General features: G+C 53.5%; 2 protein-coding genes across 11 annotated transcripts; one reads left to right on the forward strand and one right to left on the reverse strand.

Annotated features, from left to right (window-relative positions):
- The first annotated feature begins 16,044 nt into the window (after positions 1-16,044).
- Positions 16,045-55,648, forward strand: AGBL5 (AGBL carboxypeptidase 5). Of its 10 annotated transcripts, XM_073557839.1 has the most exons (18): positions 16,159-16,289; positions 29,139-29,236; positions 29,759-30,001; positions 30,077-30,248; positions 31,236-31,402; positions 31,810-31,990; positions 32,070-32,248; positions 32,331-32,892; positions 35,293-35,462; positions 35,574-35,709; positions 35,987-36,177; positions 36,339-36,520; positions 52,815-53,006; positions 53,224-53,348; positions 53,732-53,775; positions 53,931-54,109; positions 54,765-54,874; positions 55,071-55,648. In XM_073557839.1, exons 3-18 carry the CDS (start codon positions 29,802-29,804, stop codon positions 55,146-55,148), a joined length of 2,868 nt encoding a protein of 955 aa, XP_073413940.1. In that variant the 5' UTR covers positions 16,159-16,289; positions 29,139-29,236; positions 29,759-29,801; the 3' UTR covers positions 55,149-55,648. The 10 variants fall into 10 exon arrangements, with proteins under 10 accessions (XP_073413937.1, XP_073413939.1, XP_073413938.1 ...); XM_073557836.1 differs by lacking the exon at positions 29,139-29,236 and having other exon boundaries at positions 16,045-16,289; XM_073557838.1 differs by lacking the exon at positions 29,139-29,236 and having other exon boundaries at positions 16,045-16,230; positions 29,757-30,001.
- Positions 55,649-57,124: 1,476 nt separating this feature from the next.
- OST4 (oligosaccharyltransferase complex subunit 4, non-catalytic) lies at positions 57,125-59,430 on the reverse strand. Its single transcript, XM_073557846.1, has 3 exons — positions 59,275-59,430; positions 57,502-57,619; positions 57,125-57,270 (listed from the first exon to the last, which is right to left on the reverse strand). The coding sequence occupies exon 2, from the start codon at positions 57,616-57,618 to the stop codon at positions 57,505-57,507; it is 114 nt and encodes a 37-aa protein (XP_073413947.1). The 5' UTR covers position 57,619; positions 59,275-59,430; the 3' UTR covers positions 57,125-57,270; positions 57,502-57,504.
- Positions 59,431-71,287: the final 11,857 nt, after the last annotated feature.

Consider the following 71,287-nt stretch of genomic DNA (forward strand, 5'->3'; position numbering starts at 1 on the left):
CTTCCCCTCCCCTCCGCACTCTTCCCCTCCCCTCCGCACTCCTCCCCTCCCCACTCCTCCCCTCCGCACTCCTCCCCTCCCCTCCGCACTCTTCTCCTCCCCTCCGCACTCCTCTCCTCCCCTCCGCACTCTTCCCCTCCCCTCTGCACTCTTCCCCTCCCCTCCGCACTCTTCACCTCCCCTCCGCACTCTTCCCCTCCCCTCCGCATTCTTCCCTTCCCCTCCGCACTCATCCCCTCCCCTCCGCACTCTCCTCCTCCCCTCCGCACTCTTCCCCTCCCCTCTGCACTCTCCTCCTCCCCTCCGCACTCTTCCCCTCCCCTCCGCACTCTTCCCCTCCCCTCCGCACTCCTCTCCTCCCCTCCGCACACTTCTCCTACCCTCCACACTCTCCTCCTCCCCTCCGCACTCTTTACCTCCCCTCCGCACTCTTCCCCTCCCCTCCGCACTCCTCCCCTCCTCACTCTTCTCCTCCCCTCCGCACTCCTCCCCTCCCCTCCGCACTCTTCCCCTCCCCTCCGCACTCTCCTCCTCCCCTCCGCACTCTTCCCCTCCCCTCCGCACTCTCCTCCTCCCCTCCGCACTCTTCCCCTCCCCTCCGCACTCTCCTCCTCCCCTCCGCACTCTTCCCCTCCACTCCGCACTCTTCCCCTCCCCTCCGCACTCTCCTCCTCCCCTCCGCACTCTTCCCCTCCCCTCCGCACTCTCCTCCTCCCCTCCGCACTCTTCCCCTATCCTCCGCACTCTTCCCCTCCCCTCCGCACTCTTCTCCTCCCCTCCGCACTCCTCCCCTCCCCTCCGCACTCTTCCCCTCCCCTCCGCACTCTTCCCCTCCCCTCCGCACTCTCCTCCTCCCCTCCGCACTCTCCTCCTCCCCTCCGCACTCTCCTCCTCCCCTCCGCACTCTTCCCCTCTCCTCCGCACTCTTCCCCTCCCCTCCGCACTCTCCTCCTCCCCTCCGCACTCTCCTCCTCCCCTCCTCACTCTTCCCCTCCCCTCCGCACTCTCCTCCTCCCCTCCGCACTCTTCCCCTCCCCTCCGCACTCTTCCCCTCCCCTCCGCACTCTTCTCTCCTCCTCGCACTTTTCCTCCTCATTCTTCTCCTCCCCTCCTCACTCTTCTCCTCCCCTCCGCACTCTTCTCTCCTCCTCGCACTTTTCCTCCTCATTCTTCTCCTCCCCTCCTCACTCTTCTCCTCCCCTCCGCACTCTTCTCCTCCCCTCCTCACTCTTCTCCTCCCCTCCTCACTCTTCTCCTCCCCTCCTCATTCTTCTCCTCCCCTCCGCACTCTTCTCTCCTCCTCGCTCTTTTCCTCCTCATTCTTCTCTTCTCCTCCGCACTCTTCTCCTCCCCTCCTCACTCTTCTCCTCCTCCCCTCCGCACTCTTCTCTCCTCCTCGCTCTTTTCCTCCTCATTCTTCTCCTCCCCTCCTCATTCTTCTCCTCCCCTCCGCACTTCTCTCCTCCCTTCCTCACTCTTCTCCTCCCCTCCGCACTCTTCTCCTCCCCTCCTCACTCTTCTCCTCCCCTCCGCACTCTCCTCCTCCCCTCCGCACTCTTCTCCTCCACACTCTTCTCCTCCCCTCCTCACTCTTCTCTTCTCCTCCGCACTCTCCTCCTCCCCTCCGCACTCTTCTCCTCCCCTCTTCACTCTTCTCCTCCTCCCCTCCTCACTCTTCTCCTCCTCACTCTCCTCCTCCCCTCCGCACTCTTCTCCTCCCCTCCTCACTCTTTTTCTCTCCTCCTCCCTTCGCACTCTTCTCCTCCCCTCCGCACTCTTCTCTTCTCCTCCGCACTCTTCTCCTCCCCTCCTCTCCTCCTCACTCTTCTCCTCCCCTCCGCACTCTTCTCCTCCTCTCCGCACTCTTCTCTCCTCCTCGCTCTTTTCCTCCTCACTCTTCTCCTCCGCTCCGCACTATTCTCCTCCCCTCCGCACTCTTCTCCTCCCCTCCTCATTCTTCTCCTCCCCTCCTCATTCTTCTCCTCCCCTCCGCACTCTTCTCCTCCCCTCCGCACTCTTCTCCTCCCCTCCGCACTCTTCTCCTCCCCTCCGCACTCTTCTCTCCTTCTCGCTCTTTTCCTCCTCATTCTTCTCCTCCCCTCCTCACTCTTCTCCTCCCCTCCGCACTCTTCTCTCCTCCTCGCACTTTTCCTCCTCATTCTTCTCCTCCCCTCCTCACTCTTCTCCTCCCCTCCGCACTCTTCTCTCCTCCTCGCACTTTTCCTCCTCACTCTTCTCCTCCCCTCCTCACTCTTCTCCTCCCCTTCTCACTCTTCTCCTCCCCTCCTCACTCTTCTCCGCCCCTCCTCACTCTTCTCCTCCTCCCCTCCGCACTCTTCTCCTCCTCACTCTTCTCTTCTCCTCCTCACTCTTCACCTCTCCTCCTCACTCTTCTCCTCCGCACTCTTCTTCTCCCCTCCTCACTCTTCTCTTCTCCTCCTCCCCTCTGCACTCTCCTCCTCGCTCTTTTCCTCCTCATTCTTCTCTTCTCCTCCGCACTCTTCTTCTCCCCTCCTCACTCTTCTCCTCCTCCCCTCCGCACTCTTCTCTCCTCCTCGCTCTTTTCCTCCTCACTCTTCTCCTCCCCTCCTCACTCTTCTCCTCCCCTCCTCACTCTTCTCCTCCCCTCCTCCGCACTCTTCTCCTCCTCACTCTTCTCTTCTCCTCCTCACTCTTCTCTCCTCCTCACTCTTCTCCTCCGCACTCTTCTTCTCCCCTCCTCACTCTTCTCTTCTCCTCCTCCCCTCCACACTCTCCTCCTCCCCTCCGCACTCTTCCCCTCCCCTCCGCACTCTTCCCCTCCCCTCCGCACTCTTCTCCTCCCCTCCGCACTCCTCTCCTCCACTCCGCACTCTTCCCCTCCCCTCCCCACTCTTCCCCTCCCCTCCGCACTCCTCCCCTCCCCTCCGCACTCTTCTCCTCCCCTCCGCACTCTTCTCCTCCCCTCCGCACTCCCCTCCTCCCCTCCGCACTCCTCTCCTCCCCTCCGCACTCTTCCCCTCCCCTCCGCACTCCTCTCCTCCCATCCGCACTCTTCCCCTCCCCTCCGCACTCTTCCCCTCCCCTCCGCACTCCTCTCCTCCCCTCCTCACTCTTCTCCTCCCCTCCTCACTCTTCTCCTCCCCTCCTCACTCTTCTCCTCCCCTCCGCACTCTTCTCTCCTCCTTGCTCTTTTCCTCCTCATTCTTCTCTTCTCCTCCACACTCTTCTCCTCCCCTCCACACTCTTCTCCTCCTCCCCTCCGCACTCTTCTCTCCTCCTCGCTCTTTTCCTCCTCACTCTTCTCCTACCCTCCTCACTCTTCTCCTCCCCTCCTCACTCTTCTCCTGTTCCCCTCCGCACTCTTCTCCTCCTCACTCTTCTCTTCTCCTCCTCACTCTTCTTCTCTCCTCCTCACTCTTCTCCTCCGCACTCCTCCCCTCCCCTCCGCACTCTTCTCCTCCCCTCCGCACTCTTCTCCTCCCCTCCGCACTCCTCTCCTCCCCTCCGCACTCTTCCCCTCCCCTCCGCACTCTTCCCCTCCCCTCCGCAGTCCTCCCCTCCCCACTCCTCCCCTCCCCTCCGCACTCCTCCCCTCCCCTCCGCACTCTTCTCCTCCCCTCCGCACTCCTCTCCTCCCCTCCGCACTCTTCCCCTCCCCTCTGCACTCTTCCCCTCCCCTCCGCACTCTTCACCTCCCCTCCGCACTCTTCCCCTCCCCTCCGCACTCTTCCCCTCCCCTCCGCACTCCTCTCCTCCCCTCGGCACACTTCTCCTCCCCTCCACACTCTCCTCCTCCCCTCCGCACTCTTTCCCTCCCCTCCGCACTCTTCCCCTCCCCTCCGCACTCTTCCCCTCCCCTCCGCACTCTTCCCCTCCCCTCCGCACTCCTCTCCTCCCCTCCGCACACTTCTCCTACCCTCCACACTCTCCTCCTCCCCTCCGCACTCTTTCCCTCCCCTCCGCACTCTTCCCCTCCCCTCCGCACTCCTCCCCTCCCCTCCTCACTCTTCTCCTCCCCTCCGCACTCCTCCCCTCCCCTCCGCACTCTTCCCCTCCCCTCCGCACTCTCCTCCTCCCCTCCGCACTCTTCCCCTCCCCTCCGCACTCTCCTCCTCCCCTCCGCACTCTTCCCCTCCCCTCCGCACTCTTCCCATCCCCTCCGCACTCTCCTCCTCCCCTCCGCACTCTTCCCCTCCCCTCCGCACTCTTCCCCTCCCCACGGCACTCTCCTCCTCCCCTCCGCACTCTTCCCCTCCCCTCCGCACTCTTCCCCTCCCATCCGCACTCTCCTCCTCCCCTCCACACTCTTCCCCTATCCTCCGCACTCTTCCCCTCCCCTCCGCACTCTTCCCCTCCCCTCCGCACTCTCCTCCTCCCCTCCGCACTCTTCCCCTCCACTCCGCACTCTCCTCCTCCCCTCCGCACTCTTCCCCTCCCCTCCGCACTCTTCCCCTCCCCTCTGCACTCTCCTCCTCCCCTCCGCACTCTTCCCCTATCCTCCGCACTCTTCCCCTCCCCTCCGCACTCTTTCCCTCCCCTCCGCACTCTCCTCCTCCCCTCCGCACTATCCTCCTCCCCTCCGCACTCTTCCCCTCCCCTCCGCACTCTCCTCCTCCCCTCCGCACTCATCCCCTTCCCTCCGCACTCTTCCCCTCCCCTCCGCACTCTCCTCCTCCCCTCCGCACACTTCTCCTACCCTCCACACTCTTCCCCTATCCTCCGCACTCTTCCCCTCCCCTCCGCACTCTTCTCCTCCCCTCCGCACTCCTCCCCTCCCCTCCGCACTCTTCCCCTCCCCTCCGCACTCTTCCCCTCCCCTCCGCACTCTCCTCCTCCCCTCCGCACTCTCCTCCTCCCCTCCTCACTCTTCCCCTCCCATCCGCACTCTTCTCCTCCCCTCCGCACTCTCCTCCTCCCCTCCGCACTCTCCTCCTCCCCTCCGCACTCTTCCCCTCCCCTCCGCACTCTCCTCCTCCCCTCCGCACTCTTCCCCTCCATTCCGCACTCTTCCCCTCCCCTCCGCACTCTTCCCTCCCCTCCGCACTCTTCCCCTCCCCTCCGCACTCTTCCCCTCCCCTCCGCACTCCTCTCCTCCGCTCCGCACTCTTCCCCTCCCCTCCGCACTCCTCTCCTCCCCTCCTCCCCTCCTCACTCTTCTCTTCTCCTCCGCACTCTTCCCCTCCCCTCCTCACTCTTCTCCCCTCCTCACTCTTCTCCTCCCCTCCTCACTCTTCTCCTCCCCTCCGCACTCCTCCCCTCCTCACTCTTCTCCCCTCCTCACTCTTCTCCTCCCCTCCTCACTCTTCTCCTCCCCTCAGCACTCTCCTCCTCCCCTCCGCACTCTTCTCCTCCACACTCTTCTCCTCCCCTCCTCACTCTTCTCTTCTCCTCCGTACTCTCCTCCTCCCCTCCGCACTCTTCTCCTCCCCTCTTCACTCTTCTCCTCCTCCCCTCCTCACTCTTCTCTTCTCCTCCTCACTCTTCTCCTCCCCTCCGCACTCTTCTCCTCCCCTCCTCACTCTTCTTCTCTCCTCCTCACTCTTCTCCTCCGCACTCTTCTCCTCCTCTCCGCACTCTTTTTCTCTCCTCCTCCCTTCGCACTCTATTCCTCCCCTCCGCACTCTTCTCTTCTCCTCCGCACACTTCTCCTCCCCTCCTCTCCTCCTCACTCTTCTCCTCCCCTCCGCACTCTTCTCCTCCCCTCCGCACTCTTCTCTTCCCCTCCTCACTCTTCTCCTCCTCTCCGCACTCTTCTTCCCTCCTTCTCCCTTCGCACTCTTCTCCTCTCAGCACTCTTCTTCTCTTCTCCTCCGCACTCTTCTACTCCCCTCCTCACTCTTCTCCTCCTCTCCGCACTCTTCTCTCCTTCTCCCTTCACACTCTTCTCCTCCCCTCCGCACTCTTCTCTCCTCCTCGCTCTTTTCCTCCTCACTCTTCTCCTCCACTCCGCACTATTCTCCTCCCCTCCGCACTCTTCTCTCCTCCTCGCACTTTTCCTCCTCATTCTTCTCCTCCCCTCCTCACTCTTCTCCTCTCCTCCTCACTCTTCTCCTCCCCTCAGCACTCTCCTCCTCCCCTCCGCACTCTTCTCCTCCACACTCTTCTCCTCCCCTCCTCACTCTTCTCTTCTCCTCCGCACTCTCCTCCTCCCCTCCGCACTCTTCTCTTCCCCTCTTCACTCTTCTCCTCCTCCCCTCCTCACTCTTCTCTTCTCCTCCTCACTCTTCTCCTCCCCTCCGCACTCTTCTCCTCCCCTCCTCACTCTTCTTCTCTCCTCCTCACTCTTCTCCTCTGCACTCTTCTCCTCCTCTCCGCACTCTTTTTCTCTCCTCCTCCCTTCGCACTCTATTCCTCCCCTCCGCACTCTTCTCTTCTCCTCCGCACACTTCTCCTCCCCTCCTCTCCTCCTCACTCTTCTCCTCCCCTCCGCACTCTTCTCCTCCCCTCCGCACTCTTCTCTTCCCTCCTCACTCTTCTCCTCCTCTCCGCACTCTTCTTCTCTCCTTCTCCCTTCGCACTCTTCTCCTCCGCACTCTTCTCCTCCCCTCCTCACTCTTCTCCTCCTCTCCGCACTCTTCCCTCCTTCTCCCTTCACACTCTTCTCCTCCCCTCCGCACTCTTCTCTCCTCCTCGCTCTTTTCCTCCTCACTCTTCTCCTCCACTCCGCACTCTTCTCCTCCCCTCCGCACTCTTCTCCTCCCCTCCGCACTCTTCTCCTCCCCTCCTCACTCTTCTCCTACCCTCCGCACTCTTCTCCTCCCCTCCGCACTCTTCTCTCCTCCTCGCTCTTTTCCTCCTCATTCTTCTCCTCCCCTCCTCACTCTTCTCCTCCCCTCCGCACTCTTCTCTCCTCCTCGCACTTTTCCTCCTCATTCTTCTCCTCCCCTCCTCACTCTTCTCCTCCCCTCCGCACTCTTCTCTCCTCCTCGCACTTTTCCTCCTCATTCTTCTCCTCCCCTCCTCACTCTTCTCCTCCCCTCCGCACTCTTCTCCTCCCCTCCGCACTCTTCTCCTCCCCTCCGCACTCTTCTCCTCCCCTCCTCACTCTTCTCCTCCCCTCCGCACTCTTCTCTCCTCCTCGCTCTTTTCCTCCTCATTCTTCTCTTCTCCTCCGCACTCTTCTCCTCCCCTCCTCACTCTTCTCCTCCTCCCCTCCGCACTCTTCTCTCCTCCTCGCTCTTTTCCTCCTCACTCTTCTCCTCCCCTCCTCACTCTTCTCCTCCCCTCCGCACTTCTCTCCTCCCCTCCTCACTCTTCTCCTCCCCTCCGCACTCTTCTCCTCCCCTCCTCACTCTTCTCCTCCCCTCCGCACTCTCCTCCTCCCCTCCGCACTCTTCTCCTCCACACTCTTCTCCTCCCCTCCTCACTCTTCTCTTCTCCTCCGCACTCTCCTCCTCCCCTCCGCACTCTTCTCCTCCCCTCTTCACTCTTCTCCTCCTCCCCTCCTCACTCTTCTCCTCCTCACTCTCCTCCTCCCCTCCGCACTCTTCTCCTCCCCTCCTCACTCTTCTTTTCTCCTCCTCACTCTTCTCCTCCGCACTCTTCTCCTCCTCTCCGCACTCTTCCCCTCCCCTCCGCACTCTCCTGCTCCCCTCCGCACTCTTCTCCTCCCCTCCTCACTCTTCTTTTCTCCTCCTCACTCTTCTCCTCCGCACTCCTCCCCTCCCCTCCGCACTCTTCCCCTCCCCTCCGCACTCTCCTCCTCCCCTCCGCACTCTTCCCCTCCCCTCCGCACTCTCCTCCTCCCCTCCGCACTCTCCTCCTCCCCTCCGCACTCTTCCCCTCCCCTCCGCACTCTTCCCCTCTCCTCCGCACTCTCCCCCTCCCCTCCGCACTCTTCCCCTCCACTCCGCACTCTTCCCCTCCCCTCCGCACTCTCCTCCTCCCCTCCGCACTCTTCCCCTCCCCTCCGCACTCTCCTCCTCCCCTCCGCACTCTTCCCCTATCCTCCGCACTCTTCCCCTCCCCTCCGCACTCTTCTCCTCCCCTCCGCACTCCTCCCCTCCCCTCCGCACTCTTCCCCTCCCCTCCGCACTCTCCTCCTCCCCTCCGCACTCTTCCCCTCCCCTCCGCACTCTCCTCCTCCCCTCCGCACTCTTCCCCTCGCCTCCGCACTCTTCCCCTCCCCTCCGCACTCTTCCACTCCCCTCTGCACTCTCCTCCTCCCCTTCGCACTCTCCTCCTCCCCTCCGCACTCTTCCCCTCCCCTCTGCACTCTCCTCCTCCCCTCCGCACTCTTCCCCTCCCCTCCGCACTCTTCCCTCCCCTCCGCACTCTTCCCTCCCCTCCGCACTCTTCCCCTCCCCTCCGCACTCTTCCCCTCCCCTCCGCACTCTTCCCCTCCCCTCCGCACTCCTCTCCTCCCCTCCGCACTCTTCCCCTCCCCTCCGCACTCCACTCCTCCCCTCCGCACTCTTCCCCTATCCTCCGCACTCTTCCCCTCCCCTCTGCACTCCTCCCCTCCTCACTCTTCTCCCCTCCTCACTCTTCTCCTCCCCTCCTCACTCTTCTCCTCCCCTCCGCACTCCTCCCCTCCTCACTCTTCTCCCCTCCTCACTCTTCTCCTCCCCTCCTCACTCTTCTCCTCCCCTCAGCACTCTCCTCCTCCCCTCCGCACTCTTCTCCTCCACACTCTTCTCCTCCCCTCCTCACTCTTCTCTTCTCCTCCGCACTCTCCTCCTCCCCTCCGCACTCTTCTCCTCCCCTCTTCACTCTTCTCCTCCTCCCCTCCTCACTCTTCTCTTCTCCTCCTCACTCTTCTCCTCCCCTCCGCACTCTTCTCCTCCCCTCCTCACTCTTCTTCTCTCCTCCTCACTCTTCTCCTCCGCACTCTTCTCCTCCTCTCCGCACTCTTTTTCTCTCCTCCTCCCTTCGCACTCTATTCCTCCCCTCCGCACTCTTCTCTTCTCCTCCGCACACTTCTCCTCCCCTCCTCACTCTTCTCCTCCCCTCCGCACTCTTCTCCTCCCTTCCGCACTCTTCTCTTCCCCTCCTCACTCTTCTCCTCCTCTCCGCACTCTTCTTCTCTCCTTCTCCCTTCGCACTCTTCTCCTCTCAGCACTCTTCTTCTCTTCTCCTCCGCACTCTTCTCCTCCCCTCCTCACTCTTCTCCTCCTCTCCGCACTCTTCTCTCCTTCTCCCTTCACACTCTTCTCCTCCCCTCCGCACTCTTCTCTCCTCCTCGCTCTTTTCCTCCTCACTCTTCTCCTCCACTCCGCACTATTCTCCTCCCCTCTGCACTCTTCTCCTCCCCTCCTCATTCTTCTCCTCCCCTCCGCACTCTTCTCCTCCCCTCCGCACTCTTCTCCTCCCCTCCGCACTCTTCTCTCCTCCTCGCTCTTTTCCTCCTCATTCTTCTCCTCCCCTCCTCACTCTTCTCCTCCCCTCCGCACTCTTCTCTCCTCCTCGCACTTTTCCTCCTTATTCTTCTCTTCCCCTCCTCACTCTTCTCCTCCCCTCCGCACTCTTCTCTCCTCCTCGCACTTTTCCTCCTCATTCTTCTCCACCCCTCCTCACTCTTCTCCTCCCCTCCGCACTCTTCTCCTCCCCTCCTCACTCTTCTCCTCCCCTCCTCACTCTTCTCCTCCCCTCCTCATTCTTCTCCTCCCCTCCGCACTCTTCTCTCCTCCTCGCTCTTTTCCTCCTCATTCTTCTCTTCTCCTCCGCACTCTTCTCCTCCCCTCCGCACTTCTCTCCTCCCCTCCTCACTCTTGTCCTCCCCTCCGCACTCTCCTCCTCCCCTCCGCACTCTTCTCTCCTCCTCGCTCTTTTCCTCCTCATTCTTCTCCTCCCCTCCTCACTCTTCTCCTCCCCTCCGCACTTCTCTCCTCCTCTCCTCACTCTTGTTCTCCCCTCCGCACTCTTCTCCTCCCCTCCTCACTCTTCTCCTCCCCTCCGCACTCTCCTCCTCCCCTCCGCACTCTTCTCCTCCACACTCTTCTCCTCCCCTCCTCACTCTTCTCTTCTCCTCCGCACTCTCCTCCTCCCCTCTGCACTCTTCTCCTCCCCTCTTCACTCTTCTCCTCCTCCCCTCCTCACTCTTCTCCTCCTCACTCTCCTCCTCCCCTCCGCACTCTTCTCCTCCCCTCCTCACTCTTCTTTTCTCCTCCTCACTCTTCTCCTCCGCACTCTTCTCCTCCTCTCCGCACTCTTTTTCTCTCCTCCTCCCTTCGCACTCTTCTCCTCCCCTCCGCACTCTTCTCTTCTCCTCCGCACTCTTCTCCTCCCCTCCTCTCCTCCTCACTCTTCTCCTCCCTTCCGCACTCTTCTCCTCCCCTCCGCACACTTCTCCTCCTCTCCGCACTCTTCTCTCCTTCTGCCTTCACACTCTTCTCCTCCCCTCCGCACGCTTCTCTCCTCCTCGCTCTTTTCCTCCTCACTCTTCTCCTCCGCTCCGCACTATTCTCCTCCCCTCCGCACTCTTCTCCTCCCCTCCTCATTCTTCTCCTCCCCTCCGCACTCTTCTCCTCCCTTCCACACTCTTGTCCTCCCCTCCGCACTCTTCTCCTCCCCTCCGCACTCTTCTCTCCTCCTCGCTCTTTTCCTCCTCATTCTTCTCCTCCCCTCCTCACTCTTCTCCTCCCCTCCGCACTCTTCTCTCCTCCTCGCACTTTTCCTCCTCATTCTTCTCCTCCCCTCCTCACTCTTCTCCTCCCCTCCGCACTCTTCTCTCCTCCTCGCACTTTTCCTCCTCACTCTTCTCCTCCCCTCCTCACTCTTCTCCTCCCCTCCTCACTCTTCTCCTCCCCTCCTCACTCTTCTCCTCCTCCCCTCCGCACTCTTCTCCTCCTCACTCTTCTCTTCTCCTCCTCACTCTTCTTCTCTCCTCACTCTTCTCCTCCGCACTCTTCTTCTCCCCTCCTCACTCATCTCTTCTCCTCCTCCCCTCTGCACTCTCCTCCTCGCTCTTTTCCTCCTCATTCTTCTCTTCTCCTCCGCACTCTTCTCCTCCCCTCCTCACTCTTCTCCTCCTCCCCTCCGCACTCTTCTCTCCTCCTCGCTCTTTTCCTCCTCACTATTCTCCTCCCCTCCTCACTCTTCTCCTCCCCTCCTCCGCACTCTTCTCCTCCTCACTCTTCTCCTCCTCACTCTTCTTCTCTCCTCCTCACTCTTCTCCTCCGCACTCTTCTTCTCCCCTCCTCACTCTTCTCTTCTCCTCCTCCCCTCCACACTCTCCTCCTCCCCTCCGCACTCTTCCCCTCCCCTCCGCACTCTTCCCCTTCCCTCCGCACTCTTCTCCTCCCCTCCGCACTCCTCTCCTCCCCTCCGCACTCCTCTCCTCCCCTCCGCACTCTTCCCCTCCCCTCCGCACTCTTCCCCTCCCCTCCGCACTCCTCCCCTCCCCTCCACACTCTTCTCCTCCCCTCCGCACTACCCTCCTCCCCTCCGCACTCCTCTCCTCCCCTCCGCACTCTTCCCCTCCCCTCCGCACTCTTCCCCTCCCCTCCGCACTCCTCTCCTCCCATCCGCACTCTTCCCCTCCCCTCCGCACTCTTCCCCTCCCCTCCTCACTCCTCTCCTCCCCTCCTCACTCTTCTCCTCCCCTCCTCACTCTTCTCCTCCCCTCCTCACTCTTCTCCTCCCCTCCGCACTCTTCTCTCCTCCTCGCTCTTTTCCTCCTCATTCTTCTCTTCTCCTCCACACTCTTCTCCTCCCCTCCTCACTCTTCTCTCCTCCTTGCTCTTTTCCTCCTCACTCTTCTCCTCCCCTCCTCACTCTTCTCCTCCCCTCCTCACTCTTCTCCTCCCCCCCTCCGCACTCTTCTCCTCCTCACTCTTCTCTCCTCCTCCTCACTCTTCTTCTCTCCTCCTCACTCTTCTCCTCCGCACTCCTCCCCTCCCCTCCGCACTCTTCTCCTCCCCTCCGCACTCCTCTCCTCCCCTCCGCACTCTTCCCCTCCCCTCCGCACTCTTCCCCTCCCCTCCGCACTCTTCTCCTCCCCTCCGCACTCCTCCCCTCCCCTCCGCACTCCTCTCCTCCCCTCCGCACTCCTCTCCTCCCCTCCGCACTCCTCCCCTCCCCTCCGCACTCTTCCCCTCCCCTCCGCACTCTTCTCCTCCACACTCTTCTCCTCCCCTCCTCACTCTTCTCTTCTCCTCCGCACTCTCCTCCTCCCCTCTGCACTCTTCTCCTCCCCTCTTCACTCTTCTCCTCCTCCCCTCCTCACTCTTCTCCTCCTCACTCTCCTCCTCCCCTCCGCACTCTTCTCCTCCCCTCCTCACTCTTCTTTTCTCCTCCTCACTCTTCTCCTCCGCACTCTTCTCCTCCTCTCCGCACTCTTTTTCTCTCCTCCTCCCTTCGCACTCTTCTCCTCCCCTCCGCACTCTTCTCTTCTCCTCCGCACTCTTCTCCTCCCCTCCTCTCCTCCTCACTCTTCTCCTCCCCTCCGCACTCTTCTCCTCCCCTCCGCACACTTCTCCTCCTCTCCGCACTCTTCTCTCCTTCTGCCTTCACACTCTTCTCCTCCCCTCCGCACGCTTCTCTCCTCCTCGCTCTTTTCCTCCTCACTCTTCTCCTCCGCTCCGCACTATTCTCCTCCCCTCCGCACTCTTCTCCTCCCCTCCTCATTCTTCTCCTCCCCTCCGCACTCTTCTCCTCCCTTCCACACTCTTGTCCTCCCCTCCGCACTCTTCTCCTCCCCTCCGCACTCTTCTCTCCTCCTCGCTCTTTTCCTCCTCATTCTTCTCCTCCCCTCCTCACTCTTCTCCTCCCCTCCGCACTCTTCTCTCCTCCTCGCACTTTTCCTCCTCATTCTTCTCCTCCCCTCCTCACTCTTCTCCTCCCCTCCGCACTCTTCTCTCCTCCTCGCACTTTTCCTCCTCACTCTTCTCCTCCCCTCCTCACTCTTCTCCTCCCCTCCTCACTCTTCTCCTCCCCTCCTCACTCTTCTCCTCCTCCCCTCCGCACTCTTCTCCTCCTCACTCTTCTCTTCTCCTCCTCACTCTTCTTCTCTCCTCACTCTTCTCCTCCGCACTCTTCTTCTCCCCTCCTCACTCATCTCTTCTCCTCCTCCCCTCTGCACTCTCCTCCTCGCTCTTTTCCTCCTCATTCTTCTCTTCTCCTCCGCACTCTTCTCCTCCCCTCCTCACTCTTCTCCTCCTCCCCTCCGCACTCTTCTCTCCTCCTCGCTCTTTTCCTCCTCACTATTCTCCTCCCCTCCTCACTCTTCTCCTCCCCTCCTCACTCTTCTCCTCCCCTCCTCCGCACTCTTCTCCTCCTCACTCTTCTCCTCCTCACTCTTCTTCTCTCCTCCTCACTCTTCTCCTCCGCACTCTTCTTCTCCCCTCCTCACTCTTCTCTTCTCCTCCTCCCCTCCACACTCTCCTCCTCCCCTCCGCACTCTTCCCCTCCCCTCCGCACTCTTCCCCTCCCCTCCGCACTCTTCTCCTCCCCTCCGCACTCCTCTCCTCCCCTCCGCACTCCTCTCCTCCCCTCCGCACTCTTCCCCTCCCCTCCGCACTCTTCCCCTCCCCTCCGCACTCCTCCCCTCCCCTCCACACTCTTCTCCTCCCCTCCGCACTACCCTCCTCCCCTCCGCACTCCTCTCCTCCCCTCCGCACTCTTCCCCTCCCCTCCGCACTCTTCCCCTCCCCTCCGCACTCCTCTCCTCCCATCCGCACTCTTCCCCTCCCCTCCGCACTCTTCCCCTCCCCTCCTCACTCCTCTCCTCCCCTCCTCACTCTTCTCCTCCCCTCCTCACTCTTCTCCTCCCCTCCTCACTCTTCTCCTCCCCTCCGCACTCTTCTCTCCTCCTCGCTCTTTTCCTCCTCATTCTTCTCTTCTCCTCCACACTCTTCTCCTCCCCTCCTCACTCTTCTCTCCTCCTTGCTCTTTTCCTCCTCACTCTTCTCCTCCCCTCCTCACTCTTCTCCTCCCCTCCTCACTCTTCTCCTCCCCCCCTCCGCACTCTTCTCCTCCTCACTCTTCTCTTCTCCTCCTCACTCTTCTTCTCTCCTCCTCACTCTTCTCCTCCGCACTCCTCCCCTCCCCTCCGCACTCTTCTCCTCCCCTCCGCACTCCTCTCCTCCCCTCCGCACTCTTCCCCTCCCCTCCGCACTCTTCCCCTCCCCTCCGCACTCTTCTCCTCCCCTCCGCACTCCTCCCCTCCCCTCCGCACTCCTCTCCTCCCCTCCGCACTCCTCTCCTCCCCTCCGCACTCCTCCCCTCCCCTCCGCACTCTTCCCCTCCCCTCCGCACTCCTCTCCTCCCCTCCGCACTCTTCCCCTCCCCTCCGCACTCTTCCCCTCCCCTCCGCACTCCTCTCCTCCCCTCCGCACTCTTCTCCTCCCCTCCGCACTCTTCCCCTCCCCTCCGCACTCCTCCCCTCCCCTCCGCACTCCTCCCCTCCCCTCCGCACTCCTCTCCTCCCCTCCGCACTCCTCTCCTCCCCTCCGCACTCTTCCCCTCCCCTCCGCACTCTTCCCCTCCCCTCCGCACTCCTCTCCTCCCCTCCGCACTCCTCTCCTCCCCTCCGCACTCTTCCCCTCCCCTCCGCACTCTTCCCCTCCCCTCCGCACTCCTCTCCTCCCCTCCGCACTCTTCCCCTCCCCTCCGCACTCTTCCCCTCCCCTCCGCACTCTTCCCCTCCCCTCCGCACTCTTCACCTCCCCTCCGCACTCTTCCCCTCCCCTCCGCACTCTTCCCCTCCCCTCCGCACTCCTCCCCTCCCCACTCCTCCCCTCCCCTCCGCACTCTTCTCCTCCCCTCCGCACTCCTCCCCTCCCCTCCGCACTCCTCCCCTCCCCTCCGCACTCCTCCCCTCCCCTCCGCACTCTTCCCCTCCCCTCCGCACTCTTCCCCTCCCCTCCGCACTCCTCCCCTCCCCTCCGCACTCTTCCCCTCCCCTCCGCACTCTTCCCCTCCCCTCCGCACTCCTCCCCTCCCCTCCGCACTCTTCTCCTCCCCTCCGCACTCTTCCCCTCCCCTCCGCACTCTTCCCCTCCCCTCCGCACTCCTCCCCTCCCCTCCGCACTCTTCTCCTCCCCTCCGCACTCTTCCCCTCCCCTCCGCACTCCTCCCCTCCCCTCCGCACTCCTCCCCTCCCCTCCGCACTCTTCCCCTCCCCTCCGCACTCTTCCCCTCCCCTCCGCACTCCTCCCCTCCCCTCCGCACTCCTCCCCTCCCCTCTCCTCTCCTCCCCTCCGCACTCTTCCCCTCCCCTCCGCACTCTTCCCCTCCCCTCCGCACTCTTCCCCTCCCCTCCGCACTCTTCCCTCCCCTCCGCACTCTTCCCCTCCCCTCCGCACTCTTCCCCTCCCCTCCGCACTCCTCCCCTCCCCTCTCCTCTCCTCCCCTCCGCACTCTTCCCCTCCCCTCCGCACTCTTCCCCTCCCCTCCGCACTCTTCCCCTCCCCTCCGCACTCTTCCCCTCCCCTCCGCACTCCTCCCCTCCCCTCCGCACTCTTCCCCTCCCCTCCGCACTCTTCCCCTCCCCTCCGCACTCCTCCCCTCCCCTCTCCTCTCCTCCCCTCCGCACTCTTCCCCTCCCCTCCGCACTCTTCCCCTCCCCTCCGCACTCTTCCCTCCCCTCCGCACTCCTCCCCTCCCCTCCGCACTCCTCCCCTCCCCTCCGCACTCTTCCCCTCCCCTCCGCACTCTTCCCCTCCCCTCCGCACTCCTCCCCTCCCCTCCGCACTCTTCCCCTCCCCTCCGCACTCTTCCCCTCCCCTCCGCACTCCTCCCCTCCCCTCCGCACTCCTCCCCTCCCCTCTCCTCTCCTCCCCTCCGCACTCTTCCCCTCCCCTCCGCACTCTTCCCCTCCCCTCCGCACTCTTCCCCTCCCCTCCGCACTCTTCCCCTCCCCTCCGCACTCTTCCCTCCCCTCCGCACTCTTCCCCTCCCCTCCGCACTCCTCCCCTCCCCTCCGCACTCCTCCCCTCCCCTCCGCACTCTTCCTCTCCCCTCCGCACTCTTCTCCTCCGCTCTCCCAGCTGAGCTATGAAGGAGACGCCGTGCGGTAGTTGCAGTCATTGCAGCCAGTGATTCTCACAAGCTCCGCCCTCATACTGGGAGTCATTTCTCAGCCTCAGTGTCCATGGAAACGAGACTGGTGTAGCCGCCCTGATCTCACAGTGAGGCGTGAAACGCAAGAGAAGAATGAAGACGGCGAATAAAAAGCCTCCTTACTCACTGACGATTCTATCAGCCAATCAGAGCGTGGCTTGTAACCAGCTCCCCGGAGAGCAGGAGAGGGGGTTTGTTTTGGTTACGGAGCTGATCTGTCACCGGAGACCGAAGTCGCGTATACCGAGGGGACGGCTATATACCGAGGGGACGGCTATATACCGAGGGGACCGCTATATACCGAGGTGACCGCTATATACCGAGGGGACGGCTATATACCGAGGTGACCGCTATATACCGAGGTGACCGCTATATACCGAGGGGACCGCTATATACCGAGGGGACGGCTATATACCGAGGGGACCGCTATATACCGAGGGGACGGCTATATACCGAGGGGACGGCTATATACCGAGGGGACGGCTATATACCGAGGGGACGGCTATATACCCCGTATACCGAGGGGACGGCTATATACCGAGGGGACGGCTATATACCGAGGGGACGGCTATATACCGAGGTGACCGCTATATACCGAGGTGACCGCTATATACCGAGGGGACGGCTATATACCGAGGGGACGGCTATATACCGAGGTGACCGCTATATACCCCGTATACCGAGGGGACGGCTATATACCGAGGGGACGGCTATATACCGAGGGGACGGCTATATACCGAGGGGACGGCTATATACCGAGGGGACGGCTATATACCGAGGGGACGGCTATATACCGAGGTGACCGCTATATACCGAGGGGACGGCTATATACCCCGTATACCGAGGGGACGGCTATATACCGAGGGGACGGCTATATACCGAGGTGACCGCTATATACCGAGGGGACGGCTATATACCGAGGGGACGGCTATATACCGAGGGGACGGCTATATACCGAGGGGACGGCTATATACCGAGGGGACGGCTATATACCGAGGGGACGGCTATATACCGAGGGGACGGCTATATACCGAGGGGACGGCTATATACCGAGGGGACGGCTATATACCGAGGGGACGGCTATATACCGAGGGGACGGCTATATACCGAGGTGACCGCTATATACCCCGTATACCGAGGGGACCGCTATATACCGAGGGGACGGCTATATACCGAGGGGACGGCTATATACTGAGGGGACCGCTATATACCGAGGTGACCGCTATATACCGAGGGGACGGCTATATACCGAGGGGACGGCTATATACCGAGGGGACGGCTATATACCGAGGTGACCGCTATATACCGAGGGGACGGCTATATACCGAGGGGACGGCTATATACCCCGTATACCGAGGGGACGGCTATATACCGAGGGGACGGCTATATACCGAGGGGACGGCTATATACCGAGGTGACCGCTATATACCGAGGGGACGGCTATATACCGAGGGGACGGCTATATACCGAGGGGACGGCTATATACCGAGGGGACGGCTATATACCGAGGGGACCGCTATATACCGAGGGGACCGCTTTATACCGAGGGGACGGCTATATACCGAGGGGACGGCTATATACCGAGGGGACGGCTATATACCGAGGGGACGGCTATATACTGAGGGGACCGCTATATACCGAGGTGACCGCTATATACCGAGGTGACCGCTATATACCGAGGGGACGGCTATATACCGAGGGGACGGCTATATACTGAGGGGACCGCTATATACCGAGGTGACCGCTATATACCGAGGGGACGGCTATATACCGAGGGGACGGCTATATACCGAGGGGACGGCTATATACCGAGGTGACCGCTATATACCGAGGGGACGGCTATATACCGAGGGGACGGCTATATACCCCGTATACCGAGGGGACGGCTATATACCGAGGGGACGGCTATATACCGAGGGGACGGCTATATACCCCGTATACCGAGGTGACCGCTATATACCGAGGGGACGGCTATATACCGAGGGGACCGCTATATACCCCGTATACCGAGGGGACGGCTATATACCGAGGGGACGGCTATATACCCCGTATACCGAGGGGACGGCTATATACCGAGGGGACGGCTATATACCGAGGGGACGGCTATATACCGAGGGGACGGCTATATACCGAGGGGACGGCTATATACCGAGGGGACGGCTATATACCCCGTATACCGAGGGGACGGCTATATACCGAGGGGACGGCTATATACCGAGGGGACGGCTATATACCGAGGGGACGGCTATATACCGAGGGGACGGCTATATACCGAGGTGACCGCTATATACCGAGGGGACGGCTATATACCGAGGGGACGGCTATATACCGAGGTGACGGCTATATACCGAGGGGACGGCTATATACCGAGGGGACGGCTATATACCCCGTATACCGAGGGGACGGCTATATACCGAGGGGACGGCTATATACCGAGGGGACGGCTATATACCGAGGGGACGGCTATATACTGAGGGGACGGCTATATACTGAGGGGACGGCTATATACCGAGGGGACGGCTATATACCCCGTATACCGAGGGGACGGCTATATACCGAGGGGACGGCTATATACCGAGGGGACGGCTATATACCGAGGGGACGGCTATATACCGAGGGGACGGCTATATACCGAGGTGACCGCTATATACTGAGGTGACCGCTATATACCGAGGGGACGGCTATATACCGAGGTGACCGCTATATACCGAGGGGACGGCTATATACTGAGGTGACCGCTATATACTGAGGGGACCGCTATATACCCCGTATACCGAGGTGACCGCTATATACCCCGTATACCGAGGGGACCGCTATATACCGAGGTGACTGCTATATACCCCGTATACTGAGGGGACGGCTATATACTGAGGGGACGGCTATATACTGAGGGGACGGCTATATACTGAGGGGACGGCTATATACTGAGGGGACGGCTATATACCGAGGGGATGGCTATATACTGAGGTGACTGCTATATACCCCGTATACCGAGGGGACGGCTATATACCGAGGGGACGGCTATATACCGAGGGGACGGCTATATACCGAGGGGACGGCTATATACCGAGGGGACGGCTATATACCGAGGGGACGGCTATATACTGAGGGGACGGCTATATACTGAGGGGACCGCTATATACCCCGTATACTGAGGTGACCGCTATATACTGAGGTGACCGCTATATACTGAGGGGACCGCTATATACCCCGTATACCGAGGTGACCGCTATATACCGAGGTGACTGCTATATACCCCGTATACCGAGGGGACGGCTATATACTGAGGTGACTGCTATATACGCCGTATACTGAGGTGACCGCTATATACCCCGTGTACCGAGGGGACGGCTATATACCCCGTGTACCGAGGGGACGGCTATATACCGAGGGGACGGCTATATACCGAGGTGACCGCTATATACCCCGTATACCGAGGGGACGGCTATATACCGAGGGGACCGCTATATACCCCGTATACCGAGGGGACGGCTATATACCCCGTATACCGAGGGGACGGCTATATACCGAGGGGACGGCTATATACCGAGGGGACGGCTATATACCGAGGGGACGGCTATATACCCCGTATACCGAGGGGACGGCTATATACCGAGGGGACGGCTATATACCGAGGGGACGGCTATATACCCCGTATACCGAGGGGACCGCTATATACCCCGTATACCGAGGGGACGGCTATATACCGAGGGGACCGCTATATACCCCGTATACCGAGGGGACGGCTATATACCGAGGGGACGGCTATATACCGAGGGGACGGCTATATACCGAGGGGACGGCTATATACCGAGGTGACCGCTATATACCCCGTATACCGAGGGGACGGCTATATACCGAGGTGACTGCTATATACCCCGTATACCGAGGGGACCGCTATATACCCCGTATACCGAGGGGACCGCTATATACCCCGTATACCGAGGGGACCGCTATATACCCCGTATACCGAGGGGACCGCTATATACCCCGTATACCGAGGGGACGGCTATATACCGAGGTGACCGCTATATACCCCGTATACCGAGGTGACCGCTATATACCCCGTATACCGAGGGGACGGCTATATACTGAGGTGACTGCTATATACGCCGTATACTGAGGTGACCGCTGTATACTGAGGGGACCGCTATATACTGAGGAGACTGCTATATACCCCGTATACCGAGGGGACGGCTATATACCGAGGGGACGGCTATGTACCCCGTGTACCGAGGGGACGGCTATGTACCCCGTGTGCCGAGGGGACGGCTATATACCCAGGGGACGGCTATATACCCAGGGGACGGCTATATACCCCGTGTACCGAGGGGACGGCTATATACCGAGGTGACCGCTATATACCCGTATACCGAGGGGACGGCTATATACCGAGGTGACCGCTATATACCGAGGTGACCGCTATATACCTCGTATACCGAGGGGACGGCTATATACCGAGGTGACCGCTATATACCCCGTATACCGAGGTGACCGCTATATACCGAGGTGACCGCTATATACCCCGTATACCGAGGGGACCGCTATATACCGAGGTGACCGCTATATACCCCGTATACCGAGGGGACGGCTATATACCGAGGTGACCGCTATATACCGAGGTGACCGCTATATACCCCGTATACCGAGGTGACCGCTATATACTGAGGTGACTGCTATATACCCCGTATACTGAGGTGACCGCTATATACTGAGGGGACAGCTATATACTGAGGTGACCACTATATACCGAGGGTACCGCTATATACCCCGTATACCGAGGTGACCGCTATATACCGAGGGGACAGCTATATACTGAGGTGACTGCTATATACCCTGTATACTGAGGTGACCGCTGTATAATGAGGGGACCGCTATATACTGAGGAGACTGCTATATACCCCGTATACCGAGGGGACGGCTATATACCGAGGGGATGGCTATATACCCCGTGTACCGAGGGGACGGCTATATACCCCGTATACCGAGGTGACCGCTATATACCGAGGGGACGGCTATATACCCCGTATACCGAGGTGACCGCTATATACTGAGGGGACCGCTATATACCGAGGAGACTGCTATATACCCCGTATACCGAGGTGACCGCTATATACCGAGGGGACAGCTATATACCCCGTACACCGAGGGGACGGCTATATACTGAGGTGACTGCTATATACGCCGTATACTGAGGTGACCGCTGTATAATGAGGGGACCGCTATATACTGAGGAGACTGCTATATACCCCGTATACCGAGGGGACGGCTATATACCGAGGGGACGGCTATATACCCCGTGTACCGAGGGGACGGCTATATACCCCGTGTACCGAGGGGACGGCTATATACCGAGGGGACGGCTATATACCGAGGGGACGGCTATATACCGAGGGGACGGCTATATACCCCGTATACCGAGAGGACGGCTATATACCCCGTATACCGAGGGGACGGCTATATACCGAGGGGACGGCTATATACCGAGGGGACGGCTATATACCCCGTATACCGAGGGGACGGCTATATACCGAGGGGACGGCTATATACCGAGGAGACTGCTATATACCCCGTATACTGAGGGGACGGCTATGTATACCGAGGGGACGGCTATATACCCCGTATACCGAGGGGACGGCTATATACCCCGTATACCGAGGGGACGGCTATATACCGAGGGGACGGCTATATACCGAGGGGACGGCTATATACCCCGTATACTGAGGGGACGGCTATGTATACCGAGGGGAAGGCTATATACCCCGTATACCGAGGGGACGGCTATATACCCCGTATACCGAGGGGACGGCTATATACCCCGTATACAGAGGGGACGGCTATATACCAAGGGGACTGCTATATACGTCATATACCGAGGGGACGGCTATATACCCCGTGTACCGAGGGGACGGCTATATACCGAGGGGACGGCTATATACCGAGGGGACGGCTATATACCGAGGGGACGGCTATATACCGAGGGGACGGCTATATACCGAGGGGACGGCTATATACCCAGGGGACGGCTATATACCCCGTGTACCGAGGGGACGGCTATATACCGAGGGGACTGCTATATACCCCGTGTACCGAGGGGACTGCTATATACCCCGTGTACCGAGGGGACGGCTATATACCCCGTGTACCGAGGGGGCGGCTATATACTGAGGTGACTGCTATATACCCCGTGTACCGAGGGGACGGCTATATACCCCGTGTACCGAGGGGACGGCTATATACCCCGTGTACCGAGGGGACGGCTATATACCCCGTGTACCGAGGGGACGGCTATATACCAGGGCTGTGGAGTCGGTAAGCCAAACCTGCGACTCCGACTCCTCAATTTCTCTTACACCGACTCCGACTCCGACTCCCACACATATTGCTTATATTTAAGTGAAAAATGTATTGTAGTACAATGTGAACCTCAGACATTTAATCATTTTTATGATCCAATAATCAAGATATTTAGATAGAACAGAATATATATTGGTGTACTACCCGGTTTTCATTCTTTTTGGTACAGATACGATATGGATAGACAGATATGGATAAATGGATAGATACAGCAGATTTCTAATCTGCTTTTGCTATTGAAAACATTATCTATGAGCTCAAAAACCTTTCAGGTGATGCAGTTTTTTAAAAAGCTGATCTGCTTTTGCAGCGGAAAAACGTATCCTCAAAAAACACAGGAAAAACGCTGTGTGTGAATGTAGCCTTAGATCAGGAATAGAACAGCCATTTATAGGACATTTCATAACTTTCCCAAACTCCTATTAAAAAATATTCAGCACATTCTGCATTGAATTACTGTACCCAATTTATTATATATTTTAGGAGTCGGAGTCGGTCCATTTTATACCGACTCCAACTCCGACTCCACGACTCCGACTCCGACTCCACAGCCCTGCTATATACCCCGTGTACCGAGGGGACGGCTATATACCCCGTGTACCGAGGGGACGGCTATATACCCCGTGTACCGAGGGGACGGCTATATACCCCTTGTACCGAGGGGGCCGCTAGATACGCCATATACTGAGGGGACCGCTATATACTGTTGTGACTGCTATATACCCCGTATACCGAAGGGACCGCTATATACGCCATATACTTAGGGGACCGCTATATACCGAGGGGACCGCTGTATACGCCATATACCAAGGGGACCGCTATATACTGAGGTGACAGCTATATACCCCGTGTACCGAGGGGTCCGCTATATACTGAGGGGACGGCTATATACCCCGTATAGCGAGGGGACGGCTATATACCCCGTATAGCAAGGGGACGGCTATATACCCCGTATAGCGAGGGGATGGCTATATACCCCGTGTACCGAGGGGACGGCTATATACCCCGTGTACCGAGGGGACGGCTATATACTGAGGTGACCGCTATATACGCCGTATACCGAGGGGACGGCTATATACCGAGGGGACGGCTATATACTGAGGTGACCGCTATATACCCCGTTTACCGAGGGGACGGCTATATACGCCGTATACCGAGGGGACCGCTATATACGCCATATACTGAGGGGACCGCTATATACCAAGGGGACGGCTATATACTGAGGTGACTGCTATATACCCCGTATACCGAGGGGACCGCTATATACTCAGGGGATGGCTATATACCCCGTATACCGAGGGGACGGCTATATACTGAGCGGACTGCTATATACGCCGTATACTGAGGGGACCGCTATATACCGAGGGGATGGCTATATACTGAGGTGACTGCTATATACCCCATATACCGAGGGGACCGCTATATACTGAGGGGACGGCTATATACCCCGTATACTGAGGGGACTGCTATATACCCCGTATACCGAGGGGATGGCTATATACCCCGTATACTCGGGACGGCTATATACCCAGTATACCGAGGGGACTGCTATATACGCAGTATACCGAGGAGACGGCTATATACCGAGGGGACGGCTATATACTGAGGTGACTGCTATATACGCCGTATACCGAGGGGACGGCTATATACTGAGGTGACTGCTATATACTCCGTATACCGAGGTGACCGCTATATACTGAGGGGACGGCTATATACCCCGTATACTGAGGGGACGGCTATATACCGAGGGGACGGCTATATACTGAGGTGACTGCTATATACCCCGTATACCGAGGGGACCGCTATATACTGAGGGCACGGCTATATACCTCGTATACCGAGGGGACGGCTATATACCGAGGGGACGGCTATATACCCCGTATACGGAGGGGACGGCTATATACCCCGTTTACGGAGGGGACGGCTATATACCCCGTTTACGGAGGGGACGGCTATATACCCCGTATACGGAGGGGACTGCTATATACGCCGTATACTGTGGGGACGGCTATATACCCCGTATACGGAGGGGACGGCTATATACCCCGTATACGGAGGGGACGGCTATATACGCCATATACTGAGGGGGCCGCTATATACGCCGTATACCGAGGGGACGGTTATATACCCCGTATACCGAGGGGACCGCTATATACGCCATATACCGAGGGGACCGCTATATACCGAGGGGACGGCTATATACCTCGTATACTGAGGGGACGGCTATATACCCCGTATACCGAGGGGACAGCTATATACCGAGGGGACGGCTATATACCGAGGGGACCGCTATATACCGAGGGGACGGCTATATACCCCGTATACCGAGGGGACCGCTATATACCGAGGGGAATGCTATATACCCCGTATACCGAGGGGACCGCTATATACCAAGGGGACGGCTATATACCTCGTATACCGAGGGGACGGCTATATACCCCGTATACCGAGGGGACCGCTATATACCGAGGGGACGGCTATATACCCCGTATACCGAGGGGACCGCTATATACCGAGGGGACGGCTATATACCCTGTATACCGAGGGGGCCGCTATATACCGAGGGGAATGCTATATACCCCGTATACCGAGGGGACCGCTATATACCGAGGGGACGGATATATACCTCTTATACCGAGGGGACGGCTATATACCCCGTATACCGAGGGGACGGCTATATACCGAGAGGACGGCTATATACCCCGTATACCGAGGGGACCGCTATATACCCCGTATACCGAGGGGACGGCCATATACCCCGTATACCGAGTGGACGGCCGTGTACCGAGGGGACGGCTCTATACCCCGTGTACCGAGGGGACGGCTCTATACCCCGTGTACCGAGGGGACGGCTCTATACCCCGTGTACCGAGGGGACGGCTCTATACCCCGTGTACCGAGGGGACGGCTCTATACCCCGTGTACCGAGGGGACGGCTCTATACCCCGTGTACCGAGGGGACGGCTCTATACCCCGTGTACCGAGGGGACGGCTCTATACCCCGTGTACCGAGGGGACGGCTCTATACCCCGTGTACCGAGGGGACGCTCTATACCCCGTGTACCGAGGGGACGGCTCTATACCCCGTGTACCGAGGGGACGGCTCTATACCCCGTGTACCGAGGGGACGGCTCTATACCCCGTGTACCGAGGGGACCGCTATATACCGAGGGGACGGCTCTATACCCCGTGTACCGAGGGGACGGCTCTATACCCCGTGTACCGAGGGGACGGCTCTATACCCCGGGGACCGCTATATACCCCGTATACCGAGGGGACCGCTATATACCGAGGGGACGGCTATATACCCCGTGTACCGAGGGGACGGCTATATACCCCGTGTACCGAGGGGACGGCTATATACCCCGTATACCGAGGGGACGGCTATATACCCCGTATACTGAGTGGACCGCTATATAATAGCTCTGACGGGATGATGTGGGATATTATAGTGAATGTGGCTATGCGGAGTGGACAGTGCTCTACACTCAGAGAGATAGCTAATATATATACAGTTGTGGCCAAAAGTATTGACACCCCAGCAATTCTGTCAGATAATACTCAGTTTTTTGCTGGAAGTTATTGCAATCACAAATTCTTTCGTATTATCTTCATTTAATTTGGCTTAAATGAAAAAACACAAAAGAGAATGAAGCAAAAAAGCAAAACATTGATCATTTCACACAAAACTCCAAAAATGGGCCAGACAAAAGTATTGGCACCCTCAGCCTAATACTCGGTTGCACAACCTTTAGCCACAATAACTGCGACCAACCGCTTCCGGTAACCATCAGTGAGTTTCTTACAATGCTCTGCTGGAATTTTAGACCATTCTTCTTTGGAAAACTGCTCCAGGTCCCTGATATTTGAAGGGTGCCTTCTCCAAACTGCCATTTTTAGATCTCTCCATAGGTGTTCTATGGGATTCAGGTCTGGACTCATTGCTGGCCACCTTAGACGTCTCCAGTGCTTTCTCTCAAACCATTTTCTAGTGCTTTTTGAAGTGTGTTTTGGGTCATTGTCCTGCTGTGAGACCCATGACCTCTGAGGGAGACCCAGCTTTCTCACACTGGGCCCTACATTATGCTGCAAAGTTTGTTGGTAGTCTTCAGACTTCAAAATGCCATGCACACGGTCAAGCAGTCCAGTGCCAGAGGCAGCAAAGCAACCCCAAAACATCAGGGAACCTCCGCCATGTTTGACTGTAGGGACCGTGTTCTTTTCTTTGAATGCCTCTTTTTTTCTCCTGTAAACTCTATGTTGATGCCTTTGCCCAAAAAGCTCTACTTTTGTCTCATCTGACCAGAGAACATTCTTCCAAAACGTTTTAGGCTTTTTCAGGTAAGTTTTGGCAAACTCCAGCCTGGCTTTTTTATGTCTCGGGGTAAGAAGTGGGGTCTTCCTGGGTCTCCTACCATACAGTCCCTTTTCATTCAGACGCCGACGGATAGTACGGGTTGACACTGTTGTACCCTCGGACTGCAGGGCAGCTTGAACTTGTTTGGATGTTAGTCGAGGTTCTTTATCAAACATCCGCACAATCTTGCGTTGAAATCTCTTGTCAATTTTTCTTTTCCGTCCACATCTAGGGAGGTTAGCCACAGTGCCATGGGCTTTAAACTTCTTGATGACACTGCGCACGGTAGACACAGGAACATTCAGGTCTTTGGAGATGGACTTGTAGCCTTGAGATTGCTCATGCTTCCTCACAATTTGGTTTCTCAAGTCCTCAGACAGTTCTTTGGTCTTCTTTCTTTTCTCCATGCTCAATGTGGTACACACGAGGACACAGGACAGAGGTTGAGTCAACTTTAATCCATGTCAACTGGCTGCAAGTGTGATTTAGTTATTGCCAACACCTGTTAGGTGCCACAGGTAAGTTACAGGTGCTGTTAATTACACAACTTAGAGAAGCATCACATGATTTTTCGCACAGTGCCAATACTTTTGTCCACCCTCTTTTTTATGTTTGGTGTGGAATTATATCCAATTTGGCTTTAGGACAATTCTTTTTGTGTTTTTTCATTTAAGACAAATTAAATGAAGATAATAATAACAAAGAATTTGTGTTTGCAATCATTTTCAGGAAGAAACTGAGTATTATCTGACAGAATTGCAGGGGTGTCAATACTTTTGGCCACAGGTAGGTGTGTGTGTGTGTGTATATATATATATATATATATATATATATATATATATATATATATATATATATATATATATATATAATCTCATTACAATTTGTTATAACTAACCGTTATTAGTAACTATGGCCGGGCGGCGCTGGGCTCTTCAGCTAGTGTAATGTATTATAGTGTGTGTTTCGGGGAGCTGAGCTATATACCGGGGACTGATATATGCACTGTATACTGAGGGGTGCGGTGCTGTGTATTGGGATACATGGTCATGTGCATTGTTACCCTTGAAATTGTTCCAGAAAACGAAGTATTTCTCCCAGAACATTATCACAATTCCCAATGTTTTCTTATACACAAGTTCATTTTCTTTGTGTGCATTGGAACAAAACAGAAAAAAGGCAAATTGGACATAATTTCACACAAAATCACAAAAATGGGGTGAACAAAATTGTTGGTAAACAATTTTTTTTTTTTTTTCTAGCCTGTGATGCTTTTTCACACTCGCTTGTGACAAGTAACAGGTGTGGGCAATATGAAAATCACACCAGAAACCAGATAAAAACGGGAGAATTTGACTCAATCTTTGCATTGTGTGTCTGTGTGTGCCACACTAGGCATGGAGAACAGAAAGAGGAGAAGAGAACAGTCTGAGGACTTGAAAACCAATATTTTTGAACAACATCAACAATCTCAAGGTTACAAGTCCATCTCCAGAGGTCTTGATGTTTCGTCGTCCAAGGATCGCATCATAATCAAGAGCTTTGTAATCATGGCACTGTAGCTAATCTCCCTGGATGTAATTGATGAAATTTTGCAACACAGGATAGTCTGGATGGCAGATAAGCTGCCCCAAACAAGGTCCAAAGAAATTCAAGCCATCTTGTAGGCTCAAGGTGTATCAGTGTCAGTGCAAACTATCCATCCACATGTGAAGGAAATGAAACGCTATGGAAGAGACCCGGGAGGACCTCACTGCTGACACAGAGACAAAAAAGGCTAGACTGTAGTATGAGTAACCAAAATCTTTCTGGGAAAGCGCCTTGTGGACATATGAGACCAAGATGGAGATTTTTTTGTAAATCACGTCATTCTGCTGTTTACTGAAAATGGTAAGAGGCCTACAAAGAAAAGAACACAGTACCTACAGTCAGATATGATGGAGGTTCAGAGATGTTTTGCTGCCTCTGGCACCGGGAGCCTTGACAGTGTGCAAGGCTTCATGAAATCTGAAGATTTCCTATGGCTTTTGGATCACAATGAGTGTCAAAGCAGGAGCAGATTGTAAGAAGAGTCGTCCAAAATTCCAACTGAGAGGAGGAAGAAGCTTGTGGATGGTTATAGGAAGCGATGGATTGCAGTTGTTTATTCCAAAGGGGGCGACCAAATAGTAAGTTGAGGGTGCCAACAATTGTGTCCGGCTCATTTTTGGGGTATTGTGTGAACAATTTTTCCAATGTGCCTTTTTTTTTTTTTTTTTCTCAGTTTTATGTGTTGTTCCAATAAATACAAAGGAAATAAACTAACAAAACACTGGGAATTGTGATAATGTTCTGGGAGAAATACTTCATTTACTGGAACAATTCCATGGGTGCCAATGACTTTGTACATGCTGATGATTTAGTTCCATCTCTCCGTATCTCTCCCGTTCTCCTCGCTCAGGTCGAGTCCTCAGGACACAGAGAAGGCCTGTTTCACACTTCCGTTGTAGGCGGACAGCCGACATCCGCCAAAGACGAAAATGAACGGATCCGCCTTGGGTATGTGACATACAGATGTCAGCGGACGCTTAGTTGGTTGGATCCGCCGAAGATGAAAAGTGCAGTAAATTTAAAGGGAGCGCGGTGTGGAGAGAGAGAGAGAGAGATTTTATGTGCCAGAATGAAAGATGCAGCTGTAAAATGCTTCCCGGAGTAAAGCTTGCGGGCATGCGCACTTAAAAATAGCGGACCGTCAAGGAAAAAAAACATTGCAGGGTCCGTCTCATCCGCCCGGGAGCAGCTAAAGTCTTGGTGGATCTGTCAAACGGGTGGGACGGTCAACCGTCAGTCAAGATCCGCCACTAATGTAAGTCTATGGTGGGAAAAACGGATCCGCCCCTTTTTTGGCGGATCCGTTTTTTTCTAAAATTGGTGGATTTTGACTGACCTCAAAAAACTGAAGTGTGAAACAGGCCTAAGATGGTAGCAGAGTGGCTGCAGACAGTCGGTATCTCCAGAGTTGTGTTTTGGGGTCTCTCTTCTGGTTTCCGGCTTGTCACATGTCCCGTGCGTGCTTTGCAGGGTCTCTGAGGATGAGCCTCCTCTCTGGTGCCATCCTGTGGTGATGGAGGTCCGCTGCGGGGGGCTTCTATTCAGCTCCAGGTTTGATTCCGGTAATTTGGCCCGTGTGGAGAAGGTCGAGCGGACGGATGGAGGTGGCGACACGCCGAGCGGTAATGGCGGGAGCGCTCCAGCCCCTGACTATGAGTTCAATGTGTGGACGAGGCCGGACTGCGCGGACACAGAGTATGAAAATGGGAACAGGTGGGTGATGCGGAGGGCGCTGGGTAGGGGGTCTGGGTTAGCTCCCTGTTATCGCCGCCCTCAATCTCCTTGCAGATCTTGGTTTTTCTTCAGCGTGAGGGGCGGTACACCGGGGAAGCAAATCAAAATCAACATCATGAACATGAACAAGCAGAGCAAGCTGTACGGCCAGGGGATGGCACCATTCGTCCGCACTGTGCCCATCCGCTCACGCTGGGAGCGTGTCCGCGACCGGCCCACCTTCCAGGTACTTGCATCTTGTGCCCCCTACTCAATGTTCCTGGGTAGGGAAGCATATGGCCATAAAAATCACAAAGCTTTATTAAAGTCAAAACAAAAAAGACATAGACAATTTAAAAATGAGATATATATCCAATATGACACTGCAGAGTGTCTATATCATAAGCAATGAAAGACACGCAGTTGTAAGTTACATGCTGCACAAACATAGAGCCATATGGAAAGTGAATGAAACAGCGCCACCTCTGGATCAATGTTGAACACAGTAATACTGTAGTACATTACCAATTATTCCCCCACTTAAATAGTTCCTACACATTGTGACTATATATACTGTATATATACACACACACACACCAATATTATTACTCGGCAGATATAACCTCCAACTAGGTAATGACAAAACAAATATAAATCATCAAATGAAGTAAAGTACATATACAGATTATGTTGTCTCCAAAGGATTAATCACCACATATGTCAGGTATGCTGCCTCAGGAGGATTGGTAGTCCTGCTAAATGTGAACTATTTCAGCCATGGACTCAAAAAAAAAAAAAAAAAAAAAAAACACCAGGGGATAAGTGACTGGGACAAAGCTAACGCAAAACGCGCGTCGGGGACCAGGACACTGCAAGGTCGTATATGTTCTATGTACACCTGTACATTTTTACATTGGAGCTGTTCACATTTGCATCAGGAAATGTCTTTCATTGCTTATGACATATACACTCTGCAGTGTCATATTGGATATATATCTCATCTTTAAAGTATCTATGTCTTTTTTGTATTGACTTTAATAAAGCTTTGTGATTTTTATGGCCATATGCTTCCCTATCTTTTTTGGATGCTATGCTTATTTGGAAGTGCCATTTTTCTAGGCCCATTAATGTGGATTTATTCAATATTCCTGGAGTCAGAACTAAGGCGGCGGGGCTGTGATACTCCTCCAGGTCTGCTCTGGGGGCGCCGCTGATTTCCACTTTCTCCTTACAGATGGTAGAGAACCAGTTTGTCCTGTCGTTTGTCCACCGCTTCCTGGACTGCCGCGGAGCCACCACCTACTTCTCCTTCTGCTTCCCCTTCTCCTATGAGGAGAGTCAGGAGTTGCTGGCCGGACTGGACAACCGATTTAGTGACAGCCGGCTCATGTCTCCCGGGAGGTAACCGGCCACCTACAACGAAAGGCCATGTCAGTCACCATAGTAACATATGTAATACGGGTTATTCATGTTGTCATTCATAAACTCTGGGGCGTCTGGTTATTGCTCCTGTGGGGGGGGGTTCACAATGGGGGGTGGGGGTATATAGCGATATGACTCCATACATCGTCCATGTAGTCAACTGGGGGAAGGCGAAGACAAGTCTGAAATGATGGCGGGGCAACCGAGGGGTCCGGCAGGGTGCTGGGAAGCTTGTGTGCTGAGGAGGGGGTCGTGGTGGGTGTGACAGGAACCAGGACATCGCTTTTCAGTTGTAGATGTTGCCCCTTATGCAGAGATGCGATTACATTTGCATTCACATGACGTGTCCCTTTTAAGACCCCCTTTTTTTTTTCCACTGTATGCAGTAGCCCCCCACATTCCATCTATTACCAGCGGGAGCTGCTGTGTCACTCCCTGGAGGGGCTCCGCATCGACCTTCTTACTATCAGCTCCTGCCATGGGATGATGGAGGAACGGGAGCCCAGACTGGACAAGCTGTTCCCAGACCGCTCTTGTCCTCGCCCGTTCCGCTTCTCTGGGAAGAAGGTGAGTGTCCGTTTGCCAGTCTGTCCTCACCTTAGCTCGATGGACCGCCAGATGTTCAGTGCTGTCCCACCGTTCACAGGTGTTCTTCCTGAGCAGTCGCGTTCACCCAGGCGAGACCCCCTCCAGCTTCGTGTTTAATGGCTTCTTAGAGTTTATCCTGAGGCAGGACGACCCACGTGCCGCAATGCTGAGGCGCATGTACGTCTTCAAGCTCATTCCCATGCTGAACCCTGATGGGGTGGTGCGAGGACATTACAGGTGAGCATTGAGTGATGGACCCCCTGCCAGGATGATTGCCCACTCTTATATTCATGTCACGGGTTCTTCTATCGTTTCATAGGACAGACACCCGCGGAGTAAACCTGAACCGGCAGTACCTCGCCCCAGACTTCGAGCTTCACCCATCTGTCTATGGAGCCAAGTCTGTTCTCCTCTACCACCATGTCCACAACCGCGTCCGTGTCAGTGATCCCGACTGGAAAAATTCTGTTTCCCTCCCCCCCACGAACCCTGCATTGCGACCAAAGACTTCCAATCATTCCTCTCCACAGCGCCCCCCTGAAAATGACTTGTCTGACCTGGAGAAGGCTAACAACCTGATAAACAGTATGGGCCAGAAGGGTCTGCAGGCTGCATCCCAGGGCCTCGCACAGGAAACCACCATCTTACCGGAGCACGAGGACTTCCTCAGGGAAAAGGACATGTGGACCTTGGGGCCGGATCTCATGGCTGAGGTGTGTGACAATTGTGAGTGCCGCTTAGATGGCGACAGCAGCAAGGAGCCAACATCCTCAATACCCCCTCAGGAAAGCGGAATTGCCTTCTATGTGGACCTACATGGCCACGCATCTAAGAGAGGCTGCTTCATGTATGGTAACTGCTTCACCGACGAGAACGACCAGGTGAGAGTAATAATATTATGACATAATACTGCCCCCTATGTACAAGAATATAACTACTATAATACTGCCCCCTATGTACAAGAATATAACTACTATAATACTGCTCCTATGTACAAGAATATAACTACTATAATACTGCCCCTATGTACAAGAATATAACTACTATAATACTGCTTCTATGTACAAGAATATAACTACTATAATACTGCCCCCTATGTACAGGAATATAACTACTATAATACTGCTCCTATGTACAAGAATATAACTACTATAATACTGCTCCTATGTACAAGAATATAACTACTATAATACTGCCCCCTATGTACAAGAATATAACTACTATAATACTGCTCCTATGTACAAGAATATAACTACTATAATACTGCTCCTATATACAAGAATATAACTACTATAATACTGCCCCCTATGTGCAAGAATATAACTACTATAATACTGCCCCCTATGTACCAGAATATAACTACTATAATACTGCTCCTATGTACAAGAATATAACTACTATAATACTGCTCCTATATACAAGAATATAACTACTATAATACTGCCCCCTATGTGCAAGAATATAACTACTATAATACTGCCCCCTATGTACCAGAATATAACTACTATAATACTGCTCCTATGTACAAGAATATAACTACTATAATACTGCTCCTATATACAAGAATATAACTACTATAATACTGCCCCCTATGTGCAAGAATATAACTACTATAATACTGCCTCTATGTACAAGAATATAACTACTATAATACTGCTCCTATGTACAAGAATATAACTACTATAATACTGCTCCTATGTACAAGAATATAACTACTATAATACTGCTCCTATATACAAGAATATAACTACTATAATACTGCCCCCTATGTGCAAGAATATAACTACTATAATACTGCCCCCTATGTGCAAGAATATAACTACTATAATACTGCCCCCTATGTACAAGAATATAACTACTATAATACTGCCCCCTATGTACAAGAATATTACTACTATAATACTGCCCCCTATGTACAAGAATATAACTACTATAATACTGCCCCCCTATGTACAAGAATATAACTACTATAATACTGCTCCTATGTACAAGAATATAAGCTACTATAATACTGCCTCCTATGTACAAGAATATAACTACTATAATACTGCCCCCTATGTACAAGAATATAACTACTATAATACTGCCCCCTATGTACAAGAATATAACTACTATAATACTGCTCCCTAAGTACAAGAATATAACTACTATAATACTGCTCCCTAAGTACAAGAATATAACTACTATCAGGCGGAGATCACACGTAGCGTTTTTTTCGCGGCGGTTTTAAACGCACGATTTTGCCGTGAAAAATAAGCATCCCATGTAATCCTATGGGATTCCGCAATGCTGTGCTAATGCTGTTTGTTTTTTTTTTTCCGCGGCAGAATCGCTTTGCGGTAAAAAAAACGCAGCATGCTCATTAATTTAGCGGAATTGCGGCGATCCCTCACCCATAGGAATACATTGTTCCGCTTACTTCCCGCATGTGGCTGTGCCCACCATGCGATAAGTAAGCAGAACATTTGCGGATGGTATCCACGGTCCGGAGGAGAGGAGACTGTCCTCCGGGCTTTGGGTACCATATCCCTGTAAAAAATAGAATTAAAATAAAAAATATTGTTGTTCTCACCTTCCGGCGTCCCGCGCAGCCTTCCCACCTCTACCCGCTCCCCATCCCAGTAATGCTTTGCGAGAATGACCTCGATGACGTCTCGCGGTCATTCGCGCAAAGGATTACTGGGACCGGGAGCGTGGAGAGAGGCGGGAAGGCTGCGTGGGACGCCGGAAGGTAAGAATAACAATATTTTTTTTTTTTTTTTATTATTATTTTTTACATTCTATCTTTTACTACTGATGCTGCATAGGCAGCCTCAGTAGTAAAAAGTTGGTCACACTCATCAAACACTGTCTGACGAGTGTGGCCAACCTGTCAATCAGTTCTCCAAGCGATGCTACAGATCGCTTGGAAAACGCTAGCATTCTGCAAGCTAAATACGCTTGCAAATCGCTAGTTTTTCTGTGGGAAAATCGCGGGAATTTAAAATGCGATTTTCCCGCAGAATGGAATTCCGGAATTCTCGCGGTAACTTCCGCAAGAGTTCCGCTACGTGTGCACACAACCTCATACAGTTCTCTATGTACAATAATGTAGGCACTATGGCCATCTTGTAGAGGAGCATGGGCACTACAATGTCGCCTCCAGCCACCCCCACACTGTGCAAGAGTATAGACACTATAATGTCGAGCACTCCCTACATCCAGGAATATGGGTGCTATAATGCTGCCCCCCATGTACAGTAATATGGGTGCTATCATGTCCCGTGTCGTCCTTTCCGCAGGTGGAGAACCTCCTGTATCCTAAGCTCATCTCTCTGAATTCTGCTCACTTCGACTTTATGGGCTGTAATTTCTCTGAGAAGAACATGTACGCGAAGGACAAGCGAGACGGTCTGTCCAAGGAGGGCAGCGGTCGTGTGTCCATTCACAAAGCCACAGGGATCATTCACAGGTAAGATGGCGGCTGCAGTGTGGTCATTATGTGATGCTGTGGCCCTTGGTCGGTGTTGGGGCCCGGGTTGTGTCTGTGGCACTTGACGCTTATGCAATGTTCTTGTTTCAGCTACACGCTGGAGTGCAATTATAACACCGGCCGCTGCGTCAACACCATCCCCGGGGCATGCCACGACAGCGGGAGAGCCACCCCTCCCCCACCGCCTGCCTTCCCACCCAAGTTCACCACTGACATATTCGAGCAGGTAATCATCATTATCCGCTGTGCCAGCTGTTTTCCAGGTGATATGCCACTCTATGCCCATATCCTGTGTAATTCATGGCTCAGAGGTGGCAGAGGTATCACTGGGTGAAGTCCACAGACACTGTCGTCAGGGCATTGTGGGATGCTGACTGTTATGTGAGCAGGCAGCAGTAATGTTGTATGGTGTCCTCACCTTGGTGATCAGGCCCTGGCTTTTTTATGAGCAGCCATCATAATTCCCAATGTCTACAGATGACTAATCGCGCTCTTTCTGCCAGGTTGGCAGAGCAGTTGCCGTTGCTCTTCTGGATCTAGAAGATTGTAACCCGTGGCCTCGACTTGTCCTGTCAGAGTATAGCGGTCTCTCCAACCTGCGGGCGTGGATGCTGAAATACGTCCGCAATGCCAAAACCGTCACTATCGGAGGGTCCCGGAAAAAGGGCATCAAGACCCCACCAAAGGCCAGCAGGTAGGATGCAAGTGTCAGACCCCAGGCAACATGTGAGCATAAAGGGGTTGTCTATCTGGTGCCCCCAGACTCTGGGCTGCCATCATTGTGTGTGTCTGTGTTTCCGTTCTTGGTTCTTCTCGTCAGGTTCTCCATTTTTCTTTTCCTGTTTTTATTTCCAGTTTTGCCTCATCCTCATTTTTGGAGAATAATGTGAGCCGAGCGAGAAGTTTCAGCAATGGCACTAGCAGCAGCAGCAGCCAACAAAACTCACCCCAGACCAGACCCTCCCCCAGCTTCACCTTCATCTGCGGCCAGAGCCCCCCAAAGGGAGGTGGTCACAAGCTCCTGGGTCCAGTGCGAGGTAAGCTGAGCTCTGCACATTGCTGGCATCCCGTCCTCGCCCACTTAGGATACATCTGGCGTTGCTGGGCCGAGCAGAGGTGAAGACCTCCCTGTGCTGTCAGCTGCTTCCATTTAGTGATTTGACCCGGTCTTCAGTCAGGTAAACACCCATACATCATGTGACCTGCTCCCTGGGGCTGATGGTCTGGACATGTCTCCTCAGAGCACAGCAAACTATGATGTCTGGGAGCGCCCCCAAAAGCTGCACCGTAAGCCTTTCCCTAGATGAAGAATCTCTCTGTTCAGCCATCCTCCATTAGCTCTCCTATAATGGTACATGTTTACAGGAATGTCTGCTGTGTTAGGAATCGTCATGGTCCGGTCATTACGTGGCGCCAACCCCAGACATCTCAGCCTTGCAGCCACTTGTCTGTAGCAGAGGGAGCGTCTCACATTTTCGCCTTAGAATCTGGAATCTAACATGGCGTCTTTCAAGTCCATGTATTTTTTGTTTTTGTTTTTTTTTTTATATGACCTTTTGCTGCTGTTCTTTTACTTTTTTTTTACCAATTGTAGTTAATTGTTCTTTCCTGACATACTTGAATGAAGTTTTGCTGTGGTGCTTTTGTTTTTGTATGGTGAAGTGTCCTTATTTACCTCCTCTGGGATCCGCACTTGCTTGTGTGTATGTGCCCTGCAGATAGCGGGCGTTGTTGTAATAATACTGCATGTCTCTGTGTAATCATGTGTGTATCTCATGTCAGATCGTGGTGAACGACTAACACTCAACCAGAAGGGCAAAGATGGCCCTGTAACTGTGCAAGTGACTAATAAGTGTAATGTAATGACTGTCTGTGTAACCGTCAATAATAAATGAGCTTAGGCTGATAATACATGCTGCCTCTGTGTCGCTTCAAGTACCTTACATCTCATTCTTGTATATCTGTGTAAAAAAAAAAAAAAATTAACAAACACATTTCACCAATAGAGTGGCGTTAGAACGAGAAGAGCCCAGGAAGATTAAGGGGGCGGTGAAGTAGTTTGTAATGAGAACACAGGTATTTGGCACTTGTCTCTGTTCCTTCTTAGGAATATGGGCTGTTGTCCGTACCCATTATGGTACCCCACAGTGATAGATATTCCAAAGAAAGTTCGACTTTAATATTATTGATTTCCTTACAGGTGGTCCCCCAGAATCCCAAAATATAAGACATTTGTGGTTGCAGGTTTTTAACATGTTTTTAATAAATGTGTAATTTTTTTTTATTTAACCCTTCAGAGAGTTATTATTATTTATGTAGCGCCATTAATTCCATGGTGCTGTACATGAGAAGGGGGGTTACATACAATGTTATAGATATCGTTAACAGTAAACAAATTTCCACAACAAATTTACAATGACAGACTGGTGCAGAGGTTAAGTAGAGTTAAGGCCCCTTTACATTTAGCGATGCACCAGCGATCCCAACAACGATACGACCCGGTCAGGATCGCTGGTGCATCGCTAAATGGTCGCTAGTGAGCTGCCACACAGGCAGATCTCACAGCGATGCAGCAGCGATCTAGTGGTTGTTACTTACCTTTCAGACGCGGCGATCCTGACGTCCTCCCATCCGCGTCCACTCGTCGGCGCCAGCAGGAAGCGCCCGACGAGAAATGGAGCTGCGCGATCAGCGATGGACAGCGGGGGAGCCGGTTGGAGGTAAGTATCACACATAGCGATATCGCTGCTGCGTCACCAAATCGGCAATGCTTTAGCGATATTGTTAGCGATATCGCTATGTGTAAAACCCCCTTTAATTGAGGAAAGTCCTTTGTTCAGGATCCACTTCTTTTAGCCATTGTGAAGAGAATTCCTTTCCTCTGGAGGATCAGTCATGTCATTATTATGCAGGAAACACGATTTAGATGGCCATTGACTGAAAAGGTTGCTTAATGCCAAGATGTCCAAAGTCCATAATAATGCTTCTTCTGTAAAGTGTGTGCATCTTATATATGTGGCGATGCTGCTGGCTCCTACACTGTGCCTGCCTGTGTTTGCTCCTTGCTCTCCCTCCTTTCAATGTTTTACATCAAAGGAAGGAAAGGAGTCTTTGAGTGTGGAGGGGGAGGAAAGAATCCAAGCCTTCAGGGAGTGCAGATCACACTGTACTGTAGATATGGGGAGGAAACACTGCATAGCAGTCAGCAGTGGTGTGACTCACACTGAATCTATGTTGTGAGGAGGACAATTTGGAGTAAGGCCCTAACCGGCCTTCAAATCAAAACCCTAAAGTCCACCATGTGAGAGAGCCTCAGTCCCAATCCCTCCCAGATAATGACCTTTTGGGAGATGGAATAGAATTGAAAGATGTTTTGTGAATCGCATCAAGCTTGTGAACAAAAAAAAAAGCTCATTTGACATCGAGAAGATCGGCATCTCTGCCAGTAAACATGAAGGATGCTGTAAGACAGCTCTGCCTGCTCAGACACTGCGTGCCTGACAGGGAATGATGAAATTGGTGAATTGTATTGCTGCGTTTCAATCAGCTGACCTCCGGCAGGAAAATGGCCAAGCCATTGGCTCCAACCGTGGTCAAAGTGTGTGTGTGTGTGTGTGCCATGTTTCACAAAAACACTTTTCCCTTCCCCCATGACAGCTAGCACACCTGAGAGAGGGGATCTTCCCAGTCAGAACAGGAACCCTACTGCACATAAAAAGGGCAGTACCTCTCCCTCGCTTCAGTTGGGTTTCCTGTCCTGACAGGGACCCTTGTGCTGAAGACGGCGGTTAAAGGATTTTTTTCTTCTTGTTTTTCTATTTACCCACGCCTGTCCCAGCACTGGAAAAACAGGCAGGACACCTGTATGCCGGCCTTCAGGTTGTGGAAGCGCCGTCCTGAGGGCCTCGACTTACAAGCGGGCATGTGCGCAGCATGGTCAAGGGTCCTGGGGCTCTTCCATGGCTGCCACGTCGCCATCCCTCCTCTGTCGGCGGTCTGTTGCTCCAGGAGGGGTGGCTGCTTCCGGGTAACGCGCTGCTGGCGTTGTGCGCAGGACATGCTGGGAAGGGGCGTGCTCGTGTCTGAAGATGGAGGAGCAGCAGGAGCTCTCGCCTGAAGCCTCGCCTGGTCACCAGCATACCAGGAGGAGCAGCCGCTCGAGTAGTAGGAGCACCAGTCTCTCTGACCGGAAGTCACAGGACTCCTCAACATCCAGATGGGATGTTGTATGTGCCTCTGACCAGCCTCCAAATCTGGTACCCTTGATTGACCGCAGTGGTGAGTGATCTACAAGAATGTCACCCTTTTCGGTAATGGGGTCCATATTTTCTGCTTGAGCACCAGGGGTCGAGGAAAGCTAGCACTAAAATAAAAAACAAGGAGTGTGCCCCTTGCAAAGCCCCGCTGATAGTTCAGTGGCAGAAGAAACTCTGCGCTGACTGTATTAGTAAAACAATACGGGAAGAGACCCCTGACTTCGCCACCGGCCTTAGAGCAATAATAAGGGCAGAAGTAAAAGGTTCCCTTAAAAAAAGGGGCAAGAAAAGCTGTAAGATACTTACGGACTCAGAAGCCTCTCTGGGTGGGGATGGTCATAAAAGATCTGTCCCCCTCTTCCTCGGACTCCTCCTCGCACAGTGATGTAGGGGGCCGACCGTGCTTCCCAGCTGAGGATGTGGAGAGACTGATTAAAGCGGTCAGATCTACGATGAGCCTAAAAGAGGAGAAAATTCCAAGATCCTTAGAGGATGTTATGTTTGGAGGACTGGAGGAGAAAAGGAAGCGCACCTTCCCTGTCAATATAAAAGTAAAAGCGCTAATAGAGAAAGAGTGGGGAAAAAAAACAGAAGGGTCGGGTACCTTACCTTCTTCATCTAAACGGAGGTACCCTTTTGAGGAGAGACTTCGAGACCTGGGGGAAAATCCCTAAAATCGATGGTGCTGTGGCTAGGTACTCAAAAAAAATTATCCCTGCCTTTAGAAGATTCTAGAGTACTAAGAAGACCCGCTTGACAGGCAGCAGGAGGATTAAAACTAGCGATAGCGGGGACATGTACTGCCCGCACTCTCATGATCTGGCCACAGCAGATAGAGGATCAGCTGAGAAATAAAGTGCCAAGGGATGAGATGCTAGCCAATATGGGCCTAGGATAAGGGGCAGCAGCCTTCTTAGGCCTCTTTCACACTTCAGTTTTTTGCATCAGTTATAATCCGCCAAAAAGGCGGACAAGCGGATCCGTTGTCAACTGATGTGAACGGATCCTGAAAATGACGAAATTTAAAGGAATCGCTGGCTAGGAAGGAGAGAGAGAGAGAGAGAGATTTTTTTTTTTTTTTTTGTCCGGCACCCAGAAAGAATTTCAGGTTAAATCAGTGTCTGGAGGATCCGCCACAGAAAAAAACGTTACAAGCTCCGTTTTGAAATCTTTGAGGATGGTGACGGACAGCAACTTTTGTCGGATCCTCAAAAAATACGGATGCAACGGACAGCAATCCGTCACAATCCGCCATTAATGCAAGTCAATGGGGAAAAAAACGGATCCTCAAAAAAAATTGAGGATCCGTTTTTTTTCAAAACCTGGCGGATTGTGACTGATTGTAAAAAACGGAAGTGTGAAAGAGGCCTTAGCAGACTGCTCAGTGGACTCAGTAAGACTGACAGCCAGTGCGGCAGGCTTGTCTAATTCGGCGAGACGCGCCCTGTGGCTTAAAGGGTGTCCGGGGGATTTACCGTCCAAGAATAGATTCTGTTCCATCCCGTGTGACGGCCATTTCCTCTTTGGGCAGAAAAATTGGGACTTTGATGACGTAGAGGGCCCTTTGAACATGTAGCCAGACCCTTTCCTGTCCTTAAAGAAGTCCACAAATGACGTCAGGTCAGAGGTAGGGGGAAGGCTCTCTCTCTTCCTCCTTGCCTGGGTAAATATCTCCCCCCAGTAGTTGAGGCCTAAGAATAATGGCCTAAGAATAAAATTCATCCGTCCACCTTGGCAGTCCTTCGCTTTAACACCTCGCTGAAAATACCAGGAGGAATGACTAGCCCTGGAGACGGAGTTCTTGCATCTAGTGCAGAAAAAGATGCTCCAAGAAGTCCCAACTAAGGAGGAAGAAGGGGATTTTATTCCCCCTCTGTTTGATATAAAAGCTGGACGGTTCTTGGCGAACCATTGTCAACTTGAGGAGACTCAACCAGTGGGTAGACAATTGCTCCTTCAAGATCGAGTCAATAAACACGGCGATAAAAATGTTATTCCAGCAGTGCTTCATGGCAGTAATAGACTTAAAAGATGCCTACTATCATATCCCAATCCATCGAGAGTATCAAAAGTACCTGCGAGGAAGCTCTCTGGGTCCAAGGACAGGTCAGGCATTATCAATACATTGCCCTTCCATTCGGTCTAGCTACAGCTCCGAGAGCTTTCACCAAAGTGATGGCGGAGGTAATGTCATACCTTCGATCCCGGGACATAGTGATCATCCCATACCTGGACGACTTCCTTGTAGTGGGGAGGTTGGAAACTCGCTGTACTCATCAGGTGAAGGAAGTAATCTTAACCCTAATGGAGATGGGTGGTAAACACCCTCAAGTCAAAGTTGGAGGCTCGGAAGTTACAATCCTTCCTAGGGTTGATGCTGGATTCCGAACGCCAGCTCTGCCTCCTGCCAGGAAGCAAAGTGGTCAAGATAAGGAGCCTGGCTCTGACAGCAATACAGCAGCCAGTAATGACTTTGAGGAGGGCGATGTCCCTACTAGGCTCATTAACAACATCATGTATACCGGCTGTAGGCTGGGCACAATTTCACCTAAGACCGTTACAGTGGGAAGTCCTGTCAGCACAGAGGTCATTGAAAGGACGTTTAGAAGGAAAATTACATCTTTCCTTGGCCGTAAGAGATTCCCTAACCTGGTGGACTGTAAGATCATTTGACATCAGGGGTCCAGTGGTTGAGACCAGTCGAGGACATTATCACAATCGATGCGAGTGGTTCAGGTTGGGGATCACACCTAGGAACCCACTTAGTACAAGGAACCTGGTCTTCTCTAGAAAAAAATCAGGGTTCGAATATAAAAGAACTTTGGGCTGTAAAAAAGGCCTTGAGACATTTTCTCCCCTTACTTCAGCACTGCCATACCTGGGTCATGTCTGACAGTATAGCAGTGCTAGTTTATATCAACCACCAGTGGGGGGGTCAAGATCCCGTGGCCTCATGGAGGTTGCAAACCTCCTGTTTCAATTAGCAAAACAACACTTATTGTCTCTCACAGCACTACATATAAGAGGCGCCGAAAATGTCCAAGCAGACTTCCTGAGTCGCAGAAAACTGAGACGGGGAATGTTCCCTAAACCCCCATGTGTTCCAGCTAATAGCGCAGACTTTGGGCAAACTGGAGATAGACCAGTTTTTGACTCTACACAACAGGAAGGTCGGGAAGTTCTGCTTTCTAGATCCAGGAGAAATCCATTTGCTGTGGATGCCCTACAGATACCCTGGCCTACGTGTCCCCCCCCCCGGTGGCGATGATTCCAGTGGTAGTGAGGGAAATAAGAGCGGATCAGGCAAGAGTAATTCTCATTGCCCCATTTTGGCTGAAGACACCGTGGTTCTCCCTGCTAAGGTGGATTGCCGTTACAGATCCAAGGATCTTGCCGGAGATTCTGGACCTACTTGCTCAGGGACCAGTGTGCCACTCTCAGGTGAAGGGCTTCCATCTGGCAGCCTGGCTGGAATTGAGAGGGCGCTACTGAGTCGCCAGGGATTCTCACCAGGGCTAGTCTCCACCCTGCTGAAAAGTAGGAAACCGATCACATCGAGAATTTATGGTAGGACATGGAAAAAGTTCCTGGAATTTCTGGGTCAACCTTTCTGCAGGCTGGGTTGCAACTTGGGTTAACAGCTAGTACCTTTAAGGTTCAGGTGTCAGCCTTGGGGGCCCTATATAATTGCAACTTAGCATCCAATAAGTGTCTGTCCTGTTTTATAAAATCTTGTAGCAGGTCTAGGTCATTGTTCCAAAGATTCCTCCCTGGGACCTAAATCTAGTCTTGGAGGCTTTAACTATGGACCCTTTTGAGCCATTACAGGAGTTATCACCAAAGTTTCTCACACTTAAAACTGTGTTACTAGTGGCCCTAACATCAGCCCGTAGGGTGAGCGACTTACAGGCTCTGGTCTATATGCCCTCCATACACTCAGGCCGGATATGGTCTTAACACTACCCTGTCGTCAAAAACCTATCTACCCAAGGTAGTTCTTAAGTTGCATAGGAGCCAGGAGATCACCTTGCCATCATTTTGTAGTAACTCTTAGAATCCAGGGGAGGAAAAGTTCCATACTCTAGAAGTGAGAAGGTCCATGCTACAGTAAATGTCCATGACTAGTCAGTGGAGGAAAGATAAGTCCCGTTACAGGGTAGCTGAAAGTACCATTGCCAGATGGATCAGGGAGGCCATTAGTTTATCCCACTCTGCGAGTGGCGCTCCGGTTCCTGAAGGCATCAAGGCTCACTCCACCAGAGCCGTGGCTACTTCCTGGGCAGAAAAGGCTAAGGTGTATTGATTGATCAGATATGTAAGGCTGCTACCTGGTCCTCACCATCAACTTTTCAAACACTACTGGCTAGATCTGTCCTCCTCTGCTGACCTAGCCTTTGGTAGAAGGGTGCTGCAAGCGGTGGTCCCTCACTAAGGTGTTTCATGCTCCAAAAGTCTCTCAGGTGTGCTGTCATGGGGGAAGAGAAAATACCAAAGTTACTTATCGGGAGTGTTTGTTTTTTTCGGAACCCATGACAGCATCCGTATATTCCCCCTTATCACTCTTTTGGTGTGCGCTGTAGTTGGGTGTTTTTAGTTAATGTGGTTATAGTTTTGCCATGAGTACTAACCAGGGGAGCCTCTCTCAGGTGTGCTGTCATGGGTTCCAGAAATAACGGCTACCAGTAAGTAACCTTGGTGGTGTTTTCTCTCCAAAGTGGATTTCCATCACTATAACCTGCTGCTTTTTATAGGAAGGTCCGCTCCGGAGAACAAAATGCTGCTGCAAGGAATCTGAATAGAGCGTCGACATGAGCATTGAAGGCCAGACGAAAATGCACTGATGAAGAAAGGTCTTCGACAACACTTCTGATATCTCACATCTTGTATCTCAGATATTTGGGTCAGTGGGTACTTGGTCAATAACAACCCTCTGCTGGAGATGGGTCCATCACACTCCAAAGGATTAGATTGGATATGGAGCGCCAATTCTCCTTGGCAGGAGGTCATCTCGGAGCACAATATTGTCAGGCAGTGACATGCTGGTCTCCTACCAACAACAGTCGAGTCATCTCCATGTTTTGTGGCAGGGATCTTCCCTCTGGGCTGACCTCCACTGGGTGCTCGTTTAATTCGGATAGTGACCAGTAATTTCCATTTCAGCCTTTCGCACCATGAGCGTGCAAGTCCGCTTCTTCTTTTGTCTTGCAGTTTTTCCTTGGATGTATCTCTATCTAAGTGGTGCCTTATTAACCTTGGGGTGGAGGGGCATATTGCACATTGGGCTCGCACTTTTACAATGATTTGGGGATTTATTTTTTTTTTGTGAGGGGAAAGTGGACAAGTTCTTATGTGAACAACGTAGTGTTATACTCAGGGCTGTGGAGTCAGAGTTGGTGGTTTGGCCCTAGTTATACTTATTAGATACCGAGAAAGAGCTTCTGTTTATTAATATGGTGGACAGGATTGGACGACTGTCTGTTACAGTCACACAGTGGAATATTAGGGTATGTGCACACGCTGCGTTTCCGCAGCGGTTTTGGCCATGGTGTACAGTACCATTCAAATGAATGGTAAAAAAAATGCTGTGTAGACGTTGCGGAAAAATCCGCGCGGATTTGCTGCGGTTTTGAAACCGCAGAAAAAAGTGACATGTCCATTCTTTCTGCGGAATCCGCAGCGGGTTCCCATCTCCACCATTGTGGAGATGGTGAATCCGCAGGACCAAACCGCAGATAATCCGCAGGTCTTTTGACCTGCGGTTTATCTGCGGTTTTTGCAAAATCTGTGCGGATTAATCCGCAGCGTCTGCACACACCCTTAATCCTTTTCGGCTTAATAGCAGAAGAAGCTCTTGAGGTTCTCCGCGATTGTGATAAATTGGTGCATGTGATATCACCAGCTTCATTGTCAGTCTCCGTGTAGGAGGACATGTGTGCGCCAGCTCCTCTGTCAGGATGAGTCCCTGGTCTCTGGGAGCTGTATGTCCTCAGTCTGACACATGACTAGGACAGGCTGCAGTGTGATATATATTACTGGCACCATTACATCACATGCTGCCCAAAAAACTAGGGACACACGTATCAGGCACTGTCTGTGGGATCTCAGCCATGAATCTTTTCAGAGAGACTTATACTTTAAAAGCTACTGTGGACCAAGACGCAGGGGAGGAAGGCTGGACAGATGGGTCCTCGGCTGCCCGTGCTTACATACCGGTCACTCCAGTGGAGCAGGGTGGTCTCATCAGACTCATCTAGTCTCCCTGCCATCTCCACACACAATATTTTCTCTAAACAAGCTTTCTGGTCATTTGTAGAATGGGTAAAATTGATTGTGGGCTCTCCCCCTCCTTTTGTGGGAGATAGTGATTTGAGAGGAAAACAATATGGAAAAAACCCTCCTATTTTTTCTTCGTGTGTATGTATGTATGTATGTATGTATGTGTGTGTGTGTGTGTGTGTGTGTGTGTGTGTGTGTGTGTGTGTGTGTGTGTATATATATATATATATATATATATATATATATATACATACAATAGTCCAGTGTCCTTACACTGACTGCATATTCCATGTTCTCCTGGCAGACCGAGGATTATTGAGTGACGGGTTATTATCTGCGTCTGTGATCACTCCATGTCCAATTAAATTAACTTTCTGATGATATTCTGTTTCAGTTCTTCAATACAAAAAGTGAAACTCATATAGTCATTACACAGAGTGATCTAATTCACGAGTTTATTTCTGTTAATGTTGATGATTATGGCTTACAGCCAAAGAAAACCCAAAATTTATAATCCCAGTAAATTAGAATAATTAACAAAATGCCTTCAAAGGCTCCTAAGTGTTTATAAAGGTCCTTAGTCTGTTTCGGTAGCTCCACAATCATGGGGAAGACTGCTGACCTGACATATCCAGAAGGCAGTCACTGACACACTCCACAAGGAGGGGAAGCCACAAAAGGTCATAGCTAAGGAAGCTGGTTGTTCAGAGTGCTGGATCCAAGAATATTAATGGAAAGTGGAGTGGAAGGAAAAAGTGTGGTAGAAAAAGGTGCACAAGCAACCGGGATAACCGCAGCCTGGAAAGGATTGTTAAGAAAAGGCAATTCAAAAATGTGGGGATGATTCACAAGGAGCGGACTGCTGCTGGAGTCATTGCTTCACACCACACACAGACGTGTCCAGGACATGGGCTACAAGTGTCACATTCCTTGTGTCACCCACTCATGACCAATAGACAACGCCAGAAGCCTCTTACCTGGGCCAAGGAGAAGAACTGGACTGTTGTCAGGGTCCAAGGTGTTGTTTTCAGATTAAAGTAAATTTTGCATTTCACTTTGAAATCGCTGTCCCAGAGTCTGGAGGAAGAGTGGAGGCCACAATCCAAGCTGCTGGAGGTCTAGGGTGAAGTCTCCACCATCAGTGATGGTTTGGGGAGCCATGTCATCTGTTGGTGTAGGTCCACTGTGTTTTATCAAGACCAAAGTCAGCGCAGCCGTCTACCAGGACATTTTAGAGCTCTTCATGCTTCCCTGTTCCGACAAGCTTTATGGAGATCGAAATGTCATTCTCCAGCAGGACTTGGCCCCTGTCCACACTGCCAAAAGTACCAATACCTTGAGTACACACAACAGTATACCTGGGCTTGATTGGCAGCAAACTCTCCTGACCTTAACCCTATAGAGAATCTATGGAGTATTGTCAAGAGGAAGATGAGAGACACCAGACCCAACAATGCAGACGAGCTGAAGGCTGCGATCAAAGCAACCTGGGCTTCCATAACCCCTCAGCAGTGCCACAGGCTGATCGCCTCCATGCCATGCCGCATTGATGCAGTAATTGATGCAGAAGGAGCCCCGACCAAGTATTGAGTGCATTTACTGATCATACATTTCAGTAGGACAACATTTCAGATTTTACAATCATTTTTTCAGGCTGGAGTTATAAACTATTCTAATTTACTGAGATAATGACTTTTGGGTTCTCATTGGCTGTAAGCCATAATCATCAACAGTAACAGAAATAAACATGTGAAATAGATCACTCTGTGTAATTACTCAATATAATGAGTTTTACTTTTTGTATTGAAGAACTGAAATTAATTTAACTTTTTGATGATATTCTTATTTTGTGAGAAACACCTGTGGATCCTTCCAGTCTATGTACAAGACGAAGATCCTCATGTTTTTCTGTTTCTTCAGGTGCGAGAGCCCCTTTGAGGCTTTAAGACTCGTCCCCTCTCTCAAAATGTTAGCCCACAAGCTCAGTGACGTGTAAAATGGCAAGCTGAGCGTTACTTGCCCTTCCAGGTCCATCGCTGTGTCTCCACTGCTGCTTCGGTCCTTGTTGATTAGGTGAGTGTTCACATCACGTCAACACCGGCTAAGCTTTGTGATCGGCTACAGCGCCGTCAGCATCATCTCACTGCTGCCGCTGATCAACGACTGGAACAGCATCTGAGGCACAGCACTGGACCTGACAAATGTATGTGCCCCCTCCACATCTGCAGCCAGGGGCTTTTTTTTTTTTTGTCCTCCACAGACGTTGATATGAAGTCTGCCACTCTACAGATCTATCGGCTTTTGCTCTTCTGGAAAGGACTTCTACAAGATTGTGGAAGTGTTGGTGAGAATTTCTGCCTTTTCATCATTTTGTCAGACCGTGATGTTGGTGGAGGCTGGGCTTACAATTTCCATTATGGGTGTTGGATGGAGTTGTGGTCTAGCCTGTGTGGTAGGTCACGTTCTTCCACCAAACTCCCCCTCCATATCTGTATGGAGCTTGTGCACTGGGCACAGTCATAGGGAACAGATAAGGGTGTTCCTACAAAACTGAAGCTATAAGTGTCCACAATGTTTTGTGCTGAATGTTAAGATTTCCCATCATTGGAGCTGAGAGTCAGAGGCCGCCCTCCTGATAACAGCCCATATCATTATCCTCCTCCATCATCTGTACAGGGGGTAACGTCCTACTGGAATCACCAAACCCAGACTCCTCCATCAGACGCAGATAGAGAAGTGTGATCCGTCATGGCACAGAACACGTCTCCGCCAGAGTCTAGTGGTGGCGGCTTTACACCACTCCGACGCTCAGCATTGTACTTGGTGATGTACGGCTGCATGCAGCTGCTCGGCCATGAAGCTCCCGGCGGGGGGAGCAGTGTTTGTGCCGATACCAGAGGAGGTGTGGACTCTGCAGTTATGGGGTCAGCAGAGCGGTGGTGACTTTTCTGCCTTCCCTGCTCTGCAACGTTCTCAGGGTCTGCACTGTGTGGCCGAGATGCTATGGCTTCATCGACTCACAGGTGATGTGGGAGGAAATGTCATGGATGGACTTGTTATCGCGGTGGCTCCTATTACAAGACCGCGCTGCTATTAGTGAGCTCTTCCCCTCTATCACATGGTAGTAATGGTAGACGGCATGGGGGGATGAAGGTTAGACCCCCCCGCCGGTGGCTTCCATTACAAGGTGTGCTGGTAGGTATCCGTGAGCGCTTTACCACTCTGTTCTGTCACATGGAGGTTATACACCGGTGACCCCTATCACAGGACCGCGCTGGTGTCAGGGAGCTCTGCACCACCGGCTGCTCTGTCACAGGGTAGTAAAGGCAGATGGCGTGGCTGGAGGTTATACACCAGTGGCTCCTATTACAGGACTGTGCTGGTGTCGGGGAGATCTGCACCACCGGCCAGTCTGTCACCCTTAGTAATGGCGGGGGTAAAGTTTATACAGCGGTGGCTCCTATTAAACGACGGCGTTGGTATAAGGGAGCTCTGCAACAGCCAATTTGTCACGTTAGTGATGGCGGAGGTTATACACCAGTGGTTCCTATTACAGGACCGCGCTGGAATTGCTGAGCTCTGCACTACCGACCTTCTGTCATGTTAGTAATGGCGGAGGGTGGAGATTATACAGCGTGGCTCCTATTACAGGATCATGCTGTGATTGAGGAGGTCTGCACCACTGGACGATCTGTAACCGCGGGGGGGTAGTTGAGGTTACACACTATTACAGGACCGTGCTGGGATTGGGGAGCCAATCTCTCTATATTTCTCCATTTTAGCTTTAACATTAAACGCTTGCTGTGTCTGCAACAAACTTTCCTACATCCATGATCTTTTCATTACTAACAAACTTTCCTTCACTATCACCGAAACCTGTCTCACCACCTCTGACACAGCCTCTCTAGCTGCACTTTCGTATGGTGGATTCCACCTTTCCCACACCCCCTCCCCCGGCACAGCAGCAAGCATGGCAGAGGAGTTGGTTTTCTCCTGTATGATAACTGCTCCTTCACACATCCCACTGTTACCCTCCCTTTCTTTGAGGCGCACTCTGCGCATATAGTCCCCCACCAACCTCCATCCGGCTGTCATTTACCGCCCCCCAGGGCCAGCCACCACCTTCTTCGACCACTTCGCTACTTCATTTCCTCTCCTCTGACATCCCCACTATCATTATGGGTGACTTCAACATCCCCATTGACACTTCCCCCTTAGCTGTCTCTACGCTAATTCTATAAGCTAATATCTCTCACTTCCTCCTTCAACCTCGCTCAATGGTCTTCTGCAGCCACTCACAAGGATGGCCACACTCTGGAACTCCTCTTCACCCACCTCTGCTCCCTATCTAACCTCTCTAACTCACCTCCACCTCTTTCTGACCACAACCTGCTTACATTCTCATCCCTCTCCTCTCCAGGTCCACAAACCCCACCCAACAAACTTGCATACCCTCACAGAAATCTCAAACACCTCAATCTACACTCACTCTCTGAATCCCTTCTATTACAGACATACGTGCCTTACGCAATGTGGACGCCGCTGCCGCTTTGTATAACACAATAGCTGCAGCTCTTGAATTGTTCGCCCCTCTCACACATACCAAAGCTTGCCAAATTAACAGACAACCCTGGCACACCAGCCTGACCAAAGAACTGTGGCGGGCTTCCAGGGTTGCTGAGCAGAGATGGAAAAGATCCCACTCCAATGAGCACTTCATCGCATTCAAACAGTCACTCACTACTTTCAAGGCCATACTCGCCGCATCAAAACAAACCTACTTCTCATCTCTCATATCCTCCCTGTCTCACAACACTAAACAGCTATTCAACACTTTCAATTTTCTCCTCCCTCTCCACTCATCTCAGCTGAAGACTTTAAAATCAATCTTCTGTTTGAAGAATGAGGCAGAGAAAGCTTTGGCCTACAACCCCTCTTCCTAACTACTTGGCCCTCCTCCAAAACTAGCTTCTCCGCCATTATAGAAGACCAACTTTCCGCCCTACTCTCGAGATCACATCTCCCCACCTGTGCACTTGACCCGCTCCCATCCCACTTCATCCCAAACCTCTCCAAAGTCTTCGTCCTAACCCATCACTTCAACATATCACTAACAATTGGTGTTTTCCCCTCATGCCTCAATCATACCCATCCTCAAAAAGTCCCCTCTTGACCCATCCTCTGTATCTAACTATTGCCCCATATCACTTCTCCCCTATGCCTCAAAACTACTGGAACAACATGTCCATTTCGAACTGTCCTCCCACCTCTCTTCCTGCTCCCTTTTCAACGATTTACAATCTGACTTCCGACCGCATCACTCCACTGAAACTGCCCTAACTAAAGTCACCAATGACCTACTGTCTGCCAAAGCCAAGCGACACTACTGTTCTTCTCTTGGACCTGTCCTCAGCCTTTGACACAGTGAACTGCTCCATATTACTACAGACCCTTTCACCTCTTGACATCACAGCCTTGACCCTATCTTGGATATCATCATACCTAACCGACCGGACATTCAGTGTCTCCCACTAACACACCACCTCTTCATCTCACGCCCTGTCGGAGTCCCGCGGGGTTCAGTGCTCGGGTCCCTGCTCTTCTCCATTGACACCTACGGACTGGGACAGCTCATAGAATCTCACGGCTTGCAGTATCACCTATGCTGATGACACACAGATCTACCTCTCTAGACCCGATCTCACCTCCCTACTAACCAAAATCCCACAATGTATATCAGCTATTTCATCCTTCTCCCCTAGATCTCTAAAACTTAACATGAACAAAACAGAATTCATCATCTTTCCTCCCCATCTCACTTGACTCCCCCAACAAACCTATCCATTAAAGTAAATGACTGCCCACTCTCTCCAGTCCCACAAGCTCGGTGCTTTGGGGTAATCCTTGTCTCTGATCTCTCCTTCAAACCACATATCCAAGCGCTTTCCACTTCCTGCCTACTTCAACTCAAAAACATCTCCCGGATCCGTACATTCCTCAACCAAGAATCTGCAAAAACTCTAGCACATGCCCTCATCATCTCCCGCCTTGACTACTGCAACCTCCTGCTCTGTGGCCTCCCCTCTAACACTCTCATGCCCCTCCAATCTATCCTAAACTCTGCTGCCCGACTAATCCACCTATGCCCCCACTATTCCCCAGGCTCTTCTCTCTGTCAATCCCTTCACTAGCCCCCCATTACCCAGAGACTCCAGTTCAAAACTCTAACCATGGCATACAAAGCCATCCACAACCTGTCTCCATACATCTGTGACCTTATCTCCCGGTACCTACCAGCACGCAACCTCTGATCCGCACAAGATCTTTTTGCCACAATCGCATACAAGCCTTCTCCTGAGCATCGCCCCTCCTCTGGAACTCTCTACCCCAACATATCAGACTATCGCCTACAGTTTAAACCTTCATAAGGAACCTGGAGACCTACCTCTTCCAACAAGCCTACAACTGGCAGTAACCATCAAACCACCAAACCGCTGCATGAACAGCTCTGCCCTCACCTATTGTATCCTCACCCAGCCCTTGTAGATTGTGAGACCTCACGGCCAGGGTCTTCTCTCTTCCTGTACCAGTTGTGACTTGTATTATTATAGTTGTTTTTTATGTACACCCCTTTTCACATGTAAAGCGCCATGGAATAAACAGCGCTATAATAATAAATGGATGAGGAGATTGCTATCGCTGTCCTTCCTGCAGTCGCATTCATTGGCCATTATCTGCTGGTCCAGCCCTTAGTCATGACCGGTGTCAATCTGATCAGTGTCATTTCCACTGTTAACAGACACTAAAGCGCAGGAGAAGCGGCGGCAGCACCACCAGTCACTCCTTCGGGCTGCTGTCCACAGCCCAACCTGGAGCCATCAGATCCCCAGTACCCAGAGCCCTCACATGGCCACACTCAGCCAGGGAAGCCCACGGTCTATGGTCTACCAGAAGCCATCTTACAGCCTCCCGATGTCACTCAGCATGTCAGGTGAGTATCCATCTCTGCCATACGCTTTAAATTAGTGATCCGCAGACAACCTCATACCACTGAACCGGATTAACTGCTGTGGGCGAGGAGAACAAGACGAGTGAGTGACTGGTATTTCAGGACTGGGTGCTGCACGGAGTAAGTCTTCCCTCTACAAGCAGACTGCCTGGTCGTAGAGGGTTATTGGTGACCTCTTCTCGCATTTCCCTTCCACCAGGCAGTGGATTCAGCAGCTTCACCTCAGCCAGCAAAACCAAAAGTCCAGCATTGAAGAAGAATCTACGGGAGGGAGACCCCCACAAACCAGCGATCCATGCAGACACCCAGATCCCCCTGATACAGGTACAGAGGATGGGCGATAGTGTACGTACAATAGGAAGAGAGGAGGAAACCTCTGCCAGAGAGCTCCCATCTGTGGGGACGAGATTTAAATCCTACACGGCTGATCCTCAGTTGCCCTGCCATCGGTAAAGCTGGACGCCTGCCGTTGTGTTTATATCCACACGACATCCTGGTGAAGAATCCACTACATGGATGATCCCAGACTTTACCAACTGAGGCAAAACTTAGTCACTTAATGAAAGTAGTTGGTTTGGCCCCTTGCCTGAAGGCCAGTCCAAGGTGCCATAGCAGTACAGATAGCGCAGTGCCAGGCGGGGGCAGTAAAGGCGGCTGTGCCTTATGCTCACTTGCGTAATACAATTGTCATTTGGTTTTCTTTTTAGAATTTGCAAAGAAGCTGCAGCCACAATACCTCACAGTTTTCCAGGTACGATATCCTGACCAGGTCACGCGCTGCCCCCTTATACTGTAATAATCAGTCCTGTCCATATTCTCACAAGTGGTGTCTGTTGCGTCTCCTCTACCTGCATTATGTCCAACCAAGCCCCAGTCAGTCATGGTTCTTATGATGTCTGCCATCAGCATTCTTCCCCAAAGGTCTCTGGAAAGTTTGGGTGTTCGTCCCAGCCGGATCCCAGTGAGGAGGGGCGCTCTCCTGCACTCCCAGAGCCTCCTCCATGTTACCAATGAGCGGGACTCTCCTATTCTCAGAGTTTGGAAATACACATCCGAGCAGGCGCTGAAGCATTGCACCCTCACAGGTAAGGACCCTGTGCACAGAGATCCTGAGCTACAGGTGCGTAACATGCGCTGGCCTTCAAGACCCTGCACAGGGTGCGCTACGGTTACAGGAAACACGCCGGTCTCAGCATGCACAGGGTGCACTACTGTAACACAAAACATGCTGCTCTCGGCATGCACAGGGTGTGCTACGGTAACAGGAAACAGTAACATAGTTTTGAAGGCTGAAGGAAGACCTTATGTCCATCTAGTTCAGCCTATTCAGCCTGACACTGGGCACTCCAATTTAGCTTCTTATTGACTAAGATGCCCAAGTCTTTTTCCATGTCTGATTTCCCCAGCAGTTTCCCATTTAGTAAGTAATTGTAGCATCTGTTTCTCCTTCCCATGGGCATAACCTTACACTTATCTGTGTTAAACCTCATTTGCCATTTTTCAGCCCAATTCTCCAATTTACTCAAATCTGTCTGTAGTTGCAAACTGTCCTCCTTCGGTCTCAGCCCACACAGGGTGCGCTATAGTCACATGAAACGCGCCGTCTCAGTTCACACAGGGTGCGCTACGGTCATAGGAAACACACCAGTCTCAGCTCACACCGGGTGCTCTGGTTACAGGAAATGTCCTGGTCTGAATCCACAGGTTCTCTCTCTGACATGTTTACATTATTCTTTGCAGATTTGGCGACAGTGACATCCAGTCTGACTGTGTGCTCGGTACCACTTCTCAGATCCAAGGCAGAAAATCCGCTCTACATTTGTGACCAAACCACAGATCTGAAGGAGCAGGTGACTGTACAGTGTCCTGGTCTGACATTCTGCCATCCTTATTTGACTCACCCCACTATCACCCTCCATCTTGCCCATCGCCACCTTCCTTTCTCGCTGCCTCTACCCACCGCCACCTTCTTGCTGTGCCTGCCTAGTCACACTCCACCTCGCTTCAATATCAATTTAATCTAATCTCTTTCCTTCTTTGTTCCAGGGTTTCCCGGCTGTCTCTCCGGAGAGCGCTCACCTCTCCCCGTATCAGGCCGTCCTGTCCTTCTGTGCGGAGGGTTGAGGATCCTCCTCAGTTACCAATCTCCTCCACGGTGCTATGTATTGTGAAACTGGACCAAGTACCACCATGTTTATACACATTTTTCTCATGTGTTGTTATCACCACTGACTGTGCTGTACCGTCACATCCTCTTCTTTGCACTTGTGTGATCACGGTTTTGGTGCTGGCGGTGTCTGGCCTCCTTCACGTTACTCTCACACCCGTCCCCTGGTTTGTACATGGTGACGTTTTCTACGCTCCGGTTCTGTGGATTCGTCCTCGGTATTTTTAATTTTTCAAGTGAACTTTGATATTGAGAAGTTTTTATCAGATGTTAACTCTGCTCATTTACAACCACAATCTCTGGGTCCTGTCCCGGCAATGGACAATTTATGCCCCTGCAGGGTCCTGTGGTGTCACTGGGCTATTGTTGGGTATTGTCAGGTCCTGCCTATGGGCAATTTCTGCACCCACTGTGCCCTGTCCTGGAGGAAGCTAAATAAAATCTTGTATTTATGTGATACGAAGGCTGCGGTCGCCTCTCTGGGTTTATTGGAGTTGAGAAATCATTGCAGCAGTCCATGTCCCGGTGTAGTCTGGAACGAGGTCCATCCAAGCATGATGTTCACGTAGACTTTGCTGATCAGGTGGTAGTCCTGACCTTGTTCCATGGTTGGACTGGTCATTGTGCAAGCCGGTTTCAGGTGGCTGTGATGACGCCAAGGGCTCAATCACTGTGACTTGGTTTAGCGTCACTTCTGAAGGACAAGCTGGATGTTGGGTGTCTGCTCTTCAGTGAGAGCAGACGTGTGTAAGGTACGACCTCAGAGCTTAAGGCCCTGTGTGCACACGGTGCGGATTCGCAGCAGAACTGCAGGTAATGTACAGTACCCATTAACGCCCATGTAAAAAAAAAAAAAAAAAAACGCTGTGCACATGCTGCAGTTTTTTCTGCGGAAAAAAAAAAAGCAGCATGTGATTTCTTTTGTGCTGTTTTGCTGCAGTTTTCCACCTGCTCCATTCTACAAATCCACAGGTGGAAAACTGCAAAAAAAAAAGGGAAGAAATCTGCAGGAAAAATGCAGGTCATTTGACCTGCGGATTTAGTAAAATCCGCAGGAGGATCCGCCCTGTGTGCACATAGCCTAATTGAACATGGATTTTACGTCAGTGTGGATAAAATCACCTTTTGCCGAATGGGCCAATGTAAGAGATGGGGCTCGGATTACACATTGTGCGCCCGTTCACAGCCACATCCTCCAACGCTTCTCTTTCAGGTGATTACTCTGGCCAGTGAGCTCCTTACCCAGGACTAATGACTAGGAAGATGCTGTGGAGTGGGACCACCCGATCCAATGGCTCCTTGCTAGTCATAACTGTGGGACCACTACCTAAGGAACGTCCCATGAACATTATCAATGTCTGGTGAGAAGATGCTCCAGTCTGGAACCACCCACGAATAATCCTGCAGAACCTGCCGCCCACTCCTTACCAGCCCCCATCACGTTCCCCGTAAAGCATCAAGACCCCCATAGCAATGCTCGCCTAACACAGAATTGTATCAGATGTTTCCATGACCCAAGGGTCAGTTCATGCCTTCTGGCTGTGAGTCTGCGTCTCCTGAGGGCAGTGTCTACCAGAATACAATCCCCTGGCCTGAGACGAGCCCCATCTTCATAAACGTCACCACTCCGCTGGGAGGGACGTTTCCCCATCAGTGGTGGTCATACTCAGGATAACAAGTGCTGCAGGTCCCAAGATCTCTGCCGTCGCTCACAATGAATCTGCCCCGGTCACGAGATGGACGCACAGCTCTGATCACAGACGAGCCAAGACCAGGACAGACTCCTGGTGAAGTGCAGCAATTAGAGCGCATGGAAAGCAAAAGCCACCGACAACTGCAAAACCTCATTATCTGGTGGCGTGCTCCTGACGGAGGCGCCGCCATCTCCCACCACATCCCACTCCCCATATAAACTGCGCTGACGGCCGACGGGTCATGGACACAACGTCCAGCGTTTATTCATCTACAGCAAGAAAACATCAAATCTAGAAAATATCTGTACAATAGAGGAAGTGTGTGCCAAGGCGGCGGGCTCTCCTCCACAGCCAAGGGGGTGGGGCCTCCTAAAGAACAGCCGACCTAAAGAGAGAAGAGACTTTATTAGTGAATACACAGGCGGCCATACTGCCCCAACATAAAGACCCACCCAGGTGGGGAGAAGTCCTGGACGCTATTACAAGCCCACATCCAGCGATTGTTCTCAGGCCTCAGCCCCCATCCTGCCCGAAGGGCGACACCATCACACCCAAGAAAGGTGCTGACAACTACACACCGTCACTGCCTGCTGCCCAGAGCCCCTCCCCCACTTACACATTACTCCTGCTTCTTTGGATTATTGACTGCGACATAGTGGTAGAGAACGACCAGGAGGAAGAGCGACACCCCCAGCATGTTAGCGAAGATGGCGAGCTGCACGTCCGTGATCATCCTGCAGAGGGAGACAAGAGCGAGGATACGGCAGTCATATCCAGAGCTGCATCACCCGTACACCGCTCCACTGCACCTATAACCCCCAAACATACGCCGCTCTGCTCCACTGCGCCTATAACACCCCAGCATACACCGCTCCACTGCGCCTATAACACTCCAGCATACACCGCTCCACTGCGCCTATAACACCCCAGCATACACCGCTCCACTGCGCCTATAACACCCCAGCATACACCGCTCCACTGCGCCTATAACACCCCAGCATACACAGCTCCACTGCGCCTATAACACCCCAGCATACACCGCTCCACTGCGCCTATAACACCCCAGCATACACCGCTCCACTGCGCCTATAACATCCCAGCATACACCGCTCTGCTCCTCCTATAACACCCCAGCATACACCGCTCTGCTCCTATAACACCCCAGCATACACCGCTCCACTGCGCCTATAACATCCCAGCATACACCGCTCTGCTCCTCCTATAACACCCCAGCATACACCGCTCTGCTCCTATAACACCCCAGCATACACCGCTCCACTGCGCCTATAACATCCCAGCATACACCGCTCTGCTCCTCCTATAACACCCCAGCATACACCGCTCCACTGCACCTATAACATCCCAACATACGCCGCCCTGCTCCTCCTACAACACCCCGGCATATATGTGGAGCAGAGTAGTGTATACTGGGGTGGAATTGGCACAGTACAGCGGTGTAAGCCGGGCTGTTATATGCAGAGCAAAGCGTTGTAAACACCCCAGTATACAAATGTTCTACTCCGCATTTAACACCCCAACTTACACCGATCTGCTCTGCCTGTAATACCTCGGCATATATACTGCCCCCCGTACACGGCTCCCCTCCGCCTGTACCTCCCCCCGTACACGGCTCCCGTCCGCCTGTACCTCCCCCCGTACACCGCTCCCCTCCGCCTGTACCTCCCCCCGTACACGGCTCCCCTCCGCCTGTACCTCCCCCCTCCGCCTGTACCTCCCCCCGTACACCGCTCCCCTCCGCCTGTACCTCCCCCCGTACACCGCTCCCCTCCGCCTGTACCTCCCCCCTCCGCCTGTACCTCCCCCCGTACACGGCTCCCCTCCGCCTGTACCTCCCCCCGTACACCGCTCCCCTCCGCCTGTACCTCCCCCCGTACACCGCTCCCCTCCGCCTGTACCTCCCCCCGTACACCGCTCCCCTCCGCCTGTACCTCCCCCCGTACACCGCTCCCCTCCGCCTGTACCTCCCCCCGTACACCGCTCCCCTCCGCCTGTACCTCCCCCCCGTACACCGCTCCCCTCCGCCTGTACCTCCCCCCCGTACACCGCTCCCCTCCGCCTGTACCTCCCCCCGTACACCGCTCCCCTCCGCCTGTACCTCCCCCCGTACACTGCTCCCCTCCGCCTGTACCTCCCCCCGTACACCGCTCCCCTCCGCCTGTACCTCCCCCCGTACACCGCTCCCCTCCGCCTGTACCTCCCCCCCGTACACCGCTCCCCTCCGCCTGTACCTCCCCCCGTACACCGCTCCCCTCCGCCTGTACCTCCCCCCGTACACCGCTCCCCTCCGCCTGTACCTCCCCCCGTACACCGCTCCCCTCCGCCTGTACCTCCCCCCCGTACACCGCTCCCGTCGCACGGACCCCGGTACCTGTCAGTGAGGTATCTGCCCCTCTGTCTCTCTTGCGGACACGTCACTGTCTCACTCCACTTCCGCTTCCGATGCGAGAGCGGAAACAGGTTACCTATCGCTGGCTCCGCCCATCATTGGCGCCATCTTACTGCTCCCATGCGCAGGGCCGCCATAGAAGAACTGCGCATGCTCCAATGTGAATTCTTCACGTAAACTGCGAGATGCAGCAGTCCTCAATGCAGAGTGTTAGCGCAGCGCCATCTGCCGGCCACCTGCTCTATTCACACTACATCATGTCACCGCTCACAATAAGCCGGAATGGAGCAAAGAAAACCGCTGCACATGAAGCTGGGGGTGACGGAGATCAGTGAGAGCCTCTGCTGTGCTGTCAGCTGATTACAGACCAGAAAATGGCAGGAGAATCCTCCTAGAGCAGCTACACTTCCTCTGGGGCTACTCAGAATCACTGTCCACGACGGCGGCCGAGCGCTGACTACCATTGCCCCCTCATTGCTCCCTCATTATCCCCTCATTGCCCCCTCATTGCTCCCCTCATTGTCCCCTCATTGCTCCCCTCATTGCTCCCCTCATTTCTCCCTCATTATCCCCTCATTGCCCCCTCATTGCTCCCCTCATTGCTCCCCTCGTTGCTCCCTCATTGCCCCCTCATTGCCCCCTCATTGCTCCCCTTATTGCTCCCTCATTGCCCCCTCATTGCTCCCTCATTATCCCCTCATTGCCCCCTCATTGCTCCCCTCATTGCTCCCCTCATTGCCCCCCTCATTGCCCCCTCATTGCTCCCCTCATTGTCCCCTCATTGCTCCCCTCATTGCTCCCCTCATTGCTCCCTCATTGCCCCCTCATTGCTCCCCTTATTGCTCCCTCATTGCCCCCTCATTGCTCCCTCATTATCCCCTCATTGCCCCCTCATTGCTCCCCTCATTGCCCCCTCATTGCTCCCCTCATTGCTCCCCTCATTGCTCCCCTCATTGCCCCCTCATTGCTCCCCTCATTGCCCCCTCATTGCTCCCCTCATTGTCCCCTCATTGCTCCCCTCATTGCTCCCCTCATTGCTCCCTCATTGCCCCCTCATTGCTCCCCTCATTTCTCCCTCATTGCTCCCCTCATTGCTCCCCTCATTGTCCCCTCATTCCTCCCTTATTGCCCCCTCATTGCTCCCCTCATTGTCCCCTCATTCCTCCCTTATTGCCCCCTCATTGCTCCCTCATTATCCCCTCATTGCCCCCTCATTGCTCCCTTCATTGCTCCCCTCATTTCTCCCTTATTGCCCCCTCATTGCTCCCTCATTCCTCCCTTATTGCCCCCTCATTGCTCCCTCATTATCCCCTCATTGCCCCCTCATTGCTCCCTTCATTGCTCCCCTCATTTCTCCCTCATTGCTCCCCTCATTGTCCCCTCATTCCTCCCTTATTGCCCCCTCATTGCTCCCTCATTATCCCCTCATTGCCCCCTCATTGCTCCCTCATTTCTCCCTCATTGCTCCCCTCATTTCTCCCTCATTGCTCCCCTCATTGCCCCCTCATTGCTCCCCTCTTTGCTCCCCTCATTGCCCCCTCTTTGCTCCCCTCATTCATCCCTTATTGCGCCCTCATTGCTCCCTCATTGCTCCCCTCATTCCTCTCTTATTGCCCCCTCATTGCTCCCTCATTATCCCCTCATTGCCCCCTCATTGCTCCCATAATTGCCCCTCATTGCTCCCCTCATTCCTCCCTTATTGCCCCCTCATTGCTCCCTCATTATCCCCTCATTGCTCCCATCATTGCCCCCTCATTGCTTCCCTCATTGCTCCCCTCATTTCTCCCTCATTGTCCCCTCATTGCTCCCCTCATTGCTCCCCTCATTCCTCCCTTATTGCCCCCTCATTGCTCCCCTCATTGCTCCCTCATTGCCCCCTCATTGCTCCCCTCATTTCTCCCTCATTGCTCCCCTCATTTCTCCCTCATTGTCCCCTCATTGCTCCCTCATTGTCCCCTCATTGCTCCCCTCATTGCTCCCTCATTGCCCCCTCATTGCTCCCCTCATTTCTCCCTCATTGCTCCCCTCATTTCTCCCTCATTGCTCCCCTCATTGCCCCCTCATTGCTCCCCTCATTGCTCCCCTCATTGCTCCCCTCATTGCTCCCCTCATTGCCCCCTCTTTACTCCCCTCATTCCTCCCTTATTGCCCCCTCATTGCTCCCTCATTATCCCCTCATTGCCCCCTCATTGCTCCCATAATTGCCCCCTCATTGCCCCCTCATTGCTCCCCTCATTGCCCCCTCATTGCCCCCTCATTGCCCCCTCATTGCCCCCTCATTGTCCCCTCATTGCTCCCTTCATTGCTCCCCTCATTGCTCCCCTCATTGCTCCCTCATTGCCCCCTCATTGCTCCCTTCATTGCTCCCCTCATTTCTCCCTTATTGCCCCCTCATTGCTCCCTCATTCCTCCCTTATTGCCCCCTCATTGCTCCCTCATTATCCCCTCATTGCCCCCTCATTGCCCCCTCATTGCTCCCTTCATTGCTCCCCTCATTTCTCCCTCATTGCTCCCCTCATTGCTCCCCTCATTTCTCCCTCATTGCTCCCCTCATTGCCCCCTCATTGCTCCCCTCATTGCTCCCCTCATTGCCCCCTCTTTGCTCCCCTCATTCATCCCTTATTGCGCCCTCATTGCTCCCCTCATTCCTCTCTTATTGCCCCCTCATTGCTCCCTCATTATCCCCTCATTGCCCCCTCATTGCTCCCATAATTGCCCCTCATTGCTCCCCTCATTCCTCCCTTATTGCCCCCTCATTGCTCCCTCATTATCCCCTCATTGCCCCCTCATTGCTCCCCTCATTTCTCCCTCATTGTCCCCTCATTGTCCCCTCATTGCTCCCCTCATTGCTCCCCTCATTGCTCCCCTCATTCCTCCCTTATTGCCCCCTCATTGCTCCCCTCATTGCTCCCTCATTGCCCCCTCATTGCTCCCCTCATTTCTCCCTCATTGCTCCCCTCATTTCTCCCTCATTGTCCCCTCATTGCTCCCTCATTGTCCCCTCATTGCTCCCCTCATTGCTCCCTCATTGCCCCCTCATTGCTCCCCTCATTTCTCCCTCATTGCTCCCCTCATTTCTCCCTCATTGCTCCCCTCATTGCCCCCTCATTGCTCCCCTCATTGCCCCCTCTTTACTCCCCTCATTCCTCCCTTATTGCCCCCTCATTGCTCCCTCATTATCCCCTCATTGCCCCCTCATTGCTCCCATAATTGCCCCTCATTGCCCCCTCATTGCCCCCTCATTGCTCCCCTCATTGCTCCCCTCATTGCCCCCTCATTGCCCCCTCATTGCCCCCTCATTGTCCCCTCATTGCTCCCTTCATTGCTCCCCTCATTTCTCCCTTATTGCCCCCTCATTGCTCCCCTCATTGCTCCCTCATTGCCCCCTCATTGCTCCCCTCATTTCTCCCTCATTGCTCCCCTCATTTCTCCCTCATTGCTCCCCTCATTGCGCCCTCATTGCTCCCTCATTGCTCCCCTCATTCCCCCTCATTGCTCCCTCATTATCCCCTCATTATCCCCTCATTATCCCCTCATTGCCCCCTCATTGCTCCCATAATTGCCCCTCATTGCTCCCCTCATTGCTCCCCTCATTCCTCCCTTATTGCCCCCTCATTGCTCCCTCATTATCCCCTCATTGCTCCCATCATTGCTCCAATCATTGCTCCCCTCATTGCTCCCCTCATTTCTCCCTCATTGCCCCCTCATTGCCCCCTCATTGCCCCCTCATTGTCCCCTCATTGTCCCCTCATTGCTCCCCTCATTGCTCCCCTCATTCCTCCCTTATTGCCCCCTCATTGCTCCCCTCATTGCTCCCCTCATTTCTCCCTCATTGCTCCCCTCATTCCTCCCTTATTGCCCCCTCATTGCTCCCCTCATTGCCCCCTCATTGCTCCCCTCATTGCCCCCTCTTTGCTCCCCTCATTCCTCCCTTATTGCCCCCTCATTGCTCCCCTCATTGCTCCCTCATTGCCCCCTCATTGCTCCCCTCATTTCTCCCTCATTGCTCCCCTCATTTCTCCCTCATTGTCCCCTCATTGCTCCCTCATTGTCCCCTCATTGCTCCCTCATTGCCCCCTCATTGCTCCCCTCATTTCTCCCTCATTGCTCCCCTCATTGCCCCCTCATTGCTCCCCTCATTGCTCCCCTCATTGCCCCCTCTTTACTCCCCTCATTCCTCCCTTATTGCCCCCTCATTGCTCCCTCATTATCCCCTCATTGCCCCCTCATTGCTCCCATAATTGCCCCTCATTGCCCCCTCATTGCTCCCCTCATTGCCCCCTCATTGCCCCCTCATTGCCCCCTCATTGTCCCCTCATTGCTCCCTTCATTGCTCCCCTCATTTCTCCCTTATTGCCCCCTCATTGTCCCCTCATTGCTCCCCTCATTGCTCCCCTCATTCCTCCCTTATTGCCCCCTCATTGCTCCCCTCATTGCCCCCTCATTGCTCCCCTCATTTCTCCCTCATTTCTCCCTCATTTCTCCCTCATTTCTCCCTCATTGCTCCCCTCATTGCTCCCCTCATTGCTCCCCTCATTGCCCCCTCATTGCTCCCCTCATTGCTCCCCTCATTGCCCCCTCTTTGCTCCCCTCATTCCTCCCTTATTGCCCCCTCATTGCTCCCCTCATTGCTCCCTCATTGCCCCCTCATTGCTCCCCTCATTTCTCCCTCATTGCTCCCCTCATTTCTCCCTCATTGTCCCCTCATTGTCCCCTCATTGCTCCCTCATTGTCCCCTCATTGCTCCCCTCATTGCTCCCTCATTGCCCCCTCATTGCTCCCCTCATTTCTCCCTCATTGCTCCCCTCATTTCTCCCTCATTGCTCCCCTCATTGCCCCCTCATTGCTCCCCTCATTGCTCCCCTCATTGCTCCCCTCATTGCCCCCTCTTTACTCCCCTCATTCCTCCCTTATTGCCCCCTCATTGCTCCCTCATTATCCCCTCATTGCCCCCTCATTGCTCCCCTCATTGCTCCCTCATTGCCCCCTCATTGCTCCCCTCATTTCTCCCTCATTGCTCCCCTCATTTCTCCCTCATTGTCCCCTCATTGCTCCCTCATTGTCCCCTCATTGCTCCCCTCATTGCTCCCTCATTGCCCCCTCATTGCTCCCCTCATTTCTCCCTCATTGCTCCCCTCATTTCTCCCTCATTGCTCCCCTCATTGCCCCCTCATTGCTCCCCTCATTGCTCCCCTCATTGCTCCCCTCATTGCCCCCTCTTTACTCCCCTCATTCCTCCCTTATTGCCCCCTCATTGCTCCCTCATTATCCCCTCATTGCCCCCTCATTGCTCCCATAATTGCCCCTCATTGCCCCCTCATTGCTCCCCTCATTGCCCCCTCATTGCCCCCTCATTGCCCCCTCATTGTCCCCTCATTGCTCCCTTCATTGCTCCCCTCATTTCTCCCTTATTGCCCCCTCATTGCTCCCCTCATTGCTCCCTCATTGCCCCCTCATTGCTCCCCTCATTTCTCCCTCATTGCTCCCCTCATTTCTCCCTCATTGCTCCCCTCATTGCCCCCTCATTGCTCCCCTCATTGCTCCCCTCATTGCCCCCTCTTTGCTCCCCTCATTCCTCCCTTATTGCGCCCTCATTGCTCCCTCATTGCTCCCCTCATTCCCCCTCATTGCTCCCTCATTATCCCCTCATTATCCCCTCATTATCCCCTCATTATCCCCTCATTGCCCCCTCATTGCTCCCATAATTGCCCCTCATTGCTCCCCTCATTGCTCCCCTCATTCCTCCCTTATTGCCCCCTCATTGCTCCCTCATTATCCCCTCATTGCCCCCTCATTGCTCCCATCATTGCTCCCCTCATTGCTCCCCTCATTTCTCCCTCATTGCCCCCTCATTGCCCCCTCATTGTCCCCTCATTGTCCCCTCATTGCTCCCCTCATTGCTCCCCTCATTCCTCCCTTATTGCCCCCTCATTGCTCCCCTCATTGCCCCCTCATTGCTCCCCTCATTTCTCCCTCATTGCTCCCCTCATTTCTCCCTCATTTCTCCCTCATTGCTCCCCTCATTGCTCCCCTCATTGCCCCCTCATTGCTCCCCTCATTGCTCCCCTCATTGCCCCCTCTTTGCTCCCCTCATTCCTCCCTTATTGCCCCCTCATTGCTCCCCTCATTGCTCCCTCATTGCCCCCTCATTCCTCCCTCATTCCTCCCTCATTCCTCCCTCATTGCTCCCTCATTGCTCCCCTCATTGCCCCTCATTGCTCCCTTCATTGCTCCCCTCATTTCTCCCTCATTGCTCCCCTCATTTCTCCCTCATTTCTCCCTCATTGCTCCCCTCATTGCTCCCCTCATTTCTCCCTCATTGCTCCCCTCATTTCTCCCTCATTGCTCCCCTCATTGCCCCCTCATTGCTCCCCTCATTGCTCCCCTCATTTCTCCCTCATTGCCCCCTCTTTGCTCCCCTCATTCCTCCCTTATTGCCCCCTCATTGCTCCCCTCATTGCTCCCTCATTGCCCCCTCATTCCTCCCTCATTCCTCCCTCATTGCTCCCCTCATTGCTCCCCTCATTGCTCCCCTCATTGCTCCCCTCATTGCTCCCCTCAGTGCCCCCTCATTCCTCCCTCATTGCTCCCTCATTGCCCCTCATTGCTCCCCTCATTGCTCCCCTCATTGCTCCCCTCATTGCTCCCCTCATTGCTCCCCTCATTGTCCCCTCATTGTCCCCTCATTGCTCCCCTCATTGCCCCCTCATTCCTCCCTCATTGCCCCCTCTTTGCTCCCCTCATTCCTCCCTCATTGCTCCCATCATTGCCCCCTCATTGCCCCCTCATTGCTCCCCTCATTGCTCCCTCATTGCTCCCTCATTGCCCCCTCATTGCTCCCTCATTCCTCCCTCATTGTTCCCTTCATTGTTCCCTCATTGCTCCCCTCATTGCCCCCTCATTGCTCCCCTCATTGCTCCCTCATTGCTCCCCTCATTTCTCCCTCATTGCGCCCTCATTGCTCCCTCATTGCTCCCCTCATTTCTCCCTCATTGCTCCCCTCATTTCTCCCTCATTGCTCCCTCATTGCTCCCTCATTGCTCCCTCATTCCTCCCCTCATTGCCCCCTCTTTGTTCCCTTCATTGTTCCCTCATTGCTCCCCTCATTGTTCCCTCATTGCTCCCCTCATTGCTCCCTCATTGCCCCCTCATTCCTCCCTCATTGCTCCCTCATTGCTCCCCTCATTGCTCCCCTCATTCCTCCCTCATTGCTCCCCTCATTCCTCCCTCATTGCCCCCTCATTGCCCCCTCATTGTCCCCTCATTGCCCGCTCATTGCTCCCCTCATTGCTCCCGCATTCCCCCTCATTCCTCCCTCATTGCCCCCTCTTTGCTCCCCTCTTTGCTCCCCTCATTGCTCCCATCATTGACCCCTCATTGCTCCCCTCATTCCTCCCTCATTCCTCCCTCATTCCTCCCTCATTCCTCCCTCATTGCCCCCTCATTGTTCCCTTCATTGCTCCCCTCATTGCTCCCCTCATTGCTCCCTCATTGCTCCCCTCTTTGCTCCCCTCTTTGCTCCCCTCATTGCTCCCCTCATTGCCCCTCATCGCTCCCCTCATTGCTCCCCTCATTCCTCCCTCATTGTTCTCTTCATTGCTCCCCTCATTGCACCCTCATTGCCCCCTCATTGCTCCCCTCATTGCCTCCTTATCGCTCCCCTCATTCTTCCCTCATTGCTCCCCTCATTGCTCCCCTCATTGCTCCCTTCATTGCCCCCTCATTGCCCCCTCATTGCTCCCATCATTGCCCCCTCATTGCTCCCTCATTTCTCCCTCATTGCTCCCCTCATTTCTCCCTCATTGTTCCCTCATTCCTCCCTCATTGTTCCCTCATTGTTCCCTCATTGCCCCCTCATTGTTCCCTCATTGCCCCCTCATTGTTCCCTCATTGCCCCCTCATTGTTCCCTCATTGCTCCTTCATTGCTCCCCTCATTGTTCCCTCATTGCTCCCTTCATTGCTCCCTCATTGCTCCCTTCATTTCTCCCCTCATCGCTCCCCTCATCGCTCCCATCATTGCCCCCTCATTGTCCACTCATTGCTCCCCTCATTGTTCCCTTCATTGCTCCTTCATTGCTCCCCTCATTGTTCCCTCATTGCTTCTTCATTGCTCCCCTCATTGTTCCCTCATTGCCCTTTTATCGCTCCCCTCATTAATCCCTCATCGCTCCCCTCATTGCTCCCCTCATCACTCCCCTCATCGCTCCCATCATTGCCCCCTCATTGCTCCCCTCATTGTTCCCTTCATTGCTCCCCTCATTGCCCCCCTCATTGTTCCCTCATTGCAATGAGGGCAATGAGGTGACAATGACGGAGCAAAGAGGGGGCAATGAGGGGAGCAATGAGGGGAGCAATGAGGGGGCAATGATGGGAGCGATGAGGGGAGCGATGAGGGAACAATGAGGGGAGCCATAAGGTGGCAATGAGGGAAGCGAAGAGGGGAGCAATGAGGGAACAATGAGGGGAAAATGAGGGGGCAATGAAGGGAACAATGAGGGGGCAATGAGGGAACAATGAGGGGAGCGATAAGGGGGCAATGAGGGGAGCAATGAGGGAAGCGAAGAGGGGAGCAATGAGGGAACAATGAGGGAGGAATGAGGGAACAATGAGGGGAGCAATGAGGGAGGAAGGAGGGAGCAAAGAGGGGGCAATGAGGGGAGCATTGAAGGAAACAATGAGGGGAACAATGAGGGGAGTGATAAGGGGGCAATGAGGGGAGCAATGAGGGGGCAATGAGGGAAGCGATAAGGGGGCAATGAGGGAGGAATGAGGAAAGCGATAAGCGGCAATGAGGGGGCAATGAAGGGAACAATGAGGGAGGAAGGAGGGAGCAATGAAGGGAACAATGAGGGGAGCAATGAGGGGAGCGATAAGGGGGCAATGAGGGGAGCAATGAGTGGAGGAATGAGGGGGCAATGAGGGTGCAATGAGGGGAGGAATGAGGGAAGCGAAGAGGGAGGAATGAGGGGGCACTGAGGGAAGCGATAAGGGGGCACTGAGGGAAGCGCTAAGGGGGCAATGAGGGAGGAATGAGGGGGGCAATTAGGGGAGCGATAAGGGAACAATGACAATTGCCCCCTTATCACTTCCCTCATTGCTCCCTCATTGCCCCCTTATCGCTTCCCTCATTGCCCCCTCATTGCTCCCCTCATTGCCCCCTTATCACTCCCCTCATTGCTCGCTCATTGCTCCCCTCATTGCCCCCTCATTGCTCCCCTCATTGCCCCCTTATCGCTTCCCTCATTGCTCCCCTCATTGCTACCTCATTGCCCCTCTCATTGCTCCCTCATTGCTCCCCTCATTGCCCCCTCATTGTTCCCTCATTGCCCCCTTATTGCTCCCTCCTTCCTCACCACATTGCTCCCTCATTCATCCCTCTCTGCCCCCTCATTGGTCCCTCATCGCTTCCTTCATTGCTCCCCTCATTTCTCCCTCATTGCTCCCCTCATTCCTCCCTCATTGCCCACTCATTGCTCCCCTCACTGCTCCCTCATTGCTCCCCTCATTGCTCCCCTCATTGCTCCCTCATTGCCCCCTCATTGCTCCCTCATTGCCCCCTCATTGCTCCCCTCATTGCTCCATCATTGCTCCCATCATTGCTCCCCTCATTGCCCCCTCATTGCTCCCCTCATTGTCCCTTCATTGCCCCCTTATTGCTCCCCTCATTGCTCCCCTCATTGCTCCCCTCATTGCCCCCTCATTGCTCCCCTCATTGCCCCCTCATTGCCCCCTCATTTCCCCCTCATTGCCCCCCTCATTGCTCCCCTCACTGCCCTCTCATTGCTCCCTCATCGCTCCCCTTCATTGCTCCCTTATAGCTCCCATCATAGTTCCCTCGTTGCTCCCCTCATTGCTCCCTCATTGCCCCCCTCATTGCCCCCCTCATTGCCCCCCTCATTGCCCCCCTCATTGCCCCCCTCATTGCTGCTCTCATTGCTCCCCTCATTGCCCCCTCATTGCTCCCTCATTACCCCTTCATTGCTCCCTTATCGCTCCCCTCATTGCTCCCTTATAGCTCCCATCATAGTTCCCTCATTGCCCCCTCATTGCTCCCCTCATTGCTCCATCATTGCTCCCATCATTGCTCCCCTCATTGCCCCCTCATTGCTCCCCTCATTGTCCCTTCATTGCCCCCTTATCGCTTCCCTCATTGCTCCCCTCATTGCCCCCTTATCGCTTCCCTCATTGCTCCCCTCATTGCTCCCCTCATTGCCCCCTCATTGCTCCCCTCATTGCCCCATCATTGCCCCCTCATTGCCCCCCTCATTGCTCCCCTCACTGCCCTCTCATTGCTCCCTCATCGCTCCCCTTCATTGCTCCCTTATAGCTCCCATCATAGTTCCCTCATTGCTCCCCTCATTGCTCCCTCATTGCTCCCTCATTGCCCCCCTCATTGCTGCTCTCATTGCTCCCCTCATTGCTGCTCTCATTGCTCCCCTCATTGCTCCCTCATTGTCCCCTCATTACCCCTTCATTGCTCCCTTATCGCTCCCCTCATTGCTCCCTCATTGCCCCCTCATTGCCCCCCTCATTGCTCCCCTCATTGCCCCCCTCATTGCTCCCTCATTCCTCCCCTCATTGCTCCCTTCATTGCCCCCCTCATTGCTCCCCTCATTTCTCCCTCATTGCTCCCCTCTTCGTTCCCCTCATTGCTCCCCTTATTTCTCCCTTAATTGCTTCCCTCATTGCCCCCTAATTGCTCCCCTCATTGCCCCCTCATTGCTCCCCTCATTATTCCCTCATTGCTCCCTTTTCGCTCCCCTCATTGCTCCCTTTTCGCTCCCCTCATTGCTCCCCTCATTGCTCCCTTATCGCTCCCCTTATTGCTCCCTCATTGCTCCCTCATTGCCCCCTCATTTCTCCCCTCATTTCCCCTCATTGCTCCCCTCATTGCCCCCCTTATTGCTCCCTCATTCCTCCCTCATTGCCCTCTCATTGCTCCCTTATCGCTCCCATCATTGTTCCCTCATTGCCCCCTCATTGCTCCCTCATTGCTCCCTTATCCCTCCCCTCATTGCTCCCCCATTGCCCCCTCATTGCTCCCTTCATTGCCCCTTCATTGCCCCCTCATTGCCCCCTCATTGCTCCCCTCATTGCTCCCTTCAGTGCTCCCTCATTGCCCCCTCATTGCCCCCTCATTGCTCCCCTCATTGCTCCCCTCATTGCTCCCCTCACTGCTCCCCTCTTTCCTCCCCTCATTGCTCCCTTCATTGCCCCCTCATTGCTCCCTTCATTGCCCCCCTCATTCCTCCCTGATTGCTCCCCTCATTGCTCCCTCATTGCTCCCCTCTTCGCTCCCCTCATTGCCCCCTCATTGCCCCCTTATCGCTTCCCTCATTGCTCCCCTCATTGCTACCTCATTGCCCCTCTCATTGCTCCCTCATTGCTCCCCTCATTGCCCCCTCATTGTTCCCTCATTGCCCCCTTATTGCTCCCTCCTTCCTCACCACATTGCTCCCTCATTCATCCCTCTCTGCCCCCTCATTGGTCCCTCATCGCTTCCTTCATTGCTCCCCTCATTTCTCCCTCATTGCTCCCCTCATTCCTCCCTCATTGCCCACTCATTGCTCCCCTCACTGCTCCCTCATTGCTCCCCTCATTGCTCCCCTCATTGCTCCCTCATTGCCCCCTCATTGCTCCCCTCATTGCTCCATCATTGCTCCCATCATTGCTCCCCTCATTGCCCCCTCATTGCTCCCCTCATTGTCCCTTCATTGCCCCCTTATCGCTTCCCTCATTGCTCCCCTCATTGCCCCCTTATCGCTTCCCTCATTGCTCCCCTCATTGCTCCCCTCATTGCCCCCTCATTGCTCCCCTCATTGCCCCCTCATTGCCCCCCTCATTGCTCCCCTCACTGCCCTCTCATTGCTCCCTCATCGCTCCCCTTCATTGCTCCCTTATAGCTCCCATCATAGTTCCCTCGTTGCTCCCCTCATTGCTCCCTCATTGCTCCCTCATTGCCCCCTCATTGCTCCCCTCATTGCCCCTCATTGC

This window comes from Dendrobates tinctorius, unplaced genomic scaffold (assembly GCF_039654945.1).
Source record: "Dendrobates tinctorius isolate UK_male_01 unplaced genomic scaffold, ASM3965494v1 ptg000251l, whole genome shotgun sequence".
Lineage (NCBI taxonomy): Eukaryota > Metazoa > Chordata > Amphibia > Anura > Dendrobatidae > Dendrobates > Dendrobates tinctorius.

Bases quoted from the DNA above. Each gene is read 5' to 3' on its own strand.
- OST4 (XM_073557846.1), bottom strand. From the start codon at position 57,618: ATGATCACGGACGTGCAGCTCGCCATCTTCGCTAACATGCTGGGGGTG.
- AGBL5 (XM_073557836.1), top strand. From the start codon at position 16,078: ATGAAGACGGCGAATAAAAAGCCTCCTTACTCACTGACGATTCTATCA. The intron at 30,002-30,076 runs GTGGGTGATGCG...ATCTCCTTGCAG, and splicing joins GAGTATGAAAATGGGAACAG to ATCTTGGTTTTTCTTCAGCG. The intron at 36,521-52,814 runs GTAAGCTGAGCT...CACTGTTAACAG, and splicing joins GCTCCTGGGTCCAGTGCGAG to ACACTAAAGCGCAGGAGAAG.